The sequence below is a fragment of the Cicer arietinum genome, chromosome 6 (assembly GCF_000331145.2).
Source record: "Cicer arietinum cultivar CDC Frontier isolate Library 1 chromosome 6, Cicar.CDCFrontier_v2.0, whole genome shotgun sequence".
Classification (NCBI taxonomy): domain Eukaryota; kingdom Viridiplantae; phylum Streptophyta; class Magnoliopsida; order Fabales; family Fabaceae; genus Cicer; species Cicer arietinum.
Window position 1 is genome coordinate 16670556 of NC_021165.2, and position 72089 is coordinate 16742644.

The 72089-nt window shown below is 29.6% G+C and overlaps 4 protein-coding genes across 12 annotated transcripts; 3 read left to right on the top strand and 1 right to left on the bottom strand.

Annotated features, from left to right (window-relative positions):
• Window positions 1-5115: 5115 nt before the first annotated feature.
• On the top strand, window positions 5116-20438 carry LOC101488891 (kinesin-like protein KIN-12D). 4 transcript variants are annotated; one of them, XM_027335209.2, is made up of 39 exons: window positions 5118-5332; window positions 5410-6016; window positions 6378-6533; window positions 6621-6704; window positions 7752-7871; window positions 8000-8113; window positions 8192-8284; window positions 8395-8555; window positions 8645-8719; window positions 8831-8918; window positions 9001-9059; window positions 9154-9217; window positions 9304-9369; window positions 9451-9624; window positions 9725-9829; window positions 9916-10151; window positions 10231-10300; window positions 10394-10456; window positions 10652-10696; window positions 10778-10857; window positions 10969-11017; window positions 11303-11782; window positions 11864-12982; window positions 13221-13589; window positions 14059-16644; window positions 17119-17226; window positions 17312-17433; window positions 17539-17626; window positions 17713-17787; window positions 17917-18159; window positions 18247-18345; window positions 18653-18727; window positions 18809-18867; window positions 18970-19081; window positions 19180-19290; window positions 19466-19636; window positions 19714-19779; window positions 19870-19989; window positions 20102-20438. In XM_027335209.2, the coding sequence occupies exons 2-39, from the start codon at window positions 5411-5413 to the stop codon at window positions 20237-20239; spliced, it is 8649 nt and encodes a 2882-aa protein (XP_027191010.1). In that variant the 5' UTR covers window positions 5118-5332; window position 5410; the 3' UTR covers window positions 20240-20438. The 4 variants fall into 4 exon arrangements, 3 of the variants coding, with proteins under 3 accessions (XP_027191010.1, XP_004505180.1, XP_073225572.1); XM_004505123.4 differs by having other exon boundaries at window positions 11303-12982; XR_003473197.2 differs by lacking the exon at window positions 20102-20438 and having other exon boundaries at window positions 5116-5332; window positions 11303-12982; window positions 19704-19779.
• A 142-nt stretch (window positions 20439-20580) lies between these two features.
• Window positions 20581-24106, bottom strand: LOC101489443 (serine/threonine-protein kinase SRK2E). 2 transcript variants are annotated; one of them, XM_004505124.4, is made up of 9 exons: window positions 23501-24100; window positions 22986-23060; window positions 22797-22898; window positions 22631-22684; window positions 22258-22350; window positions 22007-22099; window positions 21508-21612; window positions 21329-21427; window positions 20581-21051 (listed from the first exon to the last, which is right to left on the bottom strand). In XM_004505124.4, exons 1-9 carry the CDS (start codon window positions 23675-23677, stop codon window positions 20758-20760), a joined length of 1092 nt encoding a protein of 363 aa, XP_004505181.1. In that variant the 5' UTR covers window positions 23678-24100; the 3' UTR covers window positions 20581-20757. The 2 variants fall into 2 exon arrangements, with proteins under 2 accessions (XP_004505181.1, XP_027191011.1); XM_027335210.2 differs by lacking the exon at window positions 20581-21051 and adding an exon at window positions 21067-21200 and having other exon boundaries at window positions 23501-24106.
• Window positions 24107-57996: 33890 nt separating this feature from the next.
• LOC101489766 (myb family transcription factor EFM) lies at window positions 57997-60800 on the top strand. 4 transcript variants are annotated; one of them, XM_004505125.4, is made up of 5 exons: window positions 57997-58512; window positions 58646-58902; window positions 59040-59448; window positions 59947-60023; window positions 60278-60800. In XM_004505125.4, exons 1-5 carry the CDS (start codon window positions 58299-58301, stop codon window positions 60554-60556), a joined length of 1236 nt encoding a protein of 411 aa, XP_004505182.2. In that variant the 5' UTR covers window positions 57997-58298; the 3' UTR covers window positions 60557-60800. The 4 variants fall into 4 exon arrangements, with proteins under 4 accessions (XP_004505182.2, XP_012572500.1, XP_012572501.1 ...); XM_012717046.3 differs by having other exon boundaries at window positions 58161-58512; window positions 59947-60034; window positions 60278-60410; XM_012717047.3 differs by having other exon boundaries at window positions 58161-58512; window positions 59950-60034; window positions 60278-60410.
• A 4613-nt stretch (window positions 60801-65413) lies between these two features.
• LOC101490312 (la-related protein 6C-like) lies at window positions 65414-68281 on the top strand. 2 transcript variants are annotated; one of them, XM_073369398.1, is made up of 10 exons: window positions 65414-65938; window positions 66014-66095; window positions 66178-66272; window positions 66357-66428; window positions 66536-66615; window positions 66916-66994; window positions 67098-67145; window positions 67228-67296; window positions 67402-67530; window positions 67779-67913. In XM_073369398.1, the coding sequence occupies exons 1-10, from the start codon at window positions 65558-65560 to the stop codon at window positions 67779-67781; spliced, it is 1038 nt and encodes a 345-aa protein (XP_073225499.1). In that variant the 5' UTR covers window positions 65414-65557; the 3' UTR covers window positions 67782-67913. The 2 variants fall into 2 exon arrangements, with proteins under 2 accessions (XP_073225499.1, NP_001351898.1); NM_001364969.1 differs by having other exon boundaries at window positions 65465-65938; window positions 67763-68281.
• The last annotated feature ends 3808 nt before the right edge of the window (window positions 68282-72089 follow it).

A 72089-nucleotide genomic window follows, 5' to 3' on the forward strand; every position in this document is an offset into this window, starting at 1 on the left:
AATTCTTTATGTTTCCTGCTCTTGCAGGTCATACACCATATATTAATTCAAATCGCAACCAAATTCTATCTAGCGCTATTGTTCTATCATATGAAACTATATGCAAACATTTACTACGTCTTTTGGCCTCTTTAATTTTTGATCCAGCCTTTGCTTTTCTCAATGTGCCAATTGAATCTATTGCACTCGTCTCTAATTCTTATCAATGAGGCGGTAGAGGAGGAGGGCGTGGACATAATCGTGGTTGAACTTGATGCAACTATTGCAACCATTTTGTCCATGTTGAAGCACAATGTCACACCAAAGCTAATCAACTACAATCCAGAGTCGCGAATATTGCTCAAATTGAGCCTTTTGACACGAGTGATCAAGTCACGCTTTCTACCACATAGTATAATGAGTACATCCAGCTGAAGGCACAAATGCAAACTACCACACAAGTTGCCTATGTTGCTCATATCGGTAATCATATTACCTTTGTTACACAATCTTCTTCACTTGGACCTTGGATACTTGACTCATATACCTTTGATCATATGTCTGATAATAAATTTATTTTCTTATGTTTGATTTATATGGACACACTACCTAGTATTACTTTCGCTAATGAGTCACAAACCAAATGTCATGGTATTGATTGAGCAAATCCCTTACCCACACTCTTTTTGGACTCTGTGCTTTATGTCCCTTATTGTCCATCTAACTTAACATCTATCAGTAAACTCACTCGTACCCTACCTTACTATGTTATATTTGCTAATGGTCTTGTTCTTGTACTAGGACAACGATTGGAGTAGGACATGAGTCTCAAGGCATATATTATCTTTCAGCACCTACAACTCCTATTGCATGTTCCGCCATCGAGTCTCCACATATTATCCATCAACATTTGGGCCATCCTACCCTTCAAAAGTTGCATCTTATGGTTTCGAGTATGTAAAAGTGTCTACCTTATAGTGTGAGTCGTGTCAATTTGGGAAACATACTAAGAGTTTATTTCCTGACATAGTTAATAAAAGAGTCGCATCTCCTTTCGCTTTAGCTCATTATGGTATTTGGGGTTCGAGTTGTGTTGTTTCATGTTTGGGTTTTCGATATTTTGTTACTTCTATTGATAATTTTTCCTGATGCACTTGAATATTTTTAATGAAAAACCGCTCAAATGTTTTCTCAAATTTTCAAACCTTTTGCTCAGAAATAAACACACAGTTTGGTACGCAGATGAAAATATTGCAAAGTGATAACACTCGCGAATATTTGTCTACGTCTTTTCAATCTTTTTCGACTTCACATGGTATCCTCATCAAAATTCGTGTGCTCATACCCCCTCAACATAACGATGTCACAGAGAGAAAGAACCGACACTTGGTGGAAACAAATCGTATCATGCTCCTTCACAATAATGTACCTCCTCATTTTTTGGGAGATGTAATTCTCACAGCTTGCTACCTAATCAACCACATGCCTTCATATGTACTTGAAAACAAGGTACCACATTCTATTTTGTTTCCTCAACAACATATTTATACCTTACCATTCCACATCTTCAGGTTCACATATTTTGTCTTACTCCAGTGAAATATAAGTTGGCTGCAAAATCCCTTAAGTGTTTTTTTTCGGCTACTATTGTCTGCAGAAATGATATCAATGCTATTTCCCAGATCTTCGACGATAATTTGTTTATGTTGATGTTAATTTCTTTGATATTTGCCTCTTCTTTCTCTCTACTACAAAATAGTTCAATGGTTCTGGTAAATCATAATCTCTTTCTCCATAAATCCTTAATTTCCCCATTGCACCCACCCATGTCTCTATTCTTACTCATGTCTTTAGCACCACCCAACGCACCTACCAACGAAGGCCGTGTCCACCACCGACTCATCAAGATTCATCCCTTATCTCCCTAACTTTCACAATTCACATCCTACACTAGAGCTACCCATTGCTCTGCGTAAAGGTAACAAATCATCTCAAAATCCTAATCTTATATATGATTGTCATTTGAATTATAATCAATTATCTATATCCTATTATACTTTTGTGGTTTCCTTGGATATTGTGTCTATTCTGAAAATTATAAGTGAAGCTATGTTTGATCCTGGCTAGCAACAAGAAATGATAGATGAAATAACTGTTTTGCAGTCCAATGAGAAATAGGATTTAGTACCTTTACCTGATGGCAAAACCACAGTGGGGAGTCGTTGGGTCTATACTGCCAAAGTTGGGTTTGATGGAAAGATTGATCGCTTAAAAGCTCGTCTTGTGACAAAAGGATACACACAAATCTTCGGCCTTGACTACGGGAATAACTTTTCTCTGGTTACCAAAATCGCATATCTATGACTTTTTCTTGTCACAACTTATATTCCTATCTGGCCTCTCCATCAATTAGACACAAAATATGCCTTTATGCATGGAATGTTACAAGAGGAGGTGTATATAGCAAAACCACCAGTCTTCACTGTTAGCGGTACTTATCACTTCGGTACTTATCACTTGGTATGTCGATTACGTTGATCTCTATATGGCTTGAAAAAACCCCACGTGCTTGGTTTGGGAGGTTCAGTACTGTGCTCCATGAGTATGATATGACTAAATGTGAAACTAATTACTCAATTTTCTTCTTGCACTATTCACCAACCATTTGCTTCTACCTTCTTGTCTATGTTGATGACATCATCATCACAGGTAACGACCAGGTTGACGTTTATCAGCTTAAACAATATTTGTCTCAAAACTTTCAGAATAAAGATTTAGGGCCGTAAAAGTATTTTTTTGGGGATTGAGATTGCTCAGTCTAAGACAAATATAACAATTACTTAGAGGAAATATGCCCTTGATATGCTTGAAGAAACAAGTATGCTTGATGGTCGCCCGCGATATACTCCGATGGATCTCAATGTGAAGCTCCTACCAGGTCATGGGGAGTCATTGCAAGACCTTGGTAGATATCGATGATTTGTTGGCAAACTTAATTATCTTACAGTAACTAGACCTGATATTATATTTCTTGTAAATGTAGTCAATCAATTTCTAAATGATCCATGTGATAGTCACTGAAATGTTGTGATTAACATTCTTAGGTATATCAAGAATGTACCAGGTAAATGATTACTTTATGAAGACAAGGGTAACACCAAAGTTGTTGGCTAATATGATGTTGATTGGGCAAAGTCACCATCAGATAGAATATCCACTTGTGGGTATTATGTCCTTGTTGGAGGTAATTTGATATCATGACATAGGAAGAAGCAAAACATAGTCGCAAGATCGAGTGTAGAAGCAGAATATCGTGCTATGACTGCAACTACTTGTGAACTTACATGGCTAAAATAGTTACTCAAGCAACTCAAGTTAGGAGATGTCAACGTAATGAAACTTTTTTTGTGATAATCAAGCTGCACTCCGTATTGCTTTCAATCCAGCCTTCCATGAGAGAACAAAACACATAAAGATCGATTGTAATTTTATAAGAGACAAAGTTGTTTTCAAATAAATCACATCTAATTTTGTTAGTTCAAATGATCAATTGACTAACATATTCACTAAGTACTTAGGGGCCCTCAAGTTGAATCTATATGTAACAAGATTGATTTATATAATATGTATGCTCCAGTTTGAGAAGGAGTGTTAGAATTCAAAGTATGATTTATTATTTTTTAACTGTACAACTTCCTAGATTCATTGGTAGAACGCATAGTCAAATACAAGTTCCTAGTATTTGAATGTAATGATTGTAATCTCATTATAAATAGAATATGTGTCATATTATTTGAGACACACAAGAAAAACAAAATATATTTTATAATTGTGTTATAATTGTTCTCATTTTTATTTTGATATATAAATAAAGTACTAATATTAACTCATGCTTTTTTGTGACAAAAAATTATAACAGATTTTTTATTAATAAAATCACATGCTAGACAAATTTTTTCCACAAAATAATTAGTTAAAATTTATATTTTATTAATATCATTCACATAAAAATGAAACAATTATAATAGAATAATTATAATTTTTTTCACATAAATCTTTCCATGTTTTACTTTTTTTGAACATGAGTCCCAAAAAATCTATTAGAAAGTGCATTTCAGATATAAAACAAGTGTTTGTCTTTAATCAACTAATAAAATTTAATATTTTTTATATCTTCTAAATAAAAATTATTATGATTTACTAATTACAAATGGATGGATAAATGTTTATCAATAAATAATTGACTTAATTGCAGTTTTGGTCCATCTATTTTAGCTGAATCACGAATGTAGTCCCCTTATTTTGTTTCTCCCCAGTTTTGGTCCCCCAAGCAGAATTTTGATTCAAAATTTCATGAATTTTCATTTTTTTTTGCATTTATTTAAGTCACATCATGCCTCAAGATCTCATTTGCAATAATTATACATGAAATATATGATTATAAATGGTGCAGTACGACTTAAAAAAAATGAAATTTCATCAAATTTTGGACTAAAATTCTGTTTGGGACTAAAATTGGGGAGAAACAAAATAGAGAGATTACTTTCGCGATTCAACTAAAATAGAGGATCAAAACTGCAATTAAACCTAAATAATTTTTTGTATTATACAAAGACTAAAACTTTGTCTTTTAGAGACTAAATTCAAATTTTTTAGATTTTTCAGAGTTTTAGTTTAAAGTTATTAATGACTCATTTGATAAAAAACCAACACTGTTAAACATGAAAGATCAAACAAAAACATTTGAATTTTTTATTTACGATAGAAAATATAATAACTATCACCATAAATTTATATAACTGCAAGATCTTAAACTAAAATGTGGAGGAAGACGATTAATATAACAATTTCAACATTTGTAAGATAAAATATTTTTATTTTACATGAATTTAAATTAAAAAATTTATTTTACAGAAATTAAAATTAATTTCTTTAATTTGGTAGGAACTAGACAAAAATAGAAAAGATTACTGAGCTCTCACATCCAAGAGATTGCGAAAAATGATAATAGACTACCGTATAGCCGTTGAAAATTTGAATACCAGCCTTCATTAATGAACCACATTCAATGACGAAAGTACCCTCTAAATTCAAATCCCGAAACCGCGATTCTTATTTTCTTCACATGATATTAAATTCCACATCGAATCTCAGCCGTTTACAGCAAATTTCCTTTTTCGTCACATCGAATTCTTCTGCCATTTTCAATTCAAACTGAAAACCCCAAGTTAGAGTGAGAGGGTTTGTGTCTGTGTCTTCCAAGTTCCATCTATGTTGAACATTCAGTTCAATCTCAAATCATAACTTCTCAAATTCGTCGATTTGGTCTTTTGTTCTTCACTTCCTCCTTCAGGTACTTCAAGTTCAAAAAGCTGAATTCGAAAATCATTTCAATTTTTCTTTTCATTCGTGAATTATTTTTTATGCTAGAATGCTGAGGGATTCAAAATTTCCACGCGGGAAAAACGAAGAACCTGAGAATGCAGATCCATCGGATTCGTGGTCAACTGCAACGAATCCGAGATTCATGGAAGCTTCTAGGCCTCCGTTGAACACTATTCAAGACCCCGAAGCGAGTTTAGGAAGCAAGATCCAAAAAACTCCTTCAAAAACCAACAAGAATAAAGTAGGACCTGAGCTTCGGACACCGGAAAGGAGCTTGAAACGCCGGTTTGCATGGCCGCAGAGAAACGATGCCGTTTCGTCTACGTTTGACGATAGGAGAGCATCTTTTATTGGAAATGTAAACGCGACTCCTAGGGTTAATCGTACGGTTGGGAGAGCTTCTAGTGTTGCCGGTTGTTCCGAAAGCAATTCGACGCAGAGTACTCCGACTAAGAGTGTGACGAAACCTCCTCCTAGCTCGAGTTTTCGAGGTAAAGCTGATGGAAGCTTCAGTGTTCGTTTGGGGAACTATGGTTCGTTGTATAAAGGGGTTTCGAGTACAGCTTGTACGGCGACTGTTGTTAACACGGTTGAAGTGCCTCACTTCGATCTCAAAGAAGATTCATCGTTTTGGATTAACCACAATGTACAGGTATGAGTGAGTCAGCGAGTGAAATCACTCTGATCAGTATTAATTTGTAATTGATATACAGTACAATGAGTGTTCTCAATATTTGCAGATTGTGGAATATAACAATGTGTTAAAATTCCGCTAAGCAACCGTGCTATAGCGCCTCTATAGTGCTATTTGACAGTATTTTGTATTAAATAGTATTTTGCAGAACAATTGTGATTTGTTCGAATTCCACTATGCTATAGCACCTTTGTGCTGCTAAAGTGACTACTACTAGTGTTCGAAAACACTGGGTACAATAACTTCTGGTTTCTAGTTGAGGTAATTCAATTTGTTGAGTTGTGGTGCTTATTGTGATGTGGATTTTTGTCATGAGTAGGTTATTATTCGCGTTCGTCCTCTCAATAGCATGGAGCGAAGTATACACAGCTATAACAGATGCCTGAAACAAGAAGGCTCTCAGTGCATTACTTGGATCGGGCAACCGGAAAACCGGTTCACATTTGACCATGTTGCATGTGAAACAGTAGACCAGGTATGATAATTTTGAAAAGAATAGAGATTGGTGTACAAATTTATTTGGATAGTGTTGTTAACTTTTGTCTAACTGTTGGTTTTGTAGGAGATGATTTTCAGAATGGCTGGTCTTCCAATGGTAGAGAACTGTCTTTCAGGATACAATAGTTGTATGTTTGCTTACGGGCAGGTATTCTACTGAACTAAGCCACGCTATCATCTTGAGATTATCTCCCTTCTATAATTTTTTTTCTGTTAACCTATACACATCCTTATAAGCAAAATTTAATATTTAGGCATATGTTAGCATGTAGATATACAGACTTCTACAAACAGGTTCTATTATATGCTGATTGGCTTTTTTTGTGATTCAAAATTTATTTGGAAATTACGATATTCTTCTAATCCATGTAAGTGTAAACAACCACCCCATTTTCGCCACCACCTTCCTGGCTATATACCGCCTTGCCCCACCTCCTAGTCCCCTATATAACCCTGCCTTCTTCCCCTCCATCATTCCACCCTTCCCCCCCACCTAAATGCACCTCGACCAACCTCCTTCAATCGTTACTTCCCTCAGCTGCCCCACCTCAAGGTCGGTCGATTGCCTAGATTTTTCTACTGTCCTACTCCGTCGCACTAGCCCTGTGTGTTTGTGTACGGGTACACAAAGTTACACCTTGGTGTACAGTATAAAACCTATGCATTAAAATGAACTTCGGCAAAAAATGAAACTTGTGGTTTATAATGGATCCAGGTAGAAAATTGTAGATGCTGAGTTGTGGTTGACACCTAAATATATATATTAGAAGATGAAAAGAGTCAAAGTCTCATTGTCAGAGAAACTAGTACGCTCAGTTCTAAGAGTTCTTAACTCATATCCTTAATTGTCCCAGCTGTGGCAAAATTAGACAATTTTCTTTTAAATGCTTGGGTACTCTCTTTTTCAGTTTAGATAAAGTGTCTCAGAGTACTTGTATTGTGTAAGGATACTTGAAGTCTTGAAGGGAATACAAGTATGATGCTTAATAGGTGTTATGCGAAGGACCTGGATCATGTATCACAATGTTGTTGAGTATACAATTCTATGCTATCTATTGAGACATTGTATGCTCTGGTGTGGTGTAGTTTAATTATTAGAAATGGAAGTGAAAGACACTACTTTGATTATGATAGTAAAAAAATTATTCATTCTTTATAAGATGATGATGATTTAATGAGTTCCTCAATTTTGCAGACAGGAAGTGGGAAAACATATACAATGCTTGGTGAAATTGAAGATTTAGATGTGAAGCCCAGTCCTCATCGTGGAATGACTCCTCGTATATTTGAGTTTTTGTTTGCCAGGATTCAAGCTGTAAATTCCTCACTTGTTGCTTCTTAAGCTTTTTATGTATATAGAGAAGTCAATTTTTATGATCAGTGCAGTATATTAGTTATGTATCTGTTTTTTTTTACTTTGTTTGCTCCTCAATTAATTTCCAGGAAGAGGAAAGCCGGAGAGATGAGAACTTAAAATACAACTGCAAGTGTTCCTTCTTGGAGATTTACAATGAGCAAATTACTGATCTACTTGATCCCTCATCTACCAATTTGCTTGTAAGTCCAGTTCTTCCCTCATTAGATGATTGTCAAAACGTGTTTATTTTATTTATCACCGCTCCTTGTTCTTGCTAGCTGCGGGAGGATGTCAAGAAAGGAGTTTATGTTGAAAATCTTTCTGAGTTTGAGGCTCAAAGTGTGAGTGACATTCTAAGGCTTCTAATTCAGGTACTAGACATCCCAAACATATTCCTCTATCCATGTTATTTAAATGCATGATGGCATAGATTTGCAACGTAGTGTACTTTCGTCCATTAAGTTGAGTTTCTGACTTGTAGGGTTCAGCAAATAGAAAAGTTGCAGCGACAAACATGAATAGAGAAAGCAGTAGGTCTCACAGTGTTTTTACATGTGTAATTGAGAGCACCTGGGAAAAGGATTCTACCACTAATTATCGTTTTGCTAGGTTAAACCTGGTTGATCTAGCTGGTTCAGAAAGGTATGAAATTATCTTCAGAACGATTGAACTAAATGTAGCTTAAGATATGTATGTGCATGTACTTATCAAATTATTATCATTTATGACAGACAAAAAACTTCTGGTGCTGAGGGTGAGCGTTTAAAGGAAGCAGCAAACATTAATAAATCATTATCTACCTTGGGGTGATTTTTTATACCTTAACAGATGAAGATTTTTTATTTTCTTTTTGGGATAGAATTGTCTTATTTCTGCTTTCTCATTATGCAACTGATGTTTTCTGATTTTATTTGCAGTCATGTTATTATGATACTTGTGGATGTGGCAAATGGGAAGCAGAGGCATGTCCCTTACAGAGACTCCAGGCTAACGTTTCTTCTTCAGGTTGAATATGTATTGGTTTCCTTTTAACGTTTTGTTTGTCAAGATGAGTTTTATTCATCACCAGTTTTGGCATCAAATGCAGGATTCTCTAGGTGGAAATTCGAAAACAATGATTATTGCCAATGTCAGCCCTTCTATCTGGTTTGTTCTTTAGTCTAGATCTATGTTTCCTTCTTTGAATTTCTAAAATTTTCCTTACAAGTCCAACAGAGCTTTACTATTTTCACTTTTATAGCTGTGCTGCTGAAACATTGAATACCCTTAAATTTGCTCAGAGAGCAAAGCTAATTCAAAATAATGTGAGTGCCATTCTATGATCAGAGTCGGATTTGTTTTCAATGAAGAATTGGTCAACCAATGTGAATTTTGTATCTTGTTCATGTAGGCTGTGGTGAATGAAGATTCTAGTGGGGATGTAATTGCTTTACAACATCAAATCCGACTTTTGAAGGTAGTATCAGTTGTTTCCTGTTTGCAGTATAAGTTTTGTCTGAGTGGATAATTAAACTCAAATGATGAAATCTTGTGGCAGGAGGAGATTTCTACCCTTAAACGGTGCCAGAATGTCTCCAGGTCTTTGTCATTCCGAGATATAAAACAATCTGTAGAAGAGTGTTGTTTAGAAAATGAACCTGACATGGTTGAACAACATGATGATCATATGCTTGATTATGAATCGAAGGGCACCAGAATGTCCCCAAAACAGGTATACTTGGCTTTTTAGCTTCCTTGGCTAAACTAACATATACAGCTTTACTTCCCTTACACAATATTATTTTATATTTTCAAAATTATTTGTGGTTCAGTTGGAAACACTGAAGACAACTATTGCTGGTGCTTTGAGAAGGGAGCAAATTGCAGAAGCTTCTATTAGGCAACTAGAAGCAGAAATTGAACTATTAAACCGTTTGGTATTTCCCTTATAAGGTGTTATCATTATTGTAGTTTTATATTTCAACCATGTGTTCACTTTTTATCCATAACCCATTGTGCTCAGGTTCGTCAAAGAGAGGAGGAAACTATGAGTTGCAAAATGACGCTTAGGTTTCGTGAAGACAAAATTCGTCGATTGGAATCTCGAGTTGTTGGTTCTGTTACTGCAGATCAATTTTTGCAGGACGATAATAAAGCACTTTCTGATGAGATTCAGTTACTTCAGGGCAAAATTGATCAAAATCCCGAAGTTACACGATTTGCTAAGGAGAATATCAGGCTTCAAGAACAACTTAGAAGGTTATACATCTTCTTTTCCCCATACAATTGAGTGTGAAATATTTTCTTTTTTTAGATATCCTTACTTTGACTACCACAGATATGAAGAGTTCTATGGAGAAGGAGAGAGAGAGATTCTGTTAAATGAAGTATCTACTTTAAGGGAACAGGTACATGTGTTTCTATGATCTTATTGAGGAAATAGTTGCCTTTTAAGATGCCTTGTTTTGAAGCTTCTTTGATTGGATAACTTCGTTCTGCAGTTGCTTCAATTTCTTGGAAGAAACTCTGTACAGGGTGATTCAAACTATGGCACTCAACCTCCGGTCAGTTTATAATCCCTTTTTGCCTGTTCTCTTTTCCTGATAAACTAAGTATCTCAAATTGTTTGTTTAAACCAGACTAAGAACGAAATAAGTTATATTAGTATGGTATGAAGTCATCACTATAATAACAACCAACTCCTTAAATTGCCCCTTAGTCAAAGTACTAAGTGACTGATCAAATCACCATTGGTGCAGAAAGCTCAGTGTTCTAGGGATCAAATTGACTCCGTAAATCTAGAGGTTTGTTACTTCCTGCATAATAAATCTAACTTTTTTTCCTGTTCAAAATAAAGATGTGTGACCTCTGTTTATGGATTGCAGCTAAAAAATGCTCTTGATAAGTTGGAGGAATGCAGGCACAACTTAAATTATTGCTTAGAAGAGAATGCAAGACTCAGTAGGTATGGTTTTGTTCTCGTGTTGAAAGTTCATTCGATTGTGTGAAAGCAGATTGAAGCTCTCAATTTTTGAGGGTTGAATGCTAATTTTTTTTGTATTGTATATTTGTACAGGGAATTAGACACTTTTCACAAAATGTTTGACAGCACAAATACCACAAAGGTACTCTTAATATTCTGATATATCAGCTCTTGCTTTGGTTCCTTTCTGTATTGTACAAATCAGTAAGAGGACAAGAATGTAGATGGTGTTGGCATAGAAGGCTTGCTATTAAACCAACTATAATTCTTTTTGGACCTTTTGCAACTGGAATATTAGGTCTAGGCTAATTTTCATACACAATTTTGTTCTTTTTTGTGTCCAGAATTGTTGTGTTTTAGCCATTATTATGAATGATAGTTCAGTGCTATGTGAAATAACGTATCTTGTTACCATTATTATTTTCAGGTTTCTATAAAAGGACCTTTGTCTGAAGCTCAAGCACTTCCGACTACTATGGCGGAGAAGCATGAACCTCAATTGTTAAAACACACAGATGATACCTTGGATTTGCACCTGGAGTTAGATATAATGAAGATTATTCTGAAGGAAGAGAGGACTTTCCGTGGCATATTGGAGGAGCGAACAGCATGCTTAAATCATGATATTCTAGTGGAAAAGGACAAGCTTTTGCTGGCAAACAAACAATTCGAAGATGCAAATAATGAACTGAAAGTGACAAAATCTGTTATTGAAGCTCTTGAATCACAACAAATTTTATCAATCAAAGAGATAGAAGAAATGAAGAACAAGAACAAACATTATCTGGAGCTTATGAAGAAACAAGAGCGTGAAATCATGGCCTTGAAGAATCAACATGCACCCAAAGAGTTGAGAGATGATTTATCTTCAAATCATCCAAAGATTGATAATGAGCACCCCTTACAGGTAAGATTCTTAAGGATGCATGATTCTCTTGAAAAAGCCAAGCAACTGAACATGTTTTACCAAAGTGATCGTGCACTTCAGATATCTAATGAGGAAGAGATGGATGAAGTCCGTCGGCAAGCTGAGGCTGAAACTGCAGAGGTGATTGTCTGTATGCAGGAAGAACTTGTCCAGCTCCAACATCAAGTAAATGATAGTCATTTGAAGGAAAATGAAATGAAAAAGAGTATATTGCATTTGGAATCTGAATTGAAGAACATGCAAGAAAAATTGCTTACTACAGTGGATGATAACCGAAGCTTAAGTGAAGAGCTTTGGCAGAGAGATAATGAACTCAAATCACTGGCTGAAGAATGGGAGCTGTTAACCTCTGAGATTGAAGAGATTCTTGTTGATGGATGTCATGCCCTAGATGATGCCTCTGATGAACTTGGCCATATAAGCAATTCCTTTCCACAGAAAAGGATATGGATTTCTGAACAAGTTGGCATGATGGTTAGAAAAATCTCTGAAAAGGAATTGTTAATTGATGAACTCGGAAGATGTTTGGAAGATGCAAGCAATAAAAGAAGTGACGTGGAGTGTATGCTAAACTCCTTACGAAGTGCAACGCTGGTGATTACCGAAGCCCACCAGAAGGAGTCTGCTGAGCTAGAAAAAGAAATTATCCTATTGACATCACAACTGAGAGAAAGAACTTCTACTGTGAAACAGATGAAGGAGCAGTTGATAATGGCAGAAGATCAAATTAAAAAAACGTCAAACTGTGCAACCACGGCTTTTGTAGTTGTAAATAGATTGTCAGATGTGAATCTTGGTTATCTTGCTGATCTAAAGCACAAAGATGTTTTGCTTGGTGAACTAGCAGAGACCAATGATAGGAAGGATGCCCTTCTTATTGATCAAAGTACTTCACTTGAACAAGCAGAGAGTCAGATAGCTCAGTTGCAGGAAAAATGTGACAAATTATGGCAGAAACTGTCCGAGGAGCAAGAACACTCTTTTGCTTTGGAACAAAAGCTTGAAGATATTGAAAAGAATGCCATTTCAGAGACAAGGGAGCAACTAGTAACATTACAAGATGGTGTCTCCTTGATCAGGTCGTCCATGGCCTCTTTTGCAGATAATTCCAAATGTGTTAATAATAGAAATTTGTTGGATGTATGCACATCATACAATGTTGATAATGGTGAACCAAGGGTAAGCTAAGGCTAAATTCTGATAGATTAGTATGGTTAATGCCACATTTATTTTATTCATTGGTATTGTCTGTGAATGGTTTTTTATTAGAACTTTACTATTTTTCCACTCTGAACTCTGAAGTGTTGATATAGAAATATATTGGATGTATGTAATTAACACATTGATAATAATGGTGAACCAAGGTTAAGCTATGCTACTTTTAATGATTGACTTGGCTATTTTGGTATTGTCGCAGACAAGTTATGAAACACATCAATTAGCTGATAAGAAAGACCATAATTCAAGAAATATTTGCAAGGATGTACGTGAAAAAGATGTTACCATTACACTTTTGAGAAAAGAAATAGAATGTGCTCTTGAAAGCTTAAAAGAAGTTCAAGATGAGATGGCCAAATTACATGAAGAGAAAAAGGAGATGTCAATGTGTGAAAAGCAGAGTCGTGAAAGCATCAAGTGCCTCACAACTCAAATACATGCCTTGCAAGCAGCTATGGGACAATTTGAAGAGCAATCCAATGTTAAGGTCGAAGTACTCAGCTGCAAACTTAGAAACCTGGAGAAACCTCTAAAAGAAGCTATCTCCCATTGGAATCAAACAAAAGAGGTACTCCTTTTGCTATCAAATATTACTATTGGCATTCGAGTTAAACCTAACTCAATCTTACAAAATTAGATATTAAGGTGAGGGATGTCTCCCACTTTGAAACACATTTTCGGGTCATATCAAATTCCTCTCAAGTCTCAACATACTCTCTTCTGATAATACTTAGAATTTAAGTTGTACCTATCTTAACCCCACAAAATCAACTTGTAAGATGAGGGATGCTTCCCACTTTTATACACTTTTTGAGGCCATATCACATTCCTCTATGCAAAAAATGTTTGGTTTGAACTGAAACCTCTTGCTGTTTTTGTTCTTTCCATTCACTAATAACGAGTTTTGGGCTCACCTTACTAGCTTATGTGTATTAAATTTCTTTTCTTGTTGCCATGCATTTGTGCTCCTTCATGCTGATGAATGAATTATGTTAACATTCAATTATCTCTGATACACTACACATTTTTCTTTGCAGTTGCTTGAACTTGAAGTTGGTGAGGCAAAGATCGTTCAAATTCAGAAAGCTGAAGAGGCATATTGTATTCTTGCTAAATTTGAAGAAGCCCAAGATACAATGAAAGAAGCAGATGTTATGATCAATGAATTAGTGATAGCTAATGAGTCAATGAAAATTGATATAGAAAAAATGAAAGAAAGAGAAGTCACTTTGCTCAGGGAGAATGATATATTAGTCACCAAGGTTGAGAGCTTACAGACTGTTGTCGACTCGAAGCATCAGGAGATAGATGATCTTGTCAACAAGGTTGAGAGCTTACAGACTGTTGTCGACTCGAAGCATCAGGAGATAGATGATCTTGTCAACAAGGTTGAGAGCTTACAGACTGTTGTCGATTTGAAGCATCTGGAGATAAACGACCTTGTTGAATCAAATCTTATAGAAACAAGGGATTTAGTCATGAAGTTGGATGATGTCATTAACGAGGTCCAGTTGATGATGAAGGAAAATTTCATGTCTTTAGCTTGTGATATAGAGTGCTTCAAGTCTCAATTTTTATGCTCAACTAAGTTGATACAACCATGGATTGAGAAGATCTGGTCTGAGATAGTTTTTAAAGATTGTGCTATGTCTGTACTACATCTCTGTCACATGGGTATTCTACTGGAAACCGTAACAGGAATGCATGCAGAAAATGGCTTGCTGTCACATGGCTTGTGTGAATCAAACTCTGTCATAATTGATCTGAAGGAACATAATTTTAGAACGAGGCAAGAACTAGAAATGTGCAGAATCTTGAAAGGGAAACTACTTGCTGACATCCAGCACAGTTTTGATCGCGTTACTAGGAAAGAAGTGGAAGCTGGAGAGATCACTATCAAGCTAAACACTTTTGCTAAAAACATATTAGATTTACAACTTCAGGAGGAAATGATGCTGCATAAGTCTAATGAAATGGGAGCCCAACTTGCTATATTGATGAGGGAATTGGATCTGAGTAATTCAGATGTTGTGACATCCCTTTTAGATCAAGAGAAACTACTGAAACAGAGAGTAGAAGCCACTGAGTCTCAAGCTGAATTTTTTATGGCAGATTGGTATGCCAAAGACTTTGAGTTACTGATCCATGCTTCTGAATTCAGAAACATAGCAGGTAATATATCTGATATGGAGGAGCGTTTTGTCAAGTACTCTACACTGGTTGAGCAATTGAAAAAAGAAACCATCTTTTTCCAGGTAGAAACTGAGTTAGCAGAACAAATTTTGATGGATAAAGAAGTTGAAGTTTCCCTTCTAAAGCGAGAAGTTCAGCAAGAAAAAGTAGAAAAGCAAAACTTATTGATGGAATTGAAGCAGAACATCTTAAGGGTTACAGAGATGAGTGAAGTAAACATGGTACTTGCACAAAATATTGAGTTTCTAAAGGATGCTACTTGTGCATTGAAGGATGAACTTGTTGAAGTTAAGGAGTCAGATAGAAGACTTCTCAATAAGATTCGAGATCTTGAGACTGATTATGATGAATTAATTGGTGATGTCATAGCAAAGGATGTGGCTTCTGAATTTTCTTACCAACAACTTTATTTTCTTGAAGATCAAATCAGACAGTTAAAGAACACAAACTACATGTTGGAAAATTCATGTTGCGGACTTAAGGATGAGCTGCACCTAAGGGACTCGGAGATGGGTGAAGTAAATATGGTACTTGAACAAAATATTGTGCTTCTAAAGGACGTTACTTGCTCTAATAATGCATTGAAGGGTGAACTTGTTGAAGTTAAGGAGTCAGAGAAAAAACTTCTCGATAAGAATCGAGATCTTGAAGCTGATTATGATAAAGTAATTGGTGATGTCATAGCAAAGGATGTGGCTTCTGAATTTTCTTTCCAACAAATTTCTTTTCTTGAAGATCAAATCAGAGAGTTAAAGAACACAAACTACATGTTGGAAAGTTCATGTTGTGGGCTTGAGGATGAGCTGCACCTGAGGGATTCAAAGATAATTAGAATACAAAGTGCGCGGCAACTTGAGTTATCCAGAAAGGAGGATGTAATAAAAGGGTTGCTGTATGATCTGGGTCTACTGCAGGAATCTGCATCTAACAATAAAGACCAAAAGGATGAAATGGTGGAGATGGTGGCCACAATGGAAGCATTAGAATCAGAGCTTACTGTTAAATCTTGTGAACTTGCTGCCGTAGTTGAAAACTGTCAGTTGCTTGAAACTCAGTTACAGGATAAATCAAACAGAGTTACAGCACTTGAGCTGGATCATTCAAAAGAGCGTGAAGTTGTAAAGCTGCAAGCCAGTGAAAATCACAAACTTAGAAATCATATTGAAGATGCCTTGGCGGCAAGAAAAGTTGCCGAGGAAGAGCTAAAAGAGAGAGTGAAGTTAACAGAGAGTTTAGAGGATGAAATCTTGGAAATGAGCAATGTTGTTGGCAAAATGAATGATTCAATTAAAAACCTGTGTATTGATCGGGATGAACTAACTACTCAGAGGGATCAACTTCAGAGTCAGCTGATTTTCCTCAATGAACGGTACGAAAAAGCTGCAGCACAAGCTGAAGCTAATGAAGCGATCATTCAAGAAGCTCAAAAGGTAATACTTTTATCGATTTATGATGCGCCATATTTTCCATTAATGTCATTATAAAGGAATAATTGAGGACTGAACAGGAAGAACTCTATTCTGGGCTCTCATGTCTTAAGCAATCACAGAACATTTGCATTTTAAGCGGCTCTAGTATGTGGGTTTCAGTTTTTCAATGTAAAGAAGACATAGCTAGTCATATCAATGTGGGGTTTATGCTTTGTACAGTTTGGAGAGATAGAAAATAACTTAGATAAGTTATTGAAAGAGTACGAGTTGAGAAATCGAATTCCATAGTGATTGATGTACCAAAGCAAGAGCATCACATTGAGTGCATTTATGATGTTGACAAAATGATATCATAAACTCCCAATGTATGATATTTGAGATGGATTTAACTTAGTTGTCAAAGGAAAAAATGATATACTAGCTGAAAGAATGTTTTCTTCTTTGTTTGTGACTAAAATTTGTTAACAATTGCAGATGGCAGAAGCAAGAAAAGCTTATGCCGAAGACAAGGAAACAGAGGTTAGACTCCTTGAGAGATCTGTTGAAGAGCTGGAAAGTACTGTAAATGTACTAGAAAACAAAGTACGTAGTAATTATTTTTGATAATATTAGGCAGGAAGCTTGTCTACCTGCATTGGCATTACGCTTCATTAATTATTTTGGTCAGGTTGACATCATTAAAGGAGAAGCTGAACGACAACGGCTGCAAAGAGAAGATATAGAAATGGAGCTATTTGCATTAAAAGATCAGATGCAAAATCTAGGAAATGCTGATGGTGATATACAAAGGTTTAGCTCATTGGTTTTCAGCTAGAGATGGATCTATATCATAAGTATATGCAAATCTTTTGGGCTGATCTTAAAATATTTTTCTGTTCTATTTAATTCATGTAGACTTTTGGATGAAAAAGAGAAAAGCCTTGAAGAAGCCGAAAATCACATACATGTTTTGAAGAGCGATTTAGCAGGAAAGGATGCAGAGGTAGGAATTTCTGACAACAACTAATTACATATTTTGTGTTGAAGTTTATTTTAACACTGTTCCGTTTCTGTATTGGTCTTTGATAGGTTGCACAGATGAAAGCTCACATTTCAGAGCTAAATTTGCATGCTGAAGCACAGGCAATGGAGTACAAGCACAAAGTAATTTTAGTCATTGCATCGAATAAATGTCTTGGATGTCATATTGGATATGATTTAAAGTTCAGCAGTATCATTGGTAATCTTCTAGTTTTATAATATTAAATGTAGCGTTATTTTATTTTGAATCAGTTCAAAGCATTGGAAGCAATGGCTGAGCAAGTCAAACCTGAGGGAATTTCCACCCAATCCACCAATACTCTCTCAAACAAGTCTGAGAAGAATACGATCAAATCTCGAGGTTCTGGTTCTCCTTTCAAATGTATTGGGTTGGGATTGGCACAGCAGATAAAATATGAAAAGGTTGAAGAGTTGTCTGCTGCAAGACTGCGCATTGAGGAACTAGAATCTCAAGCAGCATGTCGACAGAAAGAGGTAGGCTTTTCTCCTCGACTACATGTTCTGCGGTGATTGGCTTTTACGTATTGGCTTCAAGACGTTTCTTCCTTTTTTTTTGTCCAGATATTTTCACTGAATGCCAGATTAGCAGCTGCTGAGAGTATGACCCATGATGTAATTCGGGACTTACTTGGAGTAAAGTTGGATATGACCACTTATGTGGTAAATTCATCTACTTCAAGCGATGTTTTTTGGATTTTGTTTGTATTGTTATTTTTCATGTTTGTAACAAAGAGGAAAATTAAATAGTTTTCATGTAGTCACTTGTTTGAGTGGAAGTCATGGACTTGTAATTTTTAGTTAGGGGCACACTGTGGAAACAGGGATCACCTCCTTCAAAAGATAGGAATACCGCCTTCAAAAGATAGGAATAAAAATAAAAAAAGAATAAAATGTCAAGACTTTTTACATAAGAAATTAGACTTCTATTTCCCGAAGAAGCTCATCTATAATATTCTTGTTAATGTAGTCACTACTGGATAATCATAAAGTGCAGAAGGTTGCAGAGAAAGCTCAATTTCTTACTCTAGAGCCTCAGGAGAAGGTAGTCCAACTTTTCTAGTAGACTAGATTGCATTGTTGTCATGTGGAATCTTAGTTCAGGTGATTTGCTTGCTGCTTTCAGGAACAAGAGGTTACTAAACTAAAGAAGCAGCTTAATGAATTTATTGAAGAGAGGCAAGGGTAATTACATTTTCTTACTGTGTCTTTTTTTCTGGATTGAGAACAGAATCTCAGCGTAATTACATTTTCTTACTCGTTTGATTCTCAAACCATACTTGTCAGATGGTTGCAAGATATTGACAGAAAACAATCCGAATTAGTAGCTGCTCAGATTGCATTGGAAAACCTTCGGCAGCGAGACCAGTTTCTAAAAACTGAAAATGAAATGCTGAGGGTAGAAGACTAAAACTACTTTTCTTTTCTCAACTTTTATGGTGCATTTATTCTCTTTTATATATAATCGGCATACATTGCTGAACTCGGTTTGTGCAGATGGAAAATGCAAGTAAGAAGAGTAAAGTAATGGAGCTGGAGGAAGAAATGAAGAAGCTGTCGGGTCAGCAAAACCTTCAGCAGCGTATTCATCATCATACTAAAATTAAGGTAACATCATTTGACTCTCCTCAAGGATCAAACGGATGCTTTTGCGCTTCCTCCATTGTTTTTTTGTGTGCAGTAAATTCAAAATATTGACCAAGTGTTTAATTAAAAATTGGGAATTTTAGGATTCCGTATCTTTGAGTTTGATCTTGAGATTGATTGTGGAATAATGTTACAGGAGGAAAACAACACGTTAAAGATACAGAATGAACAACTCGGCACAAAGTTGCGCAGGTCAGATATCTTCATTTCGCGTGTCCAAGAAGACCTTGCTCGCCTCCGTTCTTCTGCTGGGGCCAAACCGTATATTGATTTTGATCAGGAGCAACGTCTGAGGAGAAAGTTGAAGGTCAGTTTCCTAAGTAATACATTGTACTCCTAATTGCTAAAAAAATGGATGTTTAAATAGAGTAAAGAATGCCACAGGATATTGAGGAAGAGAAAGTACAATTAGCGCAGCAATTACTGAGATTGTCTACTAATGTTCTAAAGGTAATCAACAATGATTTGTGGTTCTTAATGCAAAAAACAATTAAAGGAAATTGCTTGGCAAGATACTAACCCAAGTTATGTTGTGTTCAGGCTGCTGGAATAGCAAAACCACTGTCAGATGTGGATCCTTCTATTGCTGAGGAGGCCCTAGAGGAGCTCAAGAATAGGATAACTTCCCTGGAAATGGAACTAGAAGATTTGAAGTTGAAGGTATGTATGTAATATGTATATACAGAATACACTAGTAGAGTGAATTCCAATGTGAAGTTTTCTATGTCAAATTTTAAAGAAATAACGATAGTGGATTCTTGCTCTTACACAGAATAAAATTATAAATGAAAAGATTCGTTTGTCTGAACTCATTCCACAAGCTACTCCTTTGAACTCAAGATCTGAACAGAACCGAATAACTCCTCCAAGGGCAAGCCAAGCTCCATTTCTTTCCAATTTTGATCGATAATGAAGTGTTATTTTTCAGATAGCTATTTATTGCATTATTTTGTGTTTGACCCATTCACGTATATTCTTTGATTAACATGTAAATAATATGTATGTACTGTGTACAGTTTAATTAATGAGCAATTTATGTTATTTGTAAAAGAGCTGTGGACTCTGGTAAGGTTTAGTAGAATACAATCAACGTGTGGAATTTCTTGTAAGGCTTTGTCGATCAGAGAAACATATTGTTATGATAATGTATTTTATATGATAAAAATAAAAATTATTTTGAAATAATTAATATAATACATACATACATAGTACATACAGTTCTTTATCATATAAAAAATAACACAACTATGAATGCAAAGCAACACAAATTAAGATCATGAATCGAACTTAGATACAAGCGGGAAGGATCAAGGAAAATTTGTTCACATAATTCTTCCTGTTAGAAAGTGAAATATTTTCCAACATACTCCACTCAACAAAGGGCATAAAATTTTGACAACAGAATCAAGTCCATAGTCTTCCACCAGCTTACATAGCATAAACTATTTCTCCACTGCTATCAATATCAAGGTCAGGATCAGTGTCTAAGTCTTCTTCCATGTCATCATCAATATCTAAACTACCTGTAAGATACTGGTTGAGACTTTGAGTTCCTGCTGCAGGAATGGTAGCCTCAGCGATTATCTGCATGATTTCTTCGACACTCTGCATTGGTTGATCAGGCTCCTCAAACTGGTTGTTGGTTCCGTTCTCATCCATGAGATCAGTTGGAAGGTTCTTCAGAAACCACTCGTCGTTTCTAATCTCAGGAATATTTATTCTCTGTTTTAGAAACAAAATTAGCTTAATGCCATCATCCTTCATACCAGAAAAATGTAGAAGCATGTGACACAATTGCACATGAATACAATTTAAAGTCCATTTCACATCGATTCTCCACCAAGCTATTAAATTGCAGTTGTGTTTCAATCCTTAAAATTACAGATAATTGCAGTTAAATAAAGCTGATGTGGCGTCAGTTGCAATGACGTAGCAGGCGCAGAGACATAAAAAACCTAGATTTAAGCAGCAAAAAGGATAGGTAAAAAGGAAAACTGACCTTGGCAGGATCAGCAATAAAAATCCTTGAAATCAGATGACGGCATTCCGGAGATATATGAACATAGTCAGGAATTGAATACTGAACATTTAAAATCCTCTGCAAGAAACATGCAAGGGTTTAGTAAAAACTTTTTCAAACAAAGTGGATTGATTTATAGAAAGGTGAAATGGAATTACATGTATTGTCTTGCGGAAATTTTTAGGTTCCTCTGGATCCTCAAAAGGATAAGCACCCACCAACATCACATATAAGGTCACCCCACAAGACCACACATCTGCAATCTGAATCATAATTGAGTGTCAACGTTAGTATATAGAGTATACAATAAAAACATACTAGCTTGAATTAAGTAACGATGAATAATCATGGCTTCTAATGTAGTTTTTAAATTTATCAGATCATGCATACATTATATTATGCAGAAGCCTTTTATTCTTTCCATTAATTGAAAATAAATAACATTTCATGTCAAACATACCACATACTACATACACAGGTAGAGAAGGTGAGAACTATTCATTATTTTGGTTTTCTTATTGGAAACAGATCTAAATAATTTATGAACATCAATAAAATCTATAAAAAAACACGTGCTAAATAAATAAAAAAACTTAATGGGAAATTATAAAATCTGGCTATTTAGATGAATTCCATGCAAAAAAAGTTTCAATATACCTTCCCATCATACTCCTTCTTAAGCAAAACTTCAGGAGCAATATATGCAGGGGTACCAACTGTAGATTTTGGTTGTGAATGTAGTACAGACGACTGAAAAGGTAAGACAATATTGAAGATGCATAAATCAGCACAAATTAATAAGCCAAAGATATATGACATAAAGAAAATTGCTTGATAATGCATTTGGAGAAGCCTGAAAATTAATTTTTAAACTTTCTAAACAGTATAAAGGAAGACTATTATTATACCTTTGAATATCCAAAATCACAAATCTTCAAACGTGGAGCTGGACTACCATCTAACAATGTGTTTTCCAACTTCAAGTCACGATGGCATACTTGCTTCATTAAAGACAAATAGGGAAATTCGAGTTCATTAGACGTCGTCTAGACTGCAAGTATCTATGTAGCATTGACACTTTAGATTGAAGACATGTTTGGTATCTAACATGTGCCGACACGACTCTGACACATGTAGTTATATTTAATTACTTTCGTTTTTGCAAATTATTACTAGTGTCTATGTCGGTATCGCGTCTAGTGTTGATGTATGTACTAGTGCTTCCTTGACAAATACACTATATATACTAAAATTCTAAGACTACATGAGCGGAACACATACCATTGTATGACAATAGCTAACTCCTGATATAAGTTGTTGGAAGAAGAAGCGTGCCTACAGCATAAAGTAAAGTAAGTAATAATGAACATTAAAGACACATGCAGAAACACTACACAAATGAATGAATGAATGAATGAATGAATGAATGAATGAAAAAGATAAAAACCTCATCCTCGCTGAACCTCCCTGCATTGCATATTCGCTCAAATAGCTCTCCTCCAGAAGCATATTCCATTACAATTGCCAAATGTGTTGGTGTCAATATAACCTTAAGTCACATACATCAGCAAATGATTAATTGTAATACTTCTAAGATATAGGAACTAATAAGCTAAGACATTGTCAGTTTCCATACCTCCTTGAACCTGACAATATTGGGATGCCTTAATGACCTGTGATTTATAATTTCCCTTTGTACATTTTCATCAATCTGTTAAGAAATAAGTATATGATCAAACTCATGAGAAAGAAATAAGATGCATCCATAAATCATAATCAACTTTTTTATTGAATTGAACTCAAAACTAAAACAACCACCAGAAACATCAACTCTAATTTAAACAATTACAAAAAAAACTCATTTAATAAAAAATATACAACAAGTGATCCTTGACTTACATGGGAAAAATCTAAATTACCAATCAAAATACTTAAAACATGAATCCTATAAAAGCAGTTAAAAAAAAAACTTATTTCCTCAAAATCACTTTAAAACAAACTACCCATGACATGATACGCGAACCATTACAAAGATTTCAAAATCCGCAACTTTGTGGTCGCAATTGAAGTTGCAGACAAAAATATAATCTTTCTTTCTATTTTTAAAAGAAAAATAAATAAAAAACCTCAAGATCGATTTAAGACATGAACCTTTTCACCTCTCTCAATATACTTAACAGCAACAAGTTCGTCAGTTTGTTTATCCCTCATAAGCCTAGCAACCCCAAAATTACCAGAACCAATATCACGAACAAGTTCATAGCGATCACTATCATGCATGATAGGCATATCCATTCCTGGCCCAACAGATATTGCAGGACGATCCATTTTGTTAAAAAAGATGAAAACTTTAATATGAAATCAGCACCCCAATAAGGTAAAGACTCACTTCACATTATTATGATCATAAAAGAAAAAAGCAAAAGTAGAAAGGGTAATGGTGGGAAGTGGCAAAACAGCGTTTAAGATTGAACAAAGAGAGAAAGGTGTGAGCTTTGACGTGGTTTTGTATGGACCACTGAAGCAAAGTTTGGTGGGTGAATAAAGAGAGAAGCAAATGGTTTTAGCTCGTGAAGAGAAGAGAAGAGAAGAGTATGTGTGTCATTGTGTGTGTGTTCCTAAGCTGAAGGGCGGTGATACCCTCGTGAATACTCTTTCTCTCTCTCTCTCTCTCTCTCTGTTCATGTAATGTCTCTGTTTTTCCATGTGTGTTGATATGATGTCTCTGTTTTTCAAAAAATTTGTAATTTATTGATTTTATTCAGAACCTTAGACTCATCGAAGCTGAACCATATTTTAACCAATCATGATCTTTAAATTTATTTGGATATTGTTTTGTCTCAGAATCAGTGAAACTTTATCCTAAATGACATAAATGACCTTCTCTTTCCATTTAGTATAAATGTTTGGTGTTAATGTGAGTGTGCTTGCAAGAAACGCGATGAACTATCCTACTTTAATTTTTTATAGTTACAAATTATATTTAATATCTATTTTTAAATCAAAAAACAATTATATCTTATTTTTGCTACACCTTTGTATGAAAAATGATTTTGGTATATTGTTTTCAGATAAACTTTTTTGATTCTAATTGATTACCTCTTTAAACTATAATTTATAGTTTTTTAATTTTGAATTTATTATTCAATTTAATTACAAGAATATATAATAATAAATCATTTCACTTTTAATCCACTTTTTTTATTAAAGTCAATTTCATAATATCACCATATAATAAAAACACATATGTAACTTTTATAAAATTAAGTAGGTTAACCTAATTATGTAAAACCTAACAAGTTGAAACTTGAAAAAGTGAAATCAAGACAACAAGTTTTTTTTTTTTTTTTGTCAACACCACTTTACCTGGTTCATTGGCAGCTTGAAGATGTTTAAGATGTGCAATCACTTAGAAATCCCATTTTTTTTAGGAAACAAAAAAAAAAGTTGTCTATTCCTTTTTAATCTTTATTTTTTAGTTTTCTATACATAACAAAATAACCGATAACGTTTTCTATGTTTATGATAATTTATTATTTTATTGTTTATATTTTTTGCTACAATATACAACTAAAAGTATTAATGATAAATTAATAATTAATATTGCATTTAATTTTAAAAACGACAATTAAGTAAAAACATAAAATTTCTATAAATACATCTAATAATAAGAATATGAGAGATTATATATTAAGCCTTGAGAAAATCAAACTTTGGTCCAATATTTTAGATTTATTAAATATCTGTAAAATAATTAGACCCTTTAGAAAATAAGATTCCTACGTGATTAAGAAGAAATGACTCCTGCCATAATACAATTGTTTGACTTCAAACTTAACTAGTGTCTAACACGTGCGTCGCACGAAAATAATATATATTTTAATAAATAAATTGTTATATTAATATATATATATATATATATATATCAATTCTCATAAATTTTATTAATATTAAATACATAAATTGACTTAAAAAAACAATTTATAACAAAAAAAAAAACAAAAATCTAATCCTAATCTAACTTAAAAACTATTTTCTTACACGGTCAATGTTACTGATCAAAGACATGACTCCAACACCACTCTTTAATGATGATGCCTTACTTTTAAATTCTCTAAAAAAAAAAATTTCTTACAAAACTTATTATAAAACACTGCTTCTAATTTTAAACAATAATTATTAAAAAATTAAATAATTAGATCAGATGAAATAAGAATTTTTAAAATAATGGACATGACATATATAACTTAAGTAAATTAGTAAATGTAAAGATGAGTAAGTAACTTAATAATGAATTTTTATTTTTATTATTCAACATAGTATGTTATTTATATGAAATACATGATATTTAAAAATTTATGTAAATTTTGTTGTATCAAGTAGCAAAATATCTTTCATTTTGGTACTACTCACAAAATACTACAAAAAATTAATCTTCCCATTACAAAAAAAATTACAATACACATAAACACTATGGTTATCGAAAATAATATATATTTTAATAAATAAATTGTTATATTAATATATATATATATATATATATATCAATTCTCATAAATTTTATTGACATGTCAATGTTACTGATAGCACTACTCTTTTAACGATGATACTTATTTTTTCTCCAAAGAATTTCTTTCCAACAAAACTTATTATAAAACAATACTTTTAATTTTAAATAAATAAAAACAATAATTATTAAATAAATAAATAATTAGATCAAATGAAATAAGAATTTTTAAAATAATGGACATGACATATATAACTTAAGTATGTTATTTATATGAAATACATGATATTTAAAAATTTATGTAAATTTTGTTGAAATATCTTTCATTTCGGTACTACTCACAAAATACTACAGAAAAATAATCTTCTCATTACAAAAAAAATTACAATCCACATAAAAACTATGGTATAATAGATTAGTAAAATAGTAGTTTTAAAAAAATCTTTACACACTTTCACAAAAACTCGTCAAATCGTGGTGGAACAAATTTGTTAAATCAGTGTTGAAGTTTGAAAAACCATTATTCCTACATAAAAATCGTCGAATATTGTATTTTTTTTTAATTCCTAAATACATTTTATATTTATTTAAATATATTATTATTTTTCTCCTCGCTGGAAATTAACTTGAATTAATGGCGCCTACGTAAATTAATTTACTTAAATAAATTATTATTTTTCTCTTCAATATAACTTTGTGCTGACAGTATTTATTAGATAACCTAAAATCAAAATTATTAAGACGGACAACAACTATGTTTCAACACTGTTTATTAGATAAACAGTAATCAAAATTATTAAGATCGACAAACTATGTATGAGAGAAATCTTATAAATATACATACACAAATGTATAATTTTTTTTATAAATAGAATAAAATAACAATGACATATTGAAATAAATTTACCAGTAATTCATGTGAACGCATCTACCAAAATAATTGATGTGTACCATTTTGCATATTCAATATCAAATAGTGTTCATTGTTTCATATACCCCACAAATTTGTTGTACATAGCTGCTTCAAGAATGTTAATCTCAAGTCCAGAAATAAAAGCTCACGCTTCAATTTTATCCCCTAAAAATATGAAACACATATTTGATAATAACAAATAAGATCGTATATAATTTAAAATTTGAATTTATAAACAAAAGAATTAAACCTTAACATCACCCATCAAGATTATTTTCAGCGTAAAATTTATGTTTTGACGTTGACACCAACAATGTCACAACTTTATCAACCAAATTCCATGAATCCTTATTTGGAGAAATTGAAGCAACAAAATCTGATTTTTTTTCGGAAAAAGATAAACACAAAAATGAATAATGAATTTTGGTAAAAAAAAAAAATAACTAATAAGGAATTGTGTATATAGTAGATAATGTGAATAATACTTATAAGAGAGACACAAAAAATGAGGGATCATTAGAGACGGTTAACGGCGAATTAAGAAGAATAATTTTTTTAATTAAATTAATTTGAAGTGACGGTTGATAAAGTAGTGCTTTAAAAATAATTACCTTTCAATTAGCCACTTCTCAACTGTGAAATGTGAAATGTCATGTCCGCATTATATTTTATTTTTAATTTATTTTCTTATTTTTTAATTGGTCATTCACTTCTGCATTTATTTTCTTATTTTTTAATTGGCCATTAACTTCTCAACGGATGCATGGAAAAAAGTCGTGGTGTATTGTATTTTATTTTTAATTTTTTAATTGACCATTAAATTCTCAACTGATGTATCGTGGACAAAGACCGATGTAACAGAAGTTTTATGATTTTCTTACAAAAAAAAAAATTTATTTTTAATTCATTCATTTTATTTTTTTAATTGACCATTAACTTCTCAAGAATAAGCACGTATTATTTCTATTAATAGAAACTTGATATTTTAACACTCTAGTTTGTTGACACGTGTCAAACTTACCAATTTATCATGTTTGCTTTATTATAATGTATAGATTCGCCGCCTCCCAATTTTCTCTTTATGTTTTCCATTTTCTTTTATTGAAATAAGCGATCTTAATATATTTTTAGTTTTTTTGTCGTATTTTTTATTTTATTGTCTTAGTGCAACATTATTTTTAGATTTTCGTCTTATTACTGTTTTGTTGTTTTGATATTTTTTTTTATTATGTTATTTGTTTGGTTTCAGCTGGACTGATTAGGTTCGGTCTAATACAAATTCAATAAATGACTTTGATGTCTTCAACGTTACAGTTTCAGAGACATAAATATATCAGACACTTTAATTTTATTGTATTTGTAGATTTTATCATATATATATATATATATTTTATCATTTTATACTATTAATTTAAATAATTAATCTTATTTAAGGATGAAAGAAATCAATGTCTTCTTAATATTTCGAGCTTTGATTAGATCTCTAAAAATATTCAAAACCAACTTATGGAAATAATCTTCTATCAGCTTCCAATCAACGGACCCAAAATCACATTTAGAGTTTATAGGAATCTACTAAACACTGCACCTCTAAATATACATTAAGTATAAATATGTTTCGGATAAAATAACAAAATAAAAATCTGAAATATTGTTTTTTGTTCCGATTATAATTTTAATAAAATAATAAAAAGAGTATTCAATAATTTCAATTAATTTGTTGGGGTGGGAAGACCAGATATTGTGGTGTCTAAAATTCATGTGTTCTTTAATGGTAGTTCATTCATTTACTTACCAAAATATAGTTAATTTTTTCATGTTAAATAAACAAAATAAAATCTTAAGACCTACAAATTCGGCCAAATAAACAAAATAAAATCGTAAACTCTACAAGCTCGGCCCAAATAAACAAAATAAAGAGGAATGTACCATGCATCTCTCCACATTCACTTCTCACTTCCCATCCTCATTGAAAATACCAATTTGCCCCTGTTGTTATCTATAAAAACCTCCAAAAAATTTACCTTCTCTTTTTTTCACCAATTTCATTCGAAAGTATCAATTGCTCGAATCAGATTTTTGCGAAATTTCAAACATTTGAAACTTTTGAAACACAAAAGTAAGACTCCCTCGAAAATTTTGAAACATAAATTTACCAAAAATTCAAAAGTTTTTATCAACATGAAACTTTCGAAATGATACTTTTTCCAGATCACTCAAATTTTTGAAAGTTTATAACAAACTGAAACTTTTGAAATGCATTTTTTTCCAGAACTTTTAAAACTTTCGAAAGTTTCTATCAACATGAAACTTTTGAAATGAACTTGTTTCCAGATCCTTCAAACATTCAAAACTTTCTAACAACTTGAAACTTTCGAAACACATGTTTTTCATAAATATGAAACATTTGAATGTTTCAAAGGTTTCGAAAATTTGAAAGTCATGGAAAATTTCGAAATAGGTTTGGAAGTTTGGCCTCCAATGAAAGTTTCGAATCCAATTTTGAATAAATCTTAAAGTTCCTAAATGATTTTTTTTCTTTCTATTATTGATATATTGCAGTGCCTAGAATTAGAGGTGCCTTTGGCCAAATTATTGGTGATGGAGCAGAGAGAACTCCACCTACAGCATCAAATAAACGACATAATGAAGGAAACTGTCCAATTAAGCAGTGTCGTCGTAGACAGGATGTTCAGGATGATTTCATTGAGCCTGTTGAACCTGCACATATGGAGGAGGATGTTGCTAAGCCTGCACAGATGGAGCAGGCTGGGGAGCAGTATGTTGAGCCTGCACATGATTAGGCATGGCATTTGAACCCGAACCCACCCAAACCGCCCCGCTTCCGCCCCACATTTAACGGGGAAAAACCGTTTTTAATGGATGCGGGTGCAGATTTTCCCCGTTTTTCAAAGTTACGGGCGGGTGCGGGGACGAGTTTCATCAAATCCGCCCCGCACCCGCACCCACCCAACATAAATACAATTACTTAAATACCCTTACATCTCTTAAAATGGTAACAAAATCCTAATTTTATCAATCTTCCTTCTTTTTCCTAGCTTGCTGCCACCCTCACTTTTTCTGTCCCGACCGTCCTCCCTCCTCTCTGTGCGTCGTCTTCGTCATCCTTGGTGTGTCACCTCTTATTCTCTTCGCCGCTATAATTAAGGTTCATTTTCAAATTTTCTACATTTTGATGCATTTAGGTTTGTTAGGTCCAAATTCAAGTGTAGTAGTAGTACCACCGCTTATGCTAATGCCGCCACTACCATGGCGTATCTACCGCATGCGGTTTTGTTTAATGAACTCCGTCACGATGCGTTTGAACTTGACCTTCCCGCTGGTCCCTTCGATAGTGGTTTGGTCTCGAAATGGCGACCCATGGATAGAGTATGATCTTCGCTTTCGATTAATATGCCATATATTTGTTTTGATTCGGTTGTTTATAGAAATTTGTTCTTCATTTTTCTGCATTTTTATGTGGTGAATTGGCGATTTAATATTTTCTTGTTGTCTGAGTGTTAATTAGTGTCATAGAAATTTGGAAACTTTGAAAAAAAAGGCCATTTAGGTCTAATTCCTACCAATGTGAAATAGAAATAGTGTTAAGCTTATGGAAGAAGGGTTTGGATCCACTAACGTAAATGAATAAAATAACTGAGTGAGTTTTGTCCTAGCCATGATTTTTGAAGTTGGTGGATGCATTTTATTGAGTAGGATTTTAAGCCATTGAATTTTTATGAATGGTTAAGCCACTGCATTTTATTGAGCTGGAATTTCTTGACTGAAGTAGTGATTTCTGAAATGTGGCTGGGAAAATGTTATTTACATTTACTTCTTTTGAGTGATAGGCCTTTTTTAAGTCTCAGTAGCTTCTACTTGGAGGTGGTCTGTCACATGAATGGAGATAGTATGTATGACTACCTGAAAAATATGGATTTAATTTGACTACATGATAAATTTTTTAAGAAATATATGTGTGTGTGTGAGTGAGTGTATAACTTATTTATGAATTTAATTTATTTTTATGTGCAACTTTACATAATATATAAATGGAAATTGAAGGCACATCATCTCAACCACTACCATGTCAACTTACTTCAGAAGAAAGTTCACATCAACCAACTATGAATGAAAGTTGTAATCCGTTAGCTAATGTTTCTACACCAAATGAAACTGTGCAAACACCACACGATGAGACAAATGATAATATGACAGATGAAATACCCGAAGATCGTAACAATAGACTTAAAAGTATTGTATGGGATCATTTTACAAAGGTCAAAGTTGATGGAAAAGAAAAAGCTAAATGTAATTATTGCAAGAAATTGTTTGGTGGGAGAGCAAGAGACGGGACCTCACACTTGCGCGGATATATGAAAATATGTACTCCACGTTTGTCTACCATGAGACATAATAACAGACAAACATTTCTTACCGCTAAGGTCTTGCAAGGTAAAAAGGAGTTGGGGACTGGAATTTATGATTCTGAAAATGCTAAGAAAGAGCTTGCACATGCAATTATTTTGCATGAATATCCACTTTCAATAGTGGAGCATATTGGTTTTAGGAGATACTCAACCTATCTCCAACCATTATTTCAAGTTCCTTGTAGAAATACTATAAAAAAAAGAGATATTCAAAGTGTATGAAGTTGAGAAAACCATAATTTTGAAGTTGTTAGAAACTCTCCCACAAAGAGTGGCCATTACTTCTGACATGTGGACTGCGAGCAATAAAAAAAAAGGGTATATGGCTGTCACTGCTCATTACATTGATGAAAATTGGGATCTACAAAGTCAAATTTTGAGGTAATTATAATTTCTTATAATACTAGTTTGATTGAATATTATTTATATTAGTCATTGAATGTGAATCTTCTTATATTAGGTTTATTTATGTTCCTGCCCCTCATACAAGTGAAAGACTTTGTAATGCATTGGTTGAATGTTTGATGGATTGGAATATTGATACAAAATTGTCCACTATCACTTTAGATAATTGTAGCACTAATGATACAATGATTGAAAAAATTAAGGATAAGTTGCAGTTGAATACATTGTTAAAGGATAGGGCCTTACTTCACATGTGTTGTTGTGCGCACATACTTACTTTGATAGTAAAAGATGGGTTAGAAGTTGTGAAAGATGGAGTGGAGAGGATTCGAGATAGTGTTGCATATTGGATTGCAACACCTAAAAGGAAGGAAAAGTTTGAGGATACTGCCAAACAATTACAAATCTCTTGCACCAAGAATTTGGTTTTAGATTGTCCGACTAGATAGAATTCAACTTACAAGATGCTTGATGTTGCCATTTTGTATGAAGATGTATTCAGTCGATTCAGACAACGTGAATCCCAATACAGTTGTTCGCCTACAAGTTTACATTGGAAATTTGCAAAAGATATTTGTGGCAAATTGAAATTGTTCAATTCTATCACTGAAGTGTTCTCTGGCACTAATTATCCAACTTCCAATCAATATTTTCCTAAGATTTGTATGATCAAAATTGCAATAAATGAGTGGATTAAATCCTCTGATGCATTGATAAAAAAAATGGCAGAGAATATGTTGGGAACATTTGAAAAATATTGGAATATGGTTCATTAAATAATGGGAGTTGCTGTTGTTTTGGATCCTAGGTACAAAATAGAGTTGCTTGAATATTATTATGTTAAGTTGTATGGGAATGATGCTAATGACCAAGTTAAGTCGATTCGACAGTTGTGTTATGATTTGCTTTATGAATATCAATTGAAAATGAATAATGGTTCTAGTAGTGATTCTCAAATGTTGGATGTCCACTTTAGTAATGTTGAGGATGATGGTTTAGAAGACTATGATTTGTATGTCAGAAGAAAAAAAAAAGCTAGAACTTCGTTTGTCAAAACAGAGTTGGATGTTTATTTAGAGGAGGAAGTTTTGCCAAGAAGTCCTGATTTTGATATTTTGTTGTGGTGGAAGTTGAATGGTGTTAAGTATCCAATATTTCAAACCATTGCAAAGGATGTATTGACAATTCTTGTTTCTACTGTAGCTTCTGAATCTGCATTCAGTACCGACAGACATATCTTAAGCCCTCATCGAAGCCGACTTCATTGGACTATTTTAGAGGCCTTGATGTGTGCTAGAAGTTGGTTATGGAGTGCTGAGAAGACTGGTATTTGTTTTAAATTATTCATTTAAATTTTAATATATTTGAAATAGCTTATAATTTTGTATATCTTAAATTATTGTTGTTTATATTGTACTATTTTGATATTGATAGGTGATTCAAATTCTAAAGTGGATAATGAAAATGCTATTTTACTCAATGAAATAGAGTTTGACGATGAAGGTATTCTATTCTCTACATTGTTTGATTTAAATTTGTCATGTTAAATGTTTATATTTAACTTTTATTTTTTAATATAGGTGAATTGTTGATCAGTAGTGTTACTTCACTTTCCAATTCCCTTCTTGAAGATGAAGATGATCGTTAGAAAATGCTTATTTAGAACCTTTTTGTTTTGATGATTTGGAACTTTTTACTGTTTTAATTGATTAGTTCGTTTGAACTTTGAATATTTAGAACTTTTGTTGATCAAAATATTATGACTTGTAGCAAACTTAAACAAATTTGAAGATATTGTGATTTTATTATTTTGATTATTGTAGTTTTAGAACTTATGTTGAATGTTACTATTTAGTCAAATTATTGATTTTTTATGTTATGAATAAAAAAAATTCAATTTTTGGAGTGGGGGCGGATGCGAGGCGGGGAAACCCGTCCCGGTTGGGTGTGGGGGCGGTATTGGAGTTGCGGGTGCGGGGTTGGTAATGCTTAAAACCGTCTCTGCCCCGCCCCGTTGCCATCCCTACACATGATGATGTGGATGAGGCAGACTTGGGTGTTGAGGAGGCTGACCAGGATGATGATGAGGCCGAGCAGGATCAGCAACTCGGATTCCCCGGAGGACCGATGGTGACATCTGTGTTGACATCGTATGAACACCACGTGACTCGGATGATATGAGAATGAGATGTATATTTTAATTAATTAATTTAGAATAAGTATTTATTGTATTTAGTATATTATTTTTTTCACTACGTTTAATTAATTGTTTATTTAAATAAGAATAAGTATTTATTGTTATGTTCTATAAGTATTCGCAAGACTGTGGGTCGTTAAAGGTTGTTACTCATGGATTGAAGCTGAAGAAGTTTGTTGAAGTTCTTGTATCAGATGTTGTACATCATTGGATTTGAGAATCTGGGTTAATACATTTGTCTTCAGCTTACCTCATTATGGCTGATGCTGGTCTGATATCTGCTTTTGCTGAAATGTGACATAGAAAAACCAACTCATTTTATTTTCCATTTGGAGAGATGACCATCACGTTGGACGACATCGTAACTCTTTTTCACCATTCACCCCGTGGTAAATTTTTTGATGCACATGTGAATATGAACACTAGTAATGTTGCAAGAGCTGCACATGAGTTCTTATGTCCAACATGGGAGGAAGCATGTGTTGATCTCTATCAGTCACAACACTAATAGCATTCATCATGGCAAGATCTCTATCAGTCACAATAACTTTAGAAATTAATTTCTTATAGACAAACAATTGTCTTACCTTTTCAAATACTCAGATTAAGTTATCTTGTCATTCTTGTTCCAAGTAAGCAAACCCAACCGAAAATGTCAAACTAATAGATGTGACACCGACAATTTCAAATAATGGTAATTGATATCTATTTGTTTTGTATGTGCTACCATATATCAAAATAAAATGAAACGTGTTTAACAACTTTATACAATCAGGATGCGTATAAAATATATCTCTCAGAACATATGAATTCTCTTGTCGTCTTGTCCCATGTACATAATTTTCTTTCTGTATTAACTTCAACAGATGTTGCATTTCTGTGTACGAACCTCTCAACGATGATCGATAAGTACTCCTTGCTTTATATATTTGATTGGAAATTGTGAGATTACCTTTATTTCTCTCTTTCAAAGAATTCAAAATGAATCTTGGTGCAAGCTTATACTTTGTCATGTCATTGACAAATTTCCTCTCTTCTTCATTTAAATGCCACAAATATGAATGACATGTTAAAGTATCCACTAATTCATGATTGTCTGTTCCACAACAAATACTAATTTTTCATCCTTCACTGATATTCAACGATATACATCTGAGTTTAAACAGACAATTTTCCTTGTGAGAACAAGTTACTGTTGATTTTGATTTTGATATATATCTTCCACCTCTTTCGTATCCCAAAATTAATTTGTCTTTTCTTTCTCTCTTTTCGGTTGTTTTATCTGATCGAATGATAACCATTAAAATTTCATTTTGCCTTTCACTATTTTTTTCCCATTCAAATACAACTTCTCGAGAGGAAAATACCTACAAAATATGTTTCAAATAAAACATCAATATATATCTATTAATATATATCTTTTGATGTTTTTTGTAAATTTATGTTTCGAAAGTTTTGAATTTATGGAAACCTTTGAAAATCTGAGAAATTGTGTTTCGAATATTTCAAATTGATCAAAAGTTTTGACATTTTTGATGATTTCTAAAAAAATATATTTTGAAAGTTTCAGATTTATCAAAAGTTTCAAAAATATAAATAAATAAAAATTCAATTTTTTATATTTCGAAAGTTTAAAAATTTTCAAATGGTAAAGTAGATTTTGTAACTTTCGAAATAGGAGATGAATAATGAAGTGGTAATTTTTTTAAGTGTTTTATATATAATAAAAAAGAGCAAAATAATATTTTTAATGGGAATGGGAGATGAAAAGTGCAGGTGGGGGTGTATATTACATTCCTCTCAAATAAAATAGTAAATTCTACAAGCTCGGCCCACACTCTTAGTTTTCTTATGATTGTCAGCTACCTGCTAGTTTTTGTCCGTATGTTTTTTGTTTTGAAAATTGTTAAGTGTACCCCAAAAATCTTTTGAGTACCCCATCAATTGTTTATCACTTTATTCTTATAATACCCTCTCAAACTATGTATAATATTTTCAAGATTTTAGCATTTCCCTTATTTTTTCTTTTTAAAAACTACAATTTGAAAATGACTCGGAAGGATTTGATTCATCTAAAAAAAATTCATTCAAAAAACTAAAAATTAATAATACATCTACATCATACAAAATCAATTTATTTATCAACAATTGATATAACTCATTTTATTTACCTAAAATAAATTATTTAGAAGAGTTTATCTTAGAGACATAAATATATTTAAAAATGAGAAAGACTAAGAAGTGCCCTTGTTAAAAATCTAAATATAGAAAAAAATTCTTAAAAGTTGTCTAATTCAAACTTTGAAATTACAAAAAGTAATTTTTTTACTCAAAGCTTATTTTTTTTATTTCTTTTTTGTATTCTTAATAAATGTTGTTTGGGTACTTGTTAGTAAGACCCTTGAAAATTTCTTTTTTTTTTTAAAGCCTTTGCCTTTAGACTTATCAATTTTAACTTAAAGGCCTCATTGTGCTTCACTTTTTTTATTTCGTTTTCGTTCCCCCACCAAGTTGAATTAGGCTTTGGTACCATTTGTTAAAGATTCTAGAGAGCACTAGAAAACAACAGGTCAAATGCTCTAAAGACCACAAAAGATTTTTACACCATATATCAACCTAAAACTTTAAGGCATTATAGATATGATCCAATATTTAGTTCATTCTCAGTCAATGTGAGAATTAACTACTAAAACTTGAACGCAACAATCTATCTCAAGTATGAGTTTCCCACATTCTATAAATTTGCATCGCCGTCATTAACAACGACACCAGCCTCTTGACTACACCGCAAAAAAAAAAAACTTTAGATACAAGAATCCAACACCAGAATATACTCTCACTCCTCACATAATTGAATCAGACTTTAATACCACTTATTGGAAAATTCAAAAACGCATCAAAAAACGAAACAAAAGCTCTAAAATTACAAGAGACTTTGTCACATTTTAATCTAAAATTTTAATATATTAAATATATGAATAACTACTCTTATATATTTAACATTTAACTCATTTTTAATCTATATAAAATTTAATTACTCACACTTAAACGTAATTAAACCTAATGTAATATATAAAAACAATGTGACATTAGAGTCATGATCTTAGTTGACATCAATTTAGTAAACTTTGTATGATCAATTAGTTGATTGGTGTATCAATTTAGTGAGCTTTGTATGACTTGGTCATTGCACATAGCATATGTTGTGCTGTGTGAAACGCTTATTTTTTATTTCTAAAATGAAAAAAATAGTGTCTAAGTCTAAACTCAAGAATCACTCAATAGGGATCGCTCAATGGAAGGTGGTCCCTGTGTTGTTTGTTTGTGCTAAAAAAGCACCGCCGTTGCATATGCGGCGAATCGATTCACCTTTCATTCTCTCTCCATCATATGCCACCGTCACGCCACAACACAAGCAACCAATTCCACCCACGTTTCTTTCCTATTCTTTTTTTGTCCTTTATGTTTCTTTCCATTCAAGACAAATAATTATCCAAAAATATCTAGAAAACTTCCTTACCAAGAATTAATTAAGAAAAATGGTTCAACCAAAATTGTATTAAAAATATTTTCTGTATAATAATGTTTTTCAAAATCAATATTTCTTTTTGTAACTTACACATTATCTATTCTTTTTAAATCAATATTTGTTGAATTTAATTACAATTTTAGTTTTCTTATTTTTATTTAATTTATAAAATTTATTTTTCTTTTTGAAAGTCAAATATTTTTTTGTCTCTCTTGGATATTTTTAATTAAAAAATGATTAAATGACATATTTTAAACGATTTTATATATAATACGATGATGTTGAATGGTTAGTACTCGTAAAATTGCAATAAATATTTTTATAAATTTCAATTTCAGCTTCTAAAGTTATTCATTTTTGTAATTTAATTAATATCATATAAATAATAAATGTATCTAAATAGTTCTATATCATGATATAGTACGCTGCATCATTTAAGATATGTCAAATCATCATTTTATAATTAAAAAATATATAAAAAATGATTAAAACTATCAAATTTAAAAAGAGAGTAACTAGTTTATAAGTGAATTAGTAAAAATAAAAGGACCATAATATAGTTAAGCTTATTTATTATTATGTGATTATGGAATATTTTAAAAAAAATTAAAGATAATTCTGTTTGTTCGCAGTGGCGTTGTTACATACTTTCCTTAAATATGTATATTTTTTCAATGTTTTTTTATAAAATAACTTCTATGGTACATTTACAAATTGATATGTTTTGATATTATCAAATTAATTGATCAATAGTTAATCTTACAAAATTTTAATGAATCGGTTTGATCAAATTAAATATTTAATACCACAAAATTTTTAAATTTTGCACTTTAATCTCTTTTGATTACATAAATAAATTTATAATTTTTAATTAAATTTTTTAATTACATAAATAAATTATATAATTATTGAAAACTAAACTGCATAAATAAATATGACAGTGTTATTAATTTATCAATCTGTAACATGTATAAATATTAACGTGGATGAGTTAATAAAAAATCAACTTAATTATTGATTAAAATTTTAATAATACCATACATTTTTTTTTTCTTTAGAGTATTATAGAAGTTGTGTAAATATTTTTACTTTGTATCCTTGTAAATAGTCTTAACAAGATTGATGTTTTATATGACTTTTGAATTATGTTAGTATAATCTTAGAATATATATATATATATGAGAAATACACTTTCTTTCTCGTAAACTTTTAAACACAAATTGCTATTCATCTCATCGAAAAAGTGTTTGTCCCCATTATTACTCCTATTCTCTGGGTCAATAAAAATAAAATAATGAAAATATAAATGTCACATGTGTATGCATAAAAATGTAGCCCAAGCAACCAATTAAGTACATATGTGACCCTTATTGATAAGTGTGTGCGGAACCGCATGCACCTTGCACTTGATTTTACTGTTGTCTTTGAATTCTTTGGTTCTGTAAATAAAATTATAGTAATGGTTTTGAATTTGTCTGAAAGCAACCAATATCAATATGGTGATTTTACTCTTCTCACTGCATGCACCTCGGTGAGATTCACAAGACTTATCATTATACTGTTTGGTTGTGCGCATGAAGCAACTTTCAAGCGCAAAATTAATTCATCATAATTATTATAAACTGCATTTTCCTTTGCAATCAAATAAAGTAACAGTTGAGTCAAAAAATATTTTAAAAAAATTGTTATTATTTTTTGTTATTAATGGATTTTTTTATTGATCTTATGGTTGTAAGAACTATTAAATTATTTAGAAGATCTAAGTCATATTTATAATTTATTATTAAAAAGAAATTGATTTACATAATTTAGAGAAAAAAAATATAAAACATCTATTTCTATGTTTAATATATTTTTGATAGTTCAACTTTTTAAAACTTTTTAAAGTAATGTGAAAGGAAAAAAAGCCTAATTTAGGAAGTTGTACACCTTTTCATCTTTAAGGAGAGGTGCTCTTTTAGTTGATTTTTTTGGAAGGTGTGATTAACATGTTAGACAAGGGGAGCAAAAGGAAATAAATAAATAGGAGTACTAATATAAGAAGTAATCATGATTCATGATGTATTGTTTGTGTGATAGAGAAGAGAATAAGTGGATTTCTTGCAAAGGCAAAGCAAGAGCAACAATAATAATGTCACATACAAAACAATTACTTAATCCCTAAAAAAGGACAAGGACACAAAACTTTAAAAGCCAAAAACGTCCTCTCAAAAAAATAGTAGAAGAAAACAGTTATTTCCTCTGTTTCTATTTATAAATAAAAATAAGTTAATAAAAATTAATATATTTAATTTAAAATCTTAGATTAAATATATTCACTTTTATTAATCAATTTTACTTATAAATAGAAATTTCACTTTTATTAATCAATTTTTACTTATAAATAGAAATTGAGAGAATATATATGTACTATATAACTCATTATTCTAAAATATTCCATCTTGTATAATAAAATAAAAACCGGGCCGTTGTAATTATTATCACATGGATTGGGGACAAATAGATGCTTTCATGAAGGGAAGGAGGGAATGGTTGACACAAAAGCTATTAACCATGAATGTGAGATTGTCATGATCACGTGAAAGATGCTCTGTTTTTTTTCTTTTTTTTTTTTTTTGTGTGTGGTTGGATTGGAGGAATTTGTCTAAAGCACTTGTATATATAAGGTATATTATGTTCTTTGGATCTAATAAAATAAATTGGGCTCGGTAACATTCTTGAATGTGAGGAAATTATGGCCTCTTCATAGAATCTAGTATTGTAAACTTGAAGTTGACCTTCAATAGAATGAGTATACCACGCATTATTGATCATCTATTTGGATCACAAAATTATAACTGATAGTTTATAGTTTTTAAGTTAATTAAACTGTTTGATAAAATTATTAATTCAATTACTTTAAAAATGTAAAATGATATAAATGAACATTTTTAATTAAAAATAAATTTTATTAATACATGTTTAAAATATTTTAAAAGTAGTAATTTAAATATTATATTTTTATTAATTTAAAATATATCAATCTGATATTTTTTTATTTACCTATTTTATTTATTTTAAATTAAAATAAATAAATTAGTTATTTACTTTAAATATTAATCATTTTAAAATTCAAAATATTTATAAATAGTTTTAAATTATAATAAACAAATTATTTAGCAATCTTATATATTTTAATTATTTAGCTAGTTTATTTATTTTAAGTTATAATGAATAAAATTTTAAACTATTTAGTTTAAAATACATTTATTAAATTTTAAAAAAATATAAAATTTATTTATAAATAAATTATTTATTTTAAATTATAGTAAATAAATTATATAGGATAAAAATTGATTTTAATTATAATAAGATAAAATTAAAAGAAAAATAATAAATTATAAATTCATAACTACTTGAATTAACTTATATACAAAAATTACCTTAAACTATAAACTCATAAATAATTGTTACTAAATAGGATTTATAACTTATAAATTATAAGTTCATTTTTCTCTCTAACAGAACCGACCCATTATGAGAGAAAAAAATACAAGTAAAACAAATGAATTATATGGATTTTATAATCATAACAACAATAATTTAAATTATGTTAGGCATACCCTTAATGCAAGTCACAAAGAACCGCACTAATCTCATTAAGATTTAATAAAATGAAATTTATGTATAACTTACAAATAAAAGAATTATGTACATGTACTTAAACTTAACTTACAGGAGCATAAGGTTAAATAATTTATGTCAATCGTAATTAGTCTCATATTTGTCTTTTTTCTCTCACAACATAATAATCTAAGGTAACATAAAATGCATAATGTTGACATGGAAATATTGAAGGTATTGATAAATATTAACCAAAAATATCATCTATTTTATTTTATTTTTCAAACGTAAAATTGTGTATTAATAATGTGAAGCACAAGACGTATGTACCAAAACAGTATAATTATTTAAGTTATTTTGGTGCAACGAATAACTCATAGAAGGTAATTAGGAAACACTAATTATATAATGCCAATCATATATTAAGGGTTTTAGTAAAATAAATAAATAAATAAAACAAAACACATATTAGGGGTTATAGATGGAGTAAATGTATTGGTTTGAGGATGGCCATAATGCACAGTTAAAGTTCAACTTCGAATATTAACATATTCAATATTACTCCTACTATTTAATTTGTTGTTAAAAAATCATATTTTTTTTCCAATGTTGGTCCGGAAATTAAACAATTGATTAGTGATTTTATAACTTGTAAACAACACATTTGAAGTTGTTAAAATGTAAAACAATGAATTAACGAACAAATTTAAAACAGGAAGGTTAATAGTATAAAATAATAAAATATTTAAGCGTATAAGAAAATTAAAGTGTCAAAATATTTATGTTTTTATATTTATAATATTAACAATACTAAACTTATTAATTAAATATATAATTAATCGAAGTATATATATCAATTTAAATCAAACGAATACACTACAAAATAGAAAAAAAAAAACAATACATCATCAAAATTACAAAAAAAATAATACTGCGCTCATAATAAGAAATTAGAGATAAAATACCAAAGAAGAAAAATCAAATATATGTCGAAACCACTTATATATTTAAAATAGTTATTTTAAAAAAATTCTTGAAAAAAATTCCTGAAAAAATTCTTGAAAAAATTGAATTTATCAACGATAAAAATACTCTTATTTTTTCAAATATATTAAAAATTGTGTATTCAAATTTTTTAATTTTTAACTATAATTTTTTTTTTAACAAATAGTTGAAAGACATTTATTAAGGTATCAATAAATAAATACTTAAAAAGTAAGATGAGAGTGTGTTGTGTGAAACCTTGTTAGAAAAAAAAAGTAGTATTAACTTTCCTAATCGGTGTAGATTCCATTTCTTGGATTCCGGTTTTAAGAGTATCTCCTCAAATTAGATTATGATGCCGTGCTTTAATTGGCCATCAAATTTTGGAGGATTAGTTGGCAACTAGTTAAGCCACAAACCACAAAGGTCTAGCTAACCCTCACCCACCACAACACCACTCTTTCTCACTATACCAATCAAAATTCCATATGTACCCCTACTTTTGACCTTAATTTTTTTCCATCTTAAATTGACCTAATCAAATATTTTGTTCTTGAGTTGAAAATTTTGAAAGATACTTGCAATTCATGATCCACAACCCCGTTGTTTTCAATTCCATGGTATGATTACATCCATTGGAAGAAGGATCCCCTTTGACTACTTTAAGGAATAATTAATATAATATAACATAATCATAACCAAGCAATTATAGAAGAAAGCCACGGCAAACATTAAAAATACCATTGTCGCCTTTACTGTTATTGAAATTTTATTGTGCCAGTATTTATTAATCTTATTTTAGTTGATGGTTCATTATTACTACAAACTTATTTTATGGGTTAAAAAATAAAGAAAGATGAATTATTGTAAATCTCAAATGAAAAGTCACTTTTTTTTATAGATAATTCATTGACTAGTTAGATAATGAGTAGAAATATTACCATTTTCCTCACATAAGCAACTAAATAAAAGAGAATAAAAGAGGAAGAGTTATAATTATGTGATAGTAAATGAATAAGAGTTATATATTACTACACAAAGTTTAAATTATGGTCAAAGAATTTTCTCTGATTTCTATGTGTCGAAAGTCAAAGCAAAAGAAAATTCATGAGAGATCAATCTAAATCACTCGTAAAGTTTTTTTTATATGTGATTCGGATAAAACATCAGATTTTTAAGTAGCAGTAAAACCTCTTTATCAACATATCTGATTATGGAATCAATCCTTATAGAATTTTTGTTTGGACCTTTGACATCCAAATTAAGTTTGACATAGTATCGAGGAAGAGGAGATCAATTGGTTGGTTAGTTTAATTGTTAGTCGGTATAATTGCTTTATGAGTATTCAACATCATTTTAAACTTTATAATGATTTTTCTCGTATTATATAGATGATTTCACCGGTTCCAATAATTTTACCTTTAAAATAAAAATTTCGTGGGTAAATTGCATTTCATAACAAACAAACAAAATTAATTCAATTATATTATATGATACACATATAACTCAAGAATGTATCAAAAAGTGACCTAAACGAGTTTTAAGAATGTTCCTTCTAAAAATATAGTAGACTTTTAAATACTTAGTTCATGTTTTTATTTTGGTTTTTGAAAGGATAAAGAAAAAATATGTTTAATTGTATCTTGATTTTCGAAAACAATGTTAACCAAAAATTGTTGACAAAAATAAAAAGTTAAAAAATATCAAAAATTATAAATAAAGAGGGAAAAATATGTATAATTGAAGAAGTTAAAAAACCTACAATCAATGAACATATTTTCTTGCTCAACATAATATATTTTCTTGTTCAACATAATCAATTAAAGTAAACAGAATCAAAAGTCTAAGAGTTACTAACACATTGTTCAATTAACTTTTAATTTAAACATAAATGCAAATGAGACGAAAAAAACTCTATATTAATAATATAAATCAATTTTATATTATTAATTAATATAAACAATTAATTGTATAATTATATCACATAATTATGATTATACCGTAAAATTGTTTATAGTTAGAATGCATAATCATGAAATGTAATATAACGGTGATATTGATATAGGGTATTTAAGAAAATTGATGAGTTGTTAATATCTAGTTGTTAGGTGTTGATTCTTTGATTGTAAGCATCCGACAAAAGCAGTGAAGATGCGGAAACGGGAACGAACAATTCAAACTGCACGTTTAAGATAAGAATAAGATATTACTATTGAATATGTTAAATTCAATAAACATTTAATAGTGATAATAAAATAAAGTAGTGAATCTTTAAATAGAGTGAACAAAAGGAGAATTTTGTGGAGTAAGAAAGATTCTTAATTCTATGGAAGAAAATTGGAATCTAACGGTTGTAAAAGCTTGTCCTTTTCAATAATAATAAAAAAACAATAAAAAAGGAAAAGGCATCTTTCTAGTCTCCACAATGTTCCAGACGTAATCTGAGGCAATATCGAAAGTGGGTCCATTAAATAATTGGATTCCTTATCTCAACCACTGCGTTAAAATTGTACAAAACCAACAAATACCTGAGAGCGTCGAGCCACGCGCTTTGGTGATAGTTGACAATTGACATGACCCGATCAAAATTAATTTTAATTCTGATCCCTACAATTTTTTTTATTAAATCTTCACTATCTTTCTAGGAATATTAATTTAATTATATTCATATTGCCGAAGACTTGTTGTACACACAAAATAAAGAATTTAGCTTAATTAGTTAGTGAATAAGATATAGTAGTTTATAGATATAGTAGTCCGAAAGTTATTTAAAATTTTAACGCTAATTGATGATAGTGTTTAACCATAATGAAAATCATTAAGAATATTTTAGAATGAAATGAATGAAGTCTTATTAGAGTCTCTTATATTATTATCCATCCAATAGTAACAAAATTTATCTATAGATTCTATTTTAAAAATAGTTTTTTAAGCACTTTAATTTATTTTTTCATGATATTGTGGTGGAATTAGATAGATTTAAATAGGTCTTAACTACTAAAAAAGTTGAAGAATCGAGTCTGCCGTATTATCTATTACAACTTTTCTAGTCATGGTCTAATCCCATTTAATAGTCACCTTGAATATCTTTTTAAGTTCAACAAACTAAGTAATGAAAGTCTAAGTGTAATAATTTATTTATATGTTAATGTTTTTAAGGTATAATAACTAGGGAAGAAATTGGACATAGATCTAATTAAGTACCTGAAAAAAATAGCCACAATGATAGGATACAATTTTTCATTATGGGTATGAGTATATCATATACATGTAATTTACCAGTAAAATGAGTGATCACTCTATGGGTGTTGTGTTAGTATCTCTAACTATCACTATGAATTTTTTCTTGATTATATATATATATATCACAAAGAAGTCAAATAAAGATATAAATTTTTTCTTGATTAATAGTAACAGTTAGAGAGTGAAATATAAATATACAATGAAGTAATAATATATATAAGTTGATAAAAATCCCTTTTAGTTTTTTTTCTTTGAATTTGATAAAAGTATTTCATAACTAAGATATATATTTATAATGTAAATGATTAATTTTGTAAAAATAACTATTATTTTCGAAATTTATCTTGTTGTTTATTCAAATGCAATTAATTTCCTTTTTATTTTAGTTTCTATTAGCTAGTATTACACACATAAAGTAACACAACAATTAGTGATATTAATTATAATATTATAACTACAAATAACTAATGTTGTCAAAAAACAAAAATTGTAATTAATTAATATGATGTATCATTTTAATATAAATTTTGGAGGATATGAGACTTGGAAGCTCATGGATTAATTATCTGGATGTTTATTATAATATTTACTCATTTAAAACATTTTGGATGTTTTTGAGTTTGGATAATTTAAATATTTTAGTGTATTATTTTTATAATTTAATATTGAAGAATGTTTAGTATTTTATTAATTATGTTAAAGAATATGATCATTTGTGATTTGTCAATTTATTTTTGTTCAAATACAATAGACCTGAGTATTTAAATTCCGATAACGTACATGTACATGTACAATTATTTATATCAATATACCTATTTGAGTACAATTATACTTTTTTTTCAATCTACATTTTAAAGAGACATATTAATCAGAGTCATCTCAGATATTTTGAAGACTCTATTCTAATCTTAGAGATTGAACATCTAATTAAAAAAAGTATAAATTTAATAATTAAAAAAAAAAAAGATAAAACAATTTTTTGTCTCTATAAAATTTTATTCAAGTTACTACAGAAAATTTTCAACTTTTTAGTCTCTAATTTTTTTTATTCTCTTTCGGTCCTTATTTTGAAATGTTTTTTTTTTTTAAAAAAAATAAATAATATTTTTAATCCCTATAAAATCATAATAGATAATAGAGATTAGAAGTTAATAAAATAAATTTATTGGAGGTCTTAAAAATATATTTAATACAAAATCACATTTATTTTATTATATTATAAAAAAAATTATCAGTTTAAATCTATGTTATTGGTCAGTTTGCACAGCCTAATAATTAACCCTGAAATTAACAGTAAAATACTTTATCCATATCCTTCCTATTACCATCCATAGGAATAACCTAATCATTTAGAAAGTCTTATTGTCTATTTTGAAGAAGACATTTAAATAAATTATAAACTTTTCCCTAAATAAGCTTGTAGTTCAAGTTCTTATTTTAACTAATTAACATGATTAAATTATTGAAAAGTCAATATGCTTATATTTTAACACAATGTACACGATCTACTATAATTATAATAATAGCAAAATAATTATTATTTTTATTTGGTTAAATAAGTGGATCAACATAAAGACTTTCCTACAAATAAGATAATAAATCTTCATCAACAGTTCAACTAATTTCCTAAATCTATATTTGCAGTTTTATAAGGATTTGATTTTGTCAACAATATAAATATCAAGTAGTTACATGCAATAATTAATTTTTGACCGAACAACTAAGATATGTAATTGCGTTACAACAATGAATCTACATCAATTTTAAAGACAATTGACTAATATGACAACCAAATTCAGAGTCACGAATCAAAGCATATAAGAGTCAAATCTATGATATAAAATGTAATAGGATTATTTTCCGAAAGGCATTGCTAAAAAATGCCATTGATTTCCGAAATATATTGAATTTAATAGAAGTGGCTAAACTTTCATAATATAGTGAATTCGCATTTGAATTATATTGACAATTGAGAGATGTATTTATATTTAGTATTCAACATGCCTCAAGAAAAAAAAATGTAATACCATAAGTTAATTGTCTAGAATATAACTTGAGCATTAACATAATTCGACAAAAGAGATGATGAATACAATTCCGACACAAAGTCATGAAAATGTATTCATACACATACTAATCATTCAAAGAAAAACATGGAAATATGGAGTACATAACACATCCATGGTTCAAAATAATTCCCCATAAACTATAAGCAGACTATAGTGTAAACTGATACGCGTCATTTCTTCAACATGTGATCTAAGCCTTTTTATCTGTAACACATTTGAATAAAGTTGGATGAGATTACATCTCAGTAGGTCCCAATAAATGAAATTAAATCAATTAGCATCCTAATTCAGGACTACATTTATTTTCTGAGTTTCTCTTCAATGTTCAATTTTTACTATTTCTAAATATTCAAGTCATTAGACGTGAGTAATCTAACGACTTGAACTCTACCTAACAAGCATGTCATAAAGACTACATTAGTTTTACTAATGCCCTCTTCTTGTTAGTAACTTTATTTTGGTAAGATTGGACATAATTACGTCCGTAAGTGGTGCCCCACTTACCCTCGCTTACCCCTCGCTTCCATCGTATATAGATGGAGAATTAATCTAGCTAGAATGAATCCTATACTTCTCACTTTAATCAAATATATAGGAATTATATACAACAATCCACACACATATACACACAAATATAACATCATCTATCAATACATATATTAAAGACTACCATACACTCAATCTTAAAAAAAATTTATGATAACCTAAGCTATTAAGTCAATTATATCATACAAATCACACAATGTAAAATAAAATTCCAGAGAATATGTTTAAGGTAGATTTATTCCAAAACAGTTCCAAATTTATGTTATAACAACTCAAAATTGAGTTTAACTTTAGAGTCAACTGACAGAGACTTATAAGTATCAGAATTGAGTGAATGAGTACTCTTTGGAAAACTTATGATGTCTACTTTATAGATAAAATTTTATTTTATTTCTATTTAATTCCAATTCTTGCAGTTTACTAACATAAAACACAATGACAGAAAACAAAACAAAAACAACAAATCTGGTCCAGCTTGTAACCCATTTTTCAACATCAATACTCGACCAATCATCACGAATTTTGTACTCAATTTGAAGATAAGTGAGTATAGTTTCCAGAAAACTAAAAACCATTCAAAACGGATGTCTATAGAAAAAGTTATGACCAAAACATCACACATATGTCATGCGAAATTCAAGTTAATAACATTTCTTCTATCGCACTAATTTCCTAACAATTCTTTGCAATAATAATGCTACAAATCATGAGTAAATCAGTAATGAACACATCAAAAACAGCAGCAAAAATTTTAATTTACTCAATTCTACACTAATCTATTTCAAAATCCCTAAATCCAACCAAAAATAAAATAAAAATCATTTTCTTCATTTCAAACTCTTAAACCCCAAATCCCTAACCTATTGAACACATTATTTCCTACATGCATGAATGAGAGATAGAAAAAGGGAAACCCACCTCTTGATTTCAAAAAATGGAGAAAATGATGGTACCCTCGACTCCTTCTACAGATACTTCTAGCAAAATGCACTTTTCCTTTCTCTTTTCTTGGGTTGTTTTCTCTCTTCTTCTTCTTTTCTCCTTCTCTTCTTCTTTCTCTCACTCTTTCTTCTTTTCTATCTCACCATTTTTTTTTCTCCCTTTCTTTTATGTTCTCCGTTCTCTCCTCCCCTTCCTTTTTTTTTTCTTTTTCCTTTGTTTTAAATTATTTTACTTATTTTACTTTACTACTTTTTTCCTTTCTATTATTATTATTATTATTATTATTATTATTATTATTATTATTATTATTATTATTATTATTATAAACTAACATGTAAAACATAAAAATTAATACAAATTATTTATGGTAAAGAGAAAAAAAAAAAAAAAAAAGTCATTGATTCAGAAGGCACAGGACAATATGTAAATTTACATGAAATTTACACTCCATTTATTTTATATTATGTTTCTCGTTTGCAATAACTTTTTTTTTTCAAATAATATATCTTTTTATATTTTTAATGAATAATTAATTACCACATTTGTTTCATAATAATTGACCCATTTCCAAAACAAAATTATCTCATTTCCAAAACAAAATTATCTTTATTAATTGATCATTTTAATTTTTAATGTACTGTTTTTTCATTGCACCTTTTATTTAATAATAGCTGCATCATTTTTAATATAATATTTTCTTCTTATCATAATAATAATGCACTAATATTTAACAAAGTTAATTTGATAAAAATAGTATCATTTTACTTTTTTATATTCATTTTGTTAATATATGTAAAAAGATCAAACCACTTACTTATTTAGAGACATAGATTTTTTTTTTATTAATACTTTTATTTATTATATTTTTATTCATATAACTATTGTACTAAGTACTGCTATTAATATAAGTATTTAATAAATAAAATTTATTTTATCGTTACTATCAACATAATTAATAATTTATATAATATATTTTATCATTACAAATAACATAATTAATAATTTATTTAATAACTGTACATAATCCAAAATGTAACAATTATAATGAGATGGAATAGTATTTTTTATGAGTGTAAATCTCATTGGTGTGTGCATGATTTTATAAAAAAAGAATAAAAAAAATTGTTTTTATAATTTTTTATACCATTCAATGAACCTAGCCTTAATGATTAAAATCATTATCATTATTAACACTATTCTCCATATTATAATTAAAGTGGAGTAAATACTATGGAATGAGAAATTTTCTAATTAAACCATACTATTAATGTACTATTAAAGGACTAGACATCTTAATTTTTGCCACTTCTCTTTATTCCTAGTTAAAGCTTTTCCAATATATTAATTTTGTTTAGAAGAATATGCCTTGCTACGCACTCTACGTGTGGCTTTAAAATTTGTTTCAAATTAAATACCAATTAAACTATTTTCGTTTTACATTAGCAAATTTCGTTGTATCGTGAATAGATAATAAAGAATATAAATAGCAAAATAAAAAGTAATTATTAAACACAATAAATTATTAAAAATGGTTTTTTAATTAAAAAAAAAAGTTTCTTCAAATGGCTTAAATACCACATTAAAAAAATATTATCACTTAATGCAGAAAATAAAACAAGCATGCAAAAAATAATCCGAGGTAAAATCCATAAAATCATATAGAATTGTATATTACTACATCAAAATAAAAAATAAAAAAAATTAAATCAAATAGTTACAAAATCTACTAAATAGTCCTAATTAAGCTATATATCTCGCAGCTCTATACCTGCAAAAATATATATACAATATCCACGTCTATGCCATCGAGACCTACAATTCTACGATCTACTATAAGGGATTGTTTACTATATGAATACGTTTTTTATTTTTATTTTTATTTTTACTTTTTAAATTTTGTTTATTTTATTTCGGTAACAGATTTTTGAATTATTGTCTTAAATATATTTGAATCAATGATTAGCGAAGATGTATTTTTAGAAATAATGAATTTCTTTTAATATATTTATAATTATTAAAAGTGTAGACAATTGTTTACTTGTAAAAAATATCTTAGTTTCTTATTAGCGACTAAAATTAATACAAATTTAAAAAAAGTAAAAATACAAAATATTTTCACTAAATAGACATGAATTAATTTTTTACCAATAAAATAAATATTTTACACTTTTTTAATTTTAACTCATTTTCTACTTATATAGTGACACACGATATTATTTTTATTGCTTTTATTTTTGGAGGAGGTGTAAAAAGATACATAATTATTAGAGATTAAAACTTTGATGTCAAATACAATATCATTTGATTTTTGTTTACATTTTTAAAATGTGTTTAAAGTTTATTTAAAAAAATGTGTGTAAATTGTATAAGATAAAAAATATATACTAGAGATAAAAATAAACTCAAACGATGTCACATATGATATTAATGTTCATATAACACAATTTGTACGAGTAGAAAAAATGTAAAAATTTGGATATGTAAATCTCCTATTTGAGTTGTTGATGTATATATATATATCGAATGTGAGTTAGAACTTCTCTATTGTATACAAAAATAAATATAAATCAATATATAAATAAAAAAAATTATGTACTTAATGCTTTTAAATTTTAGATAAATATATAATGTCAAAAAATTATTTATGTGACTGTTCTTAGTTCAAGATAACGATCTTCTTTAGAGTTTAAAACTCCCTCGAATTTTAATTAAATAAGTCTCATTAATATCATTAAAAAAAACAAATATAAATTATTTAGTATCCATAGTAAAATATTTTTTTACTTTGAAGTGGGATATATCCTCCCCTTAATTTTTATTTATTAAAGAAAACAATATTCTTTATGGACTAAAAATGGGAGTTGGAATTTTTTGGTAGAGTGGTAATGGTCATTCCTTAAATATCATATATTGTCGATGGATACCAAACCTTCCAATCCCATCGAAAAATTATTCCATCAAATGTACTTTTAGATGACACATATAGCTTAGTCTCTATTGGTTGACAGTTGTACTACGTTCTATCTATCATCTAGGATTATATGCTAAAATTTGATGGAAATATTTTAGTGTCCCAAGTTTCACAAGACCTATAATATTCTTCTTATCTCTTAGGCGTATAGTTGAAGGTTCCGCCAAAAATCAAAATTTCGACGGTTTAAAATATTCTGCCCACTATATGTTCAACAACTTGATAAAAAAGAAAGCTGAAGATAAGGCCTATCTCCATTTATGTAGTCTCAATACAAGAATTAATAATGAATAATTTTTCTGACATGGTTAATTTGGTGATAGGTCATGAGTGCGATGGAATAAGAAGAAAAATAAACCAATTAAATTAAATAGGGAGATAAAAGGTTTTTCAGGTCGACTTCTCTATTAGACCAAACATAATTATCATCACAAACATCTTGTATGATTGATTATAATATTGCGATAGTGAAATTAGTGTCTTATTAATAAATTTTACAAAGAGTAGATTTCAATTTAATTTTTATGATTTCAAGTTCGTAATATTTTTGAAGTATGGTTTATTTTAGATGATTTTATCATTTGCAAAAATATATTTAAGTGATTTGAGGAGTGTGAGAGTGGTTTATAAATTTACTTTAGTCTTAATTACCAAACGATGTGAGATTTTTTAATATAACTGGAATTACGTAGTTTCTATTGTGTGACATAGATCCGCGTGGATTTGTTTTCATATATGACGTCATTGTTCATTGTTTCGACTCTAAGTCTGCAGTAGCATGTCTCTAAAGTGTTGGCCACTTTGGGTCTGTTCTGAGCCATCGCAGTTTTATATTTTATGAAAAGACATCGCAATGTTTAAGGAATATATGAGTAGTTTATAAATTATCTTCAATATTGATTGTTAAACGATGTAGGATATTTTGGTGTAATCGGAATATAACCTATAAACAATATTTTTTTAAAAGAAATAAATTTGTATTTATTCATCAACTCTAGGCTACCGTACAAGGTATACAAGTGGTGTATTATGCACAACAATTTTTTATCACTAGATTAAGATGTTCAACCAAATTTAACAGTACACCCTCAACATAAAAAAATTTATCCCTCTCCCTTTTCTTCCCATTCACTAAGTCCATCGCATGTATCTTCGTCAGCCCCTAAGAAAATAGTACCTCCACCACCCACTCCTACCATTTTCTTATCCTATATCATAGAATCATTTTTTGCCTCCCTCTTCCCAGTTCATCAAATCTAACTCTCTAACATAATGAACAATTTTGATAGTTTGTTAATTATGAATTTAGGTTGCTCATGTCTATGTTTGAATTGCTTTGAAGTTTTCTATGTGATTTTTAGTTTTAAGTTCTCAACCACTACGCCAAAAATGACATTTTATAGCACGTCTTTTATAGCGCTTATTAAATATAAGCGCTGTTGTATGATATTTTAAAAATAACGGAGAATACAACAACGCTTTTTTGAGAAGCGCTGTAAAAGACTTGCGCTTTCACATAATTAAAGGACCTATTAGAGCGCTTTTTGGAAAAGCGCTGTAAAAGACTTTTAAAAAATATAATAAGGAGGTCTTTTACAGCGCTTTTGAACAAGCGCTTTAAAAGACTTCTAAAAAAGCGTTGTAATATGCTTTTAAGAAATAAAATAAAGCGGTATTTTACAACGCTCTTTAAAAAAACGCTGTAATAGACTTTAAAAACATAAAATAAAGAGGTTTTTTACTACGCTCTTTAAAAAAGCGCTGTAATAGGCTTTATAAAAAATAAAATAAGAATGTCTTTTACAGCGCTCTTTAAAAAAGCGTTGTAATAGGCTTTTAAAAAATAAAATAAGGAGACCTTTTACAGCGCTCTTTAAAAAAGCGTTGTAATAGGCTTTAAAAAAAATAAAATAAGGTAGTCTTTTACAGCGCTCTTTAAAAAAACACTGTAATAGGCTTTTAAAAAATAAAATAAGGTGGTCTTTTACAACGCTCTTTAAAAAAGCGCTGTAATAAGCTTTAAAAAATAAAATAAGGTGGTCTTTTACAGCGCTCTTCAAAAAAGCGCTGTAATTGGCTTTAAAAAAATAAAATAAGGTGGTCTTTTACAGCACTCTTTAAAAAAACGCTGTAAAAGACATCCTTATTTTATTTTTTAAAAGCCTATTACAGCGTTTTTTTAAAGAGCGCTGTAAAAGACCTCATTTTTTTTTTAAAGAACGCTGTAATAAGATTTTATATATAACATTAAACCCTTCAGTTTCCTCTTCATTACATAAACTTTACTAAGCTTCAGTGTCCTTCTCATTGGGAACCCTACTGTCCCTACGAACCATATTGTTAACCATCTCCATTGCAAACCATCTTCATATTTGTTATTATTCCTACGAACATTATTACGTACTCTTTTCATTGCGAACCCTACTCTGTCCTACGAACCGTTCGTATTTCTGCGCATTCTCGCTGTTCCTTCTTAAACGAAACCGTAACCCTACGAACCCTACGTATTTCTTCGCACTCTTCAGGTATTGTATTCATTTATTTCTTACATTAAAAAAACGCTGTAAAAGACATCCTTATTTTATTTTTTAAAAGCCTATTACAGCGTTTTTTTAAAGAGCGCTGTAAAAGACCTCATTTTTTTTTTAAAGAACGCTGTAATAAGATTTTATATATAACATTAAACCCTTCAGTTTCCTCTTCATTACATAAACTTTACTAAGCTTCAGTGTCCTTCTCATTGGGAACCCTACTGTCCCTACGAACCATATTGTTAACCATCTCCATTGCAAACCATCTTCATATTTGTTATTATTCCTACGAACATTATTACGTACTCTTTTCATTGCGAACCCTACTCTGTCCTACGAACCGTTCGTATTTCTGCGCATTCTCGCTGTTCCTTCTTAAACGAAACCGTAACCCTACGAACCCTACGTATTTCTTCGCACTCTTCAGGTATTGTATTCATTTATTTCTTACACACATATGTATATATAATGTGTTTGTTAATACTAATAATCACATTTATTTGATAGTGTTTTACAAGTTTTCTGAACTCAAATGGGTGTTACAGTGTCGAAACAAAAGTCAAATAAATCACATGGATTCCAATAAAGGTTTGAAATATATGCCTTTAAAATTTCATTAACAATCAATGCACAAATATTTATTGACTTATATGTTTTATTTTATAGTGTCCTTGTCAAACTAACAACATAGACTGTGGATCATATATATTGCGATTCATGAAGGAGATTGTTGATATAATATCAGAAAGAGATCTAACTAAAATAAAGGAATGCACTTATTACAGCGCTTTTTTTAAAAAGCGCCGTAAAACTAGTACAACAAGCAGCGCGTTTTTAGAAGGGATTTACAACGCTTTTTTATTTTAAAGAGCGCTGTTGTATCATTTTACAGCGCTGGATTCTACAACGTTTTTTTTTTTTGAAAAAGCATTGTAAATGGCTTAAAAAAAGCGCTGTAAAATACTATTTTTGGCGTAGTGAACGTTATTTTGTTCTTATTTATTTCCTTGTGATCGAAGTAAGTTCCAATGGAAATCCCCTCTCTTCTTCATCTTTATCTTGGTGATTGAGAGTGATGTCGTTCTGAATGGTGGAGAGAAGATCAAAGAAGAAAGAGAAGAACCGTGAAATGAGAACATATTTAGTATAAACACCATATGATATAAATGGAACCTTAAAATCAAATATAAATAAAACTTGTTCACAATGTACCACTTAATGTGGTTGTACACTCTAAACAGTCACAACTATAATATATATATATATATATATATATATATATATATATATAATACACATAAATTCGTCAAATAAATTATTTTTCTTGAAAAATTTAACTCCAAATTGGAACTTAGTAACATATCAATATTAGGGACGACAAATTTTGATGAAGGAAAAATACTAATATAACACTTAATATACTGTTTTTTTTTTTTATAAAAAAAATAACATATAAAAAAAATAACACATATTAGTTATTGTACATGATAAACGTTAGTTGAAAAGGATCAATATTATATAAAGAAACAGTAAAAAAAATTTATATTTATAATTTCTCTTGAGTAGAGTTTATTTTTATAAGTGTACATCAGTTCTAAATATCGATATCTTTACGTTAAATATTATAATTTGAATTCTAATATAAGACTTTATAATTATGTATATGAATTTTTAGTGTTATGGTAGTCTAATAATCTCTTTAAAGATAACTAAACTAACACACATGAAATATTAATATATCAACATAATTTTTGTTGGACAATGTGTTAATTAATATGAATTAGATATATCTAAATATGTCTTTTTATTCAAATATTTAAATATGTTAGTGAGACTATAGACATAAAAAATCCTACTAAATAATATGTCATATTTGAATATCGTATTGACAAAATTAGTTGTACTTGTCAATCTATCAAAGTATCAATAATTAACCGCGTTCCTGGACTAATTAAGTTGTTTACTTTAGAAGAATATAATAAAAAATAATGTTGCTTCTATTATATAAATTATATATTTTTTATCTAATTAAATAATTAATAAAATTTATATAAAAATAATGAAATAAATGGAAAAGCATATTAGAAAATTATACAAACAAATAACTAACTACAATTTTAATATATATATTTGTGTGTATATAAGTGTTACTTTTTTTTTACTAATATACAAATGTTATTTAAAAAGAAAAAAATAAAGTATAAAAATAATAATGTGAAGGAGACTCACAACCAAAAACATCAACACAAAAAACTCATTTAATATGGTAATTTGAAAGTTCATTTTTAAAATAACTTTAATATAAAATATTTTTAACGAGTAAATAAGAATTTTCGTCATTAAAATTGTAAGAGCTGATCAATTTATTCACTCAAATTTATGAAACATCAATATTTCAGTAGATTTATTTTTTCAAACATATTTTTTGGCTCATTATTTTTTTCAAACTTATCATCATAATTTTAATGATTCCATATTTGTTTTGACACAACAAGAGACTGATATAAAGTCAACATATATGTTGATAAGACTTAGTTCAATTAGAAAATATTAACATTATTACATTGTAAATCTTCATCTATTTGTGTTCAATTAAAAAATATTAACATTATTAGATTGTACATCTTCATCTATATTTAAATTTGGAACATCACAGTTGTGTACGTGGGTTTTAAGTTATTTTGTCACTTCTTCTAAAATAGAATAATAAATCCAACATGTATGTGTTTTAGTAATTTTTGTTGAAATTTGTTAAATATATTTTGATTGAGGGACTACAATAATTGACGATCTTTAATTTGATGAATTATTTTTTTAGAATAAAAATATGATTTCACAAATTTAAGATAGAGAAGACATTAAAATTCAATAAATATTTATAAAGGGATGAACTAATTTGCTATTTCATAAATTTAAGGGACTAGATTGTTTGCCTTTTACAATTTCGAGGCCAAAATATTATTTTACATCTTTTAGTTGTAATAAATATTAGGGACAACAATTGGTTGAGATTGGATACTCAATAAATATTAGTTCAATTGTGCATATATTTTTTAATACTCAACAAACATGAATTCAATCGTCATCCCTAATAATTATGAAATAATATAATACTAATTTGAGAAATAAAATACATTTAAAATTTATAATTTTTAAATTTGAAAAATATATATAACCTTCAATTTCTTTTAAATAAATAAAGCCATAGATAATTTCAAAGGTCCCGAATTATATTAAAGACGAAAATATATAATTAGTTTGATGGTTGAGGTGAGAAAATTAGTGTCTCTTTGATTTGTTTCATAATGAATTTAACAAAATTACTATGAAATACTCTAATTTTCTAAACTAGCTATAATATATATATATATATAATTTATGCAAAATCACGAATTTGATCAATTTCACCGTGAAACCAGACATTCAGTTAAATAATGAACAGTGAAGTTAAAAGAATTATCAAAATTTCGATTACACTTGAACATAATATTAATAATCCTATAATACTTTTATTGACCGCTAAAATAATATTGCACGGTTCGCATATTAATTTTACACTGAAGATTAACTAAAAATGATTGATTTAAAAATGTTATTATATTTGAATAATTAGTCGAGACAATAACTGCAGCATAAAAAAAAATGATGGAATTTGTATAAAATAGTTTTCCGGTAGGATACAAAGTGATAATATTTAAAAGAAAAAAGAAGAGACGAATGAGGTTAAAGAAGTGATGAAGCAGTGAAGATGGATTAAATACGCGAGGATCCGAAAGTGACTCACAAAACCTCCGTCATCGTTGCTTTCTATTTCTTAACTCTCTCCTTCTGCAGAATCTCCGCATTCCCAATTTTCCCTTCACATCTATCTCTCTATCTATCTAACCCACTTTCCCTTTTTCCCTTCATTTTTATTTTATTCGATTCCATTCCCACAATAATAATATTAATTAATATCCTCACATTTTATTTCTTTATATAAATCCCATCGCATCTTCTACTTACTATTTCTCTTCTTCTTCTTCTTCTTCTTCTTCTTCTTCTTCTTCCTTCCCCTGTAACCCCCAAAACAACATTCAATGGGTTCTCTTCCTTCCGAACTTACTTTAGATTTAAGACCAACTTTTCTTCCCAAAACCATCTCCGATTTCCTCTTAGACCTTTCCTCCATTCAACCTACCTCCGATAAACTCTCTAAACTCCACGATTTTCTCTCCCGATTAGAAGACGAACTCAAAAAGATCGACGCTTTCAAACGCGAACTCCCTCTATGCATGTTCCTCTTAAACGACGGTTCGTTTCATTCTATTCTCGCTTTTTAATTCTTTCTTTTTTGTTTTATTACCATTATTCCCTTTTTTATTTAGTTTAATTGGGGCTAATGCTTTTACTCTTTTTTTCTTTTCTATGTGTCTATTTATGGCAGCAATTTTAGTTTTGAAGGAGGAATTGGAAAAATGCAGAGTTCAGAATTCTTTACCAGTTTTGGAAGAGTTTATTCCTTTGAAGAAAGAGATTGATCAGAGTGAGGAAAATAATAATGACGACGATGATAACAACAACAATGAATGCAGAGATAAGATGAATTGGATGAGTTCTGTTCAGTTATGGAACAACAACAACACAACTACTAATAATAATGCATCTGATCAAAAACATAATCATAATAAATTAGAAACCAAGGTACAATTTACAATACAATACACCTACTACTAAAAAGGAATACTATTTGTTTAGATTAATTAACTCCAAAATGTTTTAAAAGAAAAAAAAAAAAGTCCATTTTTATATTGAAGTTTGTGTTTGTGTGGTGATTACAGAAAATGGAAGAGGAAGAGCAATCTGTGACTGTAGCCGAGGAGCCTATTTTTCAACCTTGTAGTAGTAATAGGAATGGAGGAAGTGCTTTTATGCCTTTCTCAACATACTCTTCTGTCCCTGTGACAACAGTGACATTAGCAGCACCTAAACAAGAGAAGGAAGACACTGTTATAAATAGATTATCACTTTTGACCCCTGGTATGAAAAGTTTGAGGGAAGGGTTTGGTTCGAGGGGATCGAGAGGCAGCTCTAGCAGGGCAGTTTCCTCCTCTCCTCCGACTGTGCATCCGAGTTTGCGAGCCGGGCCGCTTCAGCCGCAGCAGACTTCTAGGAAACAGAGGAGATGTTGGTCGCCTGAATTGCACCGGCGATTTGTCAGTGCGTTGCAGAAGCTTGGTGGTTCTCAAGGTTAGAGTTTGAAGCTATCAGTAACTAGTAATTTCACTTTCTTAAATTAGAAATGTACATTTATTTTACTTCTTCTGCTGTGTGGCTTCATAACACCCAATTTTGACCAATTTGGAAATTATCGATTAGTGAATGAATGGATGTGTTAGAAGTTCATGCTACTCTTAAAAGTTTAGGGATTTGATGCCTGGAAGTGTTGATTGAAATTAGTAGTTTGTTCTGTTTAGTTTACTTGTAAAGTTGTGGATTACTTAATGTTAGATCAAGAAGAAGATTCTGTTATATATAGTGTCTCTAAAAACCACGTTGAAAAAGCTTAGGGATGCAAGAAAATCAGACTTGACATAGATCCGAACATGCTAATAGACTAGTCAATACGAAGGCTTATCAAGTTCAAATGATTTGTCTATTCAGTTATGCATACATAGATTTGGTATTCTGTAATAATAATACATCTTGTTTGGTTCATTTGTCTAATTAACTTGTTTTAAACTGCAGCAGCAACGCCAAAGCAAATTAGAGAACTCATGCAAGTTGATGGCCTAACCAACGATGAAGTGAAGAGCCATTTGCAAGTGAGTTTTCGGTATTCTTTTATTCTCTTAACTTCATGCTTGGTTATGTGGTGTCTGGAGGAAGACACTGGTGTCGTGTAATAGAAATGATTGAATATAACATGCGTCTATGTCATGTCGGTGTTAGATACTGATATGTGTCGGACACGAGACATGTCTTCAATCCAAACGTCGCTGCTACATAGATTGAGATTTGCATCTTTTATCGAGTTTGAATTGGAGGTTTGATATATAGCTCTTTATTATTATTGCAGAAATACCGGCTTCATACACGGAGAGGTCCGGCCTCAAGTAGTAATCAGTCTGTTGTAGTTCTTGGAGGTTTGTGGATGTCTCAAGAACAATACAACGAATCTTCGAAAGGTAGCAGTTCTGCATCCGGTTCTCCACAAAGTCCCCTTCATTTAGCTACAGGATCCCGGGGAGGAACATCCCCAACTGAGGATGATAGCTTGGAAGATGATGAAGATGCAAAATCTGAGAATTATAGCTGGAAAAGTCATATTCAAAGACCTGGAAAAGTTGGTGTATAGGATGTACACTCTACCATGAATTTTGCAGATAAAAGTATACATGGGAGGAGTAATTTACTACTACATTGAGAATAATAATAATAAAAATAAGAATATAATAATAATACATGATACATAGAAGAGGGTAAAACGAAGAGAGGCTATTGAATTTTTTGAAGGTTTATCTTGCCTTTTATACTTGAGTTTTGATTTGAGACTCTGAATTAAAATCTTAATTAATCCTCCATTCCACGATAAGAACACAGATAGTTTTTCCTTATAATTCTTTCATTTCTTTTTGTTACAACCCAGAAGAAATATTATCAGTCCAGTGTTTAGACATGTTTCTGCATGTTTTGGTGGATATTGGACCTATTTGCTGGATTATTTATTTCCTTATGTTATTATTTACACAAAATAAACCACTTCATAAACTTCAGAGATGTCTTATCATGATTAATCACTCTTTTTTTTGCTTACCTTTGTGTTTCTCTTCAAACTATGCGGTGTTTTTTTTGGCAAAAACACTGAACATGAAACATCTCTGTTATTTCATTTTGTGCTCTGGTTCTCATTGCAGAGAATCCATTTTGCAAGCTCTCACTTGTGAAACCAGCAGGGGATCTTTGAGGATGATAATTTGTGATTTATTAATGGGAATATTAAAATAAAACTATGAGATTTCAATACCAAGTAACTGTTTAAGGAAAAATTATTTTCAGTAAGTTATCTCACTAACTACTTTAAATTAAAGATGATAATTTATGCTAAGAATTGGAGGATCGACACAGTTAAAGATATATTTTCTCTATTGAGATTCAAATTTTGGTTTAGCACAAAGTCTAAATCCTTCTACTAACTCAATTGTGTGGGTTATGTTACTATCAATATATTATTGTGCCCACTAAAAAGAATTTACAGAAATTAAGTTCACAAAAAAAAGGTGTTATCATTAAATTGACCATTCCTAATATATAATAATTGTACATTGCATCCACTCCTATTTGAATTAGTCAAAGGTTTGAATTTTTAACATAATTTTGTCCTTCAACGTAACCCTAAGTGGTAAAAATAAAAGTCCAGTTATTAACCCGGAATATAGGTTCAAGCATGACAAAAAAGTCACTTTCCCAAAACAAAATTATAGTGGAGAATCTTGCAAACAAAATAATGAAGGAGCCCACAGTGATATTATTCATTTATTTATAATTATGAGATATACATTCATTATTGTCTGTTTGGTGAAATGTGCTAGTGAAAATGATGGAATCTCTCTTGTTATCTTTAATTCTATTCAGCTTCCAAAATTAGCAGGTTCAGCTTATCCCAACCAACTACCATAATTTAAATATTTGGTCTTATTTAAAAAATCTTGACAATATATTATGTAAATATATAATGTTGATAAACATGCATAATAGAAAAATCACATGGCAGGTATTTTTATATTTATTAAAAATAAAAACCCTACATTTATGTAAGCATCTACCGTGTCATGTCCCACCTAGAAACTATGCTTAAAAAAGATTCTTTCAAAGACCAGCCAACTGGTAGTTTCCCATCATAGCATGAATTTGTGTGGAACAAGAAAATGCCACCAATTATTCTACGCGTCAAGATGCGTTTGGTTAAAAGGCCAACCACCACCCACCAATACTTCAAAAAATAAAATCATTGTTACTATTATTTTCGCCTTGCTAATTTCATTTGTATTTGGTTTGATTTCCAAAATTCTAAGTAATTTTTTTGTTGCTCTATATAATTTGTTGAGAATCTTGTGAGTATGTCATGTTTGTTGAGAATTATGCTGCTCTATATGATTTCGTTTTCTTTAATTGATTGATGAGACAATAAATTCTCTTTTTCTTAAATAAAAAAATGTTATCGAACTTTAGACACACATTATAACATTATATGTAAATAAAAATAATAGAGACTTTAAATAGGACTCTAACATATCAAATATCTTTTTTATATTTTATTATATAAATTGTATTTAACGTCATAAATTCTTTTTATTTAAATGTAATTGCAGTTTTAGTCTCTCTAATATTATTTATTCACATAATTGATTATTCTATCTTAAAAATCGACAGTTTTGATATTTCTTTTAGATTTTTAAACTAAAAATAATAATAATTTGAAATATTTTAAATGACGTAACATCCAATTATATGATATAGAATCATCTAGGTATATTAATTATTCATATGTCATTAATTAAATTAAAAATATAAAAAAAAAATTGAAGTTGAAAACTAAATATTTACTGCGTTTTATTTCAATTTCAAACGTGTTAATTATTTTATATCATCGTATCATATTTTACGTTATTTAAAGCAATTCACATCATTATTTGTTAGATGAAGGATAAAAATTGTTGACTTTTAAAATAAGATGACCGATTTCGTAAATCAATAAAAATAAATAAACGTTAAAATAAAGAGACTAAAATTACAATTAAACATTTCATTTAAATTAAAGATTATGATATTTTCTTTAATAACCAAATATCCTTCTACTCCCCTTATATCCTCCTTTTGTTTTCTTTTATTGGTTACACCAAATAGAAATGACTTATAACTTGTGTTGAAAGTTCTATAAGATATATATCATATGAAAATATATTTATTTATTTCTGAGAGACAATCTCTCCCTTTATAAATTAGTTTTTCAAATGGAGTTACACCTTTGTAGTAAAAGATAATATATATTCAATTAATGTGTAGAATATTAAAGGGATTTTGACTTTTGAGCAAATGAAAAGTACGTGATGGTAATCCAAAAGGTGATGAAATTTGAAATATATCTTGGCAAAGATTTTGAGAGTGATACAAAATCATTTTTATGGACTATTAAAATATATAGTCGATCAAAATATCAATCAAGTTATGCTTTTACTGTCAGATTGTTGACTTGGATCCCATGAGACAAACATGAAATTATATATATCTGAATAAGGCGATAAGATTTGTTTTTAATTTAACATTTATTTTATCATTGTTTTTCTTTTTTGAAGTTATATCAATTATTAATAGTAGAGGTAAATAAAATTCAGTTATTTTTCAAATTGAATCTAATTGGTTTTTAATTTAAAAAAATTGAGTTGAACCAATTTTTAGTTTAAAAATTAAACCGAACTGATTTATAAATCAATAAATTGATTCATTATTCTCAACCGAATCGAATTAATTTTAACTTAGTTTTTTGTTTTTGTTTTTATATGTCAACATAATTACTTCTAAAAAACTAAATTTGATTTTAGTTTTTTTGAATTAAAAATCTGTTCAGTTTTTTTGAATTGAAAATCAGTTCGATTTTAGTTTTTAAAAATCAGTTCGATTAATAAATTATTTTTTAAAAAAATAGTTTAATTTTCAATTTTTATAAATCACTTCAATTCAGTTATACAATTTGATTTAACTTTTTATTTTTTTTAATACCCCTATTAATTGAATGTTGGATGAACCGGACCTGAAATAGCTCGAGACCCTTGCTAATATTGGAAGATCCATTTAGAGAAAGAAAGAGGATCCAACTTGCATTTTTTTGGGCTTAAAACGAGCCACATAACATCAAGGGCCTGCAAGTCAGCAACTTGTATTGGGCTTTGGACTTGTAATGCTTTAATCTCTTTTGGGGTTACAGTTTTCTAATTTTTTGTTTTTATTGTTGTCATTTTAGTTTTTTAGATTAATCGTAGGTAAAATAAATATTTCGTCCTGCAATTTAATTTTAGATAACAATTTAGTCATTTTTTTACTTAATTTTAAACAACAATTTGATACTTTATATTTTAAAATGTCAATAATGTTATCTTTTTTTTATAAAAATTCATCACTATATTCAAACAAAATCAAGAAAATTAATTATCATTTTCAACAAAATTTAGATTTTCATCAAATTTATAATTTAAATCTTTAAATAAACTCAAATTTTCATCTCAATAACAACAACATCAAATCCATCAAATAAAGTGTATGTTTAAATAAATAATTTAGGAGTTTGATTTAGAGAATGATAGAAAGAAAAATATATTTTATTGGTGATTTGAGGATCAAATCTTAAAGTGCATGTTCTTTATTTGATGTTGTTATTGTAATTGGAGACAATAAGATAAATTTATTTGAATATTTGAGTTATGAATTTGATGAATATATGCATTTTCTTGAAATTGATAATAAAGTTTTTAGGTTTTGTTTAAAGATAATGATGAATTTTTTGAATTTAAGTAAGAAAAAATATAGTATTGTTGCCATTTTAAAATAGTCAAATTATTATTTAAAATTAAATAAATAAAAAAATAAAAAATAAAAAAAAATTAAATTGTTATTGAAATTAAATTATAGGACCGCACAAGATATTTTATCTTACTTGTAATGAAAACTCAAATTTGTAAATTTCTCTATTCAAAGTTTCACATATATTGTCAAATTTGTAAATTTCTCTATTCAGAGTTTCACATATATTGATAAAAATAAAGATAGTTAATTGAAATTATAGTTAGTTAAGGTAATTAATTAGTTATTAATTCAAGAAATTAGTTAGAAGGTCACTTACCACTACAAATAAGAGTATTATTTTTTTATCTTTTATCAAATATAATTTTACTAGAAAATTTCCTCAATTTCAATCTTCTAAAGCTCTTTCGATCATTTTTTTCTATAAATTCTCGTATTTTTAATAATCACAAAACACCAAGATGGAGTTAGAAAAACACAAATTTAATAACTATTGTGATAAATACGTTCATTTAAAAAAAACTGCAGGATAATTGAGGAAATGATGATAGTGTTGACTATATCTTGATGAGGATGAGGAATGAGCATGGTTTGAGGGATTTTAGAAAATGGAAGGGGATATATATATATATATTATCGGGTGCAGTTTGAGAGATTTATATATTTATTTATAACCTTAAAAGATTTAGTCAAAAGGCGAGAAGTGACGGTTTTAGTGTAAGAGAAAGACGCAAAATGTGGATTCAACAATATTGAGACAAAAATAGTTATTAAGTTTCTGATGAGGGAGGAAACACATACATTTCACCGTTTCTCACAAGCAGAGAGAGAGAGAAAATTAAACAAAATGGCACAAGCACAACCCGAAGATAAGATCCATGAAAATCAAGAAAAAGAACCTCAACAAGAAACAAGTAATTCCAGTTTCAAATTCAATGTTCAAGCGCCTGAATTTGTTCCAAGGTCGCAGCATGCACACGTGCCAATTTCTGGTTATTTTTATCCATGCTTCCAGATTCTTGGTGGCTCTGGTGAATCTGATTGGTTCTACGTTGGGGATCAAGACCCTACATGTTTGATCCCCAATGCCAATGTTCCTCTCCCCAATTGCTCCAATAAGAATCTCCTCAACCCTGATCTCCAACAAAAGATCGTCAAACAGGTGCTTCTACTTTATTCATCATATATTTTGTATTCATTTTTGTTTTAAATTCTTATTTAATTGACTGTGTAATAGGTGGAGTATCAATTCAGTGACCTTAGCTTGATAGCAAATGAATCTTTCCAGAAACAGATGAATAAGGATCCTGAAGGTTATGGTAAGGATTTTCCAATGTTGTTTATTTAATCTTTTACTTCATTAGCTTCTAACATTTAATCAACTTTTGCTTTTCCTCATAGTTCCAATTACTGTGATTGCTTCTACCAAAAAGATCAAGGCACTTGTTACTAACATCCACCTTCTTACACAAGCTATTCGCCATTCTTCTAAACTTGTGAGTATTTTTTATACAATAGAACAAAGGCATTACTTTAGTCTTGTTCAATATTTTGTTCTCTGACACTGCAATGATTTTAAGGTTTTGAGTGTTGATGCTAAGAAGGTTAAACGCAAACATCCTTTCACTGAAAAGGAGAAAGACGAATTACAGGTAAACCAACAATACAAGATGATTTGTTTTTTAGTTTATGATTATTGCTAAATTTCTTTTGATTGTAGCTTGATGCAAATTACTTTATTTTTTATTTTTTATTGCAGTCTCGTACTGTTGTGGCAGAGAATTTACCTGATGATCATTCTCATCAAAATCTTCAGAAAATATTTACTGTAGTTGGGAGGTGGATTTCCTCTTTTCACCCTTTATTTAATTATATGGATTTTACATTCTTGCATTTTATTACATTTTGAAAACATTGTATGTTTTGTTGCCTTGTTAAATAGCGGCGCTATAGTATAATGGAATTCAAATAGATTGTCATTGTTCTATTGTTCTGTGCTACGCTATTTTGCACAAAATGTTGTTAAATAGTGGTGCTATAGCATTATAGCGCTCTTCCATAGCAGAAATTAAACAAACTATTATTTTTTACGATCTGCGATTAATATCATTGATGTATTGATGGATAATTTTTTAACAGTGTGAAAACGATACGAATATGTCATCCCCAAGAACCAAATTCTTCACGCCCAAAAGGCGATTTCCTCATCTGTAACAAGGTACAAAAACAATGGCATATACCATATTTCTGTGTTGTCTTGGTATTTAAGGTAAATGATATATGCAAGGATTTCTCACCGTTTGTTACTTGCCACTATTAAGCTACATGCACTTGTGGAATATGAGTCATCGGATGTAGCTGACAAAGCTGTGAGTTAACTCTTCAAGAACATATTTAAGATGCAATTGATTAATACAACAATAATAGGAAAATGTTTCCTACTTTTTTTAGGTTGAGAAGTTAAATGATGAAAGGAATTGGAGGAAAGGGATGCGAGTAAGATTGCTGCTTAGATGCTCGGTATGTACTAGTTATCAATATTCAATGCTATTGTACCTCTATAGTAAGTACCTCTTTAATTCTATATGATCTTCTCATGAATTGTTTTTAATCTAAAATGTGCAGCCAAAATCTGTTTTGAAGAATAGAAAATCAGAATTTGATGGCTATCTAGATGAAGATGAGAATTTACATTCTGAAACTGCCGAAGATTCTTCTCATCCAAACAACACTGAATTATGTGTTGACAATAATGTAAGTGTCATTGCATTTATACAAAACATTGGCTTTTTTTTATGCACACATGTCATATTATGATAGATATCATTAAATATGTAAGTATGCTAAATTTGAGACTTGGTGTCAACTGATCCCGACCCTATATATATTGACGACATCGAGGACTTTTTCTTTATCAAATTCAATATATACTACATATGACAAGTTCTGAAATGAGGCTATTATGTTGTATTTGATAAACTGGAAGGGTGATGAAACTTCAGTAGGATCAAAGAAAGGGTGGGCTAGAGGGCGTGGAAAGGGAAGAGGACGCCCTCAAAACCACACTGGACGAGGCTTGCTTGCGCCGCCATCTCCATCAAGCAGCCTCGTCCTGAGTGAAGTATCAACTAAACCCAACGCCAAGGGCCCTAGAATGCCGGATGGTACAAGAGGTTTCGCCATGGGACGAGGCAAGCCAATTAGTTCTCCCACTTCACCTCAGGAGTAATGGGTATTGTACTTGCCAAAATTTTCCCCTATAGTGAAATTTAGGAGTTTTTGTTTTGTTTTTCTTAACAAAGCTGCAAACTTTTTTTTAGATGTTACCAATTTAGTAATAATTCAAGGTGTATAGTGTTGTATGTTAGATGACAACGACTACAATTATCCTATAGCATGTTGCCTTAGCATGCAACTTAATTAGAGTGATGTCATTTTTTATGTCAGAAATTAGTACTTATTATTCTCGTACACTAAAATGTTATGAGTTTGAATAAGAGATTTAGAAGTTTAAAATTCTCCCTTTGTGAAACTGTCCCCTTTGGGGAAAATGGTCATCTTCATATCTTAAGTTTTAAGGTGATTTGTAGTATTAAAGGATATTTGAACTTCATCTAATATCACACTATTAATGATTATATTTCTAAAATTATAGTATTAGAGGAACTTGAGGGAATAAGAAATATCGAGAATCCATTTCCTTCTATATTTATTAATAAATTGATTTACCAGCAAAACTTAATCATTATGAACATTGAACACATGTTAATGGTTAGTTTGTTAGTGAAAATAACAAAATTTTAATAGCAGAGATCAAATTCCTAACTTCTTTTTCAATACTTCCTCAGTATTCTAACTCAAAATACTATTTTAATTCAAAATACCGAGTTAAACTTTTGAGGATACGACACATAATATGAAAACAACATTCAACACAATATTTGAAGTAAACATATAATATGCACCAATCGAGGCGTGTCAATTATGGAAGGATTCATATAGAATTTACAAGTTTATATGATTGGAATCTAACATGTGGTGTTATTAGAGTGCTACCAATCATTCACAATAGAGAATCAAGATAATTTGTCTAATTACTTTAGTTCAAAAATAATTTGAAAACATGTCGGAAGCATTCTCATAAGGATTTAGTATAAGCAATAAGGAAATTGGATTACATTTTTTTTATTACGGAATATCTAATTTAATGTTTGCATTATAAAATAATAGTTTGCATGCATTGTCATATTTATCAGGAAAACAAAAAATAGCTTAAAAAATTCAATGTAAAATTAAATTTGTATTTCGTGAAACAAGATATTTTCTTTAAAAATTAAACTAATCAATTATAATAGAGTATTTGATTAATATTTTTCTAAAAGCTAAAATTATATATGAAAGTGAAGGAAGAGAAAAAATAACAAAAGAAAAAGAGAGAAAACAATAAAAACAACAATAAAGCTAAATTAAAGAGTGTTATGAGAACCACCCTTGAACAAATATAAACATCCGTGCATCCTTTTATACATAATTTAAAAAAATGATATTCAATAATTTAAATATTTAAAAAATATAAGATATTTTAAAATTAATATTCAATAATTTAAATATTTTTAAAAAAATATGAGATATTTTGTGTTTGTCTGTCGTAGTGATTTTTTTTAAAAAATTAATTATAAAAAATTATATTTTTGAAAATATACTAAAAATGCCTTTTCATTTGAATCAAAGTCAGTTTTTAAATTATTTTTATTTTTACATTTTTTAAAATGTTGTAACAAAGTAATGATGACATACAAAAGTGATTAATTTTTTTATTAAAAAAGTGATTAATTTTTTTATTAAAAAAGTGATTTTTTAATGAAAAAAATTGTAATAGTTGACACTAAACCTATAAATCAAATAGTTAAAAGAATATATATAAATTAATATCAATGTCCATTGAATCACATATTTTTCTCATGTTGGTATATGCATTTTACATTTTTATATAAATATAACTAAGTTAATGTTGATTTCCTTGTTAATTAATTTAAAAAACTCAAAGTTAAATAAAATATTTATAATGATTTATGAAATTATAAAACTTTATATATATATATATATATATATATATATATATATATATATATATATTAGTGAATACAAATAAAATAATTAATGATTGATTGGCTTTTGTTATTATAAATGTACATAACAACAAGTTTTAGCTTATATTTATTTGACCAAATGACTTTATGATATTCGGAAGAAAAAAAAAAGATTTAAATTCAATATATAGGTAAGAAATATTTTCTAATAATAATTATATTAATCTCTATTTATTCATGTACAAGTTCATGCACTATTACGAAACATCACTCATAAATAATCGCTTGTATAAAAAAAAACATAGGAAAGTAGGGTTTAGTAAAAGTAATAATGAATATAGGATTTAATGGTAATATTGTAAAAATTTAATTTGTATACATTACATCATTTAAAAAATAATAAATTATATAAAAAAGTTTCTATGAAAAATGAAATTTAGATTTGGTGAAATAAGATATTTTCCATAAAAATGAAATTGATAAATTATTTCTTAAAAATAAGGATTGAATATTTTGTTTAGGCAAAAATAAGGATTGAATATATAATCTTAAAATTTAATTTAGTTTATATGCACCGTAAATATTGGGACTGACCATCCACTAACGCAAGGGTTTTAGGACTAAAAATATAATGTATTTATTTTACAAAGGAAAAAGGCTTACAAGTAATATGGTTAATTATTTTACAAATTGTATATTTTAGTTTTTTGTTTGCTCCGTTGATAAAATGTAAAGTTTTGAGTTTGTTGTCTTTAATTTACTCAGTTATAGGTTATGCCACTGTATTTTATTTTATTTTTATAATTTTTGGGTTATAAATCAAAACGATTTCAACAAACAATTACAAAATGATTTTATTGTATTTAAAAAAAAATAGGAGATGGAGTCAGTACGTATTAAATAGTTTTTGGGTGTAAAATTAGGTATTTCTTTCTTTAATTGGATTGTTTAATTCTTCGAGCTAAGTAGAACCATACCTAATTACCAAAATTAAGTTCAAGAGTTTTAATGTTTCTACATTTTTAAAAGTGGATTCAAATTTAAAACCTCCTATTAAGTTGGAAAAGAGTCAAACCATTTCATTCATCTGTTTTAATAACTCTTGTTTTAATATTAATATATATATATATATATATATACCTATTTTAGCTGAATCACGAAAATAGTTATTCCATTTTATTTGTTCACATTTTTGGTCCTCCAAACATAATCTTAATCCAAAATTTGATGAAATATCATTTTTTTAGAATGAGAAATGAAATGGAATTAGGAATTAGAATAGAAATGTGTCTTTTTTTATTTTATTTTTTGTAATTAAATGATCACAATACATGCATAATCAATTTATTTATACAAGAATATTATTGTAAATATATATCCTAAAATATAGTTTTATTCCCTCATTTTATCAAATCTACAATTTTAGTTTTCTATTTATAAAATTGTTAATATTTGGTCTCTTTTTTCTATCTGAATTTTAATTTGATAATGTGACAACAACTTTAGAGATGTGTACACGACGATGTTGGAAATTATGATCATATGTAATTTACATTTATTCTTAAACTAAATAATACCATTTAATATTTTTTAAAATAAATAATATTTTTAAAGATTTCTTTATTGACATTAAAATTTTCTGAAAATTAAAACAAAATCATATATTTTTTAAAATTAATTTTTTTTGTTTTAAAAATTTCAAAAATAAAATAAAAAATCACATAAATTTCCTATTAAAAAAATGTACTTTAAGAAAGAAAAGTAGTGGATTTTTTGCGGCTTCTAATTTTTTTTTTCAAAATTTTAAAAAAATTGATTCTTTTTTAATTTAATTATAGTTTTAGTCCCTTTATTATCACTAGTTCACGGAATTGATCGCTCTATTTTAAAAGTCAAAAGTATTAGTCCTCTCTCAAATTTTTGAACTAAAAAATGACGATATATTTTAAATGACGTGACATATAATTATATGATATAGAATCATTTAGATGCATTAATTATTCATATGTCATTGATTAAATTAAAAATATAAAAAAATTCTGAAGTAAAAAGTTAAACTTTTATGATATTTTATTTTAATTTCATGGGTGTTAATCACTCTACATCATTGTATCATATGTCACATTATTTTAATCATCTCACGTCATTCATTATCTTTTAGTTAAAAATTCAGATCAATTTATTGACTTTTAAAATAGAAAAACTAATTTTATAAATTAATAA

What these genes read in the sequence shown, in the direction of transcription:
- LOC101489443 (XM_004505124.4), bottom strand. Translation starts at nt 23,677, where the DNA reads ATGGATCGTCCTGCAATATCTGTTGGGCCAGGAATGGATATGCCTATC. An exon ending in GTGATTTTGGATATTCAAAG is followed by an intron (nt 22,100 to 22,257) that starts GTATAATAATAG and finishes TTACCTTTTCAG; the next exon opens with TCGTCTGTACTACATTCACA. An exon ending in AGAAGGAGTATGATGGGAAG is followed by an intron (nt 21,613 to 22,006) that starts GTATATTGAAAC and finishes ATTATGATTCAG; the next exon opens with ATTGCAGATGTGTGGTCTTG.
- LOC101488891 (XM_073369471.1), top strand. Translation starts at nt 5,411, where the DNA reads ATGCTGAGGGATTCAAAATTTCCACGCGGGAAAAACGAAGAACCTGAG. An exon ending in TTGATAATGGTGAACCAAGG is followed by an intron (nt 12,983 to 13,220) that starts GTAAGCTAAGGC and finishes GTATTGTCGCAG; the next exon opens with ACAAGTTATGAAACACATCA. An exon ending in TTTATTGAAGAGAGGCAAGG is followed by an intron (nt 18,868 to 18,969) that starts GTAATTACATTT and finishes CATACTTGTCAG; the next exon opens with ATGGTTGCAAGATATTGACA.
- LOC101490312 (NM_001364969.1), top strand. Translation starts at nt 65,558, where the DNA reads ATGAGGGAGGAAACACATACATTTCACCGTTTCTCACAAGCAGAGAGA. An exon ending in AGGAGAAAGACGAATTACAG is followed by an intron (nt 66,429 to 66,535) that starts GTAAACCAACAA and finishes TTTTTATTGCAG; the next exon opens with TCTCGTACTGTTGTGGCAGA. An exon ending in AATTATGTGTTGACAATAAT is followed by an intron (nt 67,531 to 67,762) that starts GTAAGTGTCATT and finishes ATAAACTGGAAG; the next exon opens with GGTGATGAAACTTCAGTAGG.
- LOC101489766 (XM_004505125.4), top strand. Translation starts at nt 58,299, where the DNA reads ATGGGTTCTCTTCCTTCCGAACTTACTTTAGATTTAAGACCAACTTTT. An exon ending in CATGTTCCTCTTAAACGACG is followed by an intron (nt 58,513 to 58,645) that starts GTTCGTTTCATT and finishes TATTTATGGCAG; the next exon opens with CAATTTTAGTTTTGAAGGAG. An exon ending in ATAATAAATTAGAAACCAAG is followed by an intron (nt 58,903 to 59,039) that starts GTACAATTTACA and finishes TGGTGATTACAG; the next exon opens with AAAATGGAAGAGGAAGAGCA.